This window comes from Leucopleurus acutus, assembly GCF_964270905.1.
Source record: "Leucopleurus acutus genome assembly, chromosome: Y".
Lineage (NCBI taxonomy): Eukaryota > Metazoa > Chordata > Mammalia > Artiodactyla > Delphinidae > Leucopleurus > Leucopleurus acutus.
Window position 1 is genome coordinate 348,349 of NC_139164.1, and position 72,089 is coordinate 420,437.

Below are 72,089 nucleotides of genomic sequence, written 5' to 3' on the forward strand. Positions count from 1 at the left end.
GGCAACGCTGGGGTCTCCAGACCCAGCACATGGTCTTACTTTTGTCCCATATTCTTAAGATCGGGAGGCCCCACAAGGAGCAGAATATGCTTTTATAGAGAGTGTGGTGAGCAGGTTGCCCTCCATCCTACCGGACCAGGAGGGACGTGTGTGACCTACGAGCCAATATGCCTTCAGGAGGGACTGTGAGTTTTCCAAACTGGTCAATTAAAGGGTATGGTATGTTTTATCTTCACAATTATTTATGCAATACATATGATCTAGAGGCTCTGCACTGCAGTGCTACAATACAAAGATACCCCAAACAGGCTCTTTCTCCCAATGAATCCTCCCCAAATTATAATGTAGTCATATGTACAATCCTTCCAAAGAGACAATATATTCACATGTGAAATCCTTCCAAAGAAACAATATACTCGTATGTGAAATCCTTCCAAAGAGGCAATGTACTCATGTATGAAATCCTTCCAAAGAGATAATTGCCTCATATGTGAAATCCTTCCAAAGAGACAATATACTCACATGTGAAATCCTTCCAAAGAGACAATATACTCATATGTGTAATCCTTCCAAAGAGACTGTATACTCATATATGAAATCCTTCCAAAGAGATAATACACAAGTAAGGCTTTAATGATTGTTGGGAAAAAAAATAGAATATCAAGCGCACACGCACACACGCACACACACACACACACACACACACACACACAGAGTAGAAACATGTAGCCCATTCGAATTATGTTGTGTATTCAGGAAGTTCAGTGAAGTATGACCACAAGTTCTGGTGGATTTGTTTGACTCATAGAGTTGGCAGACAGTGATGACTTTGGAAAACCACGCATGCAACGACCACACCAGCTACTTGCAAAGTTTCTGCATACCCAGGGGTCCAGGTGACCAGGTATCAGAGCATAGCACTGAATGCTGAAGGTTGCGACTGAAGGATGAGATTTCCGTACACGGTTACAGCTATGAAGGTACCCAAGGTTGTAACGGGTTGGGCACACATGTGCTTCCTTCTCAATGCATTTCAGAGAATGTTTGATGGTTTGGGTCATTTCCTAGGGAACTAGAAAGTGTGTAGTTTCTGCACCTTGATGGAAGGTGAAGGAAGAATTCCATAGAGGAGCACAAGAGAGAGAAACCAGTGTCTGGGAGGAAACAAATCCCTCCTTCCCTCCCTCACTCAGGTAAGTAGAGTGGCGTATGTGAGACATCAGGCAACCGCCGCCATGTCAGCCCATGTAGGACCACGGGGAGTGTCCTTAATTTTCTCCAACTCACAATACGCTGTCGGGGAAGCTTTGTGGTGCTGCATACAGGATATCGAAGTCATTGCTAACACTGATACACTGTAGACACCCAGGCTTCTCTAAGGTTCCTGACCAGCCTCCTCCAAGATGAAGTGGTACATAAGCAACCACTGGATATTTAAGCTTAAGTCTTAGGAAACCACTAGGAACAATACAATTTGACTCTGAGTTGAGACCTAGTACTGGCCAAGTTTGTACCAACAATGCCAACTGATGCATTTGTGCCCAGCAATTATGCTCCTAATTCCTTCTTCTCTTCTGACAGAGATGCCGGCAAAACACATCCGAAATGAAGGTGAGGCGGGGCCCCACCACTGACTTGCATCAGAACCAGGCTTGCTTTTCACTGGGACGCTGTGCAGGTTTACCATGACCAAGGATCACAAACCAGAATCTTAAAACCACAGACATTCATCCTCCCCCATCCTGGAGACCGGACGTCTGATGTCAAGGTGTCCCACAGTTGTGCTCCCTCCGGAGGCTCCAGGGGAGGGTCCTTCCTGCCTCTTCCAGCTTCTGGGGGCTCCAGGCGTCCCTGGGCTTGTGGCCGCATCCCTCCCGTCTCTGCCTGTCTTCACGGGGCTTCTCCTCTGTGTCTGGGTCCTCTTCTGTTTCTTAGAAGGACCCTGTCGTTGGGTGTAGGGCCACCCTCCTCCAGGAAGACCTCATCTCAGACCCTTCACTTCATTACATCTGCAGAGACCCTGCTTCCACATAAGGTCCCATTTCCAGGTTCCAGGCATCAGAACCCGGTACCCTTGAGGACCACTGTGCAGGCTGGCACAGCCCTCACATTTCTTGGGGTTCCTGTCTTGGACGTGTGTAGTTGATCCTGGGTCATGAAGGTTGCGGTTATACCTCCGGGCCTCTTCCTTCTGACCTGGGCGAAGCCTCAGGGAGGTTGAAGGGGGAAGTGACCAGTCACTTATTCCTGACATGTTAAACACACGGATTCCTGGACCAAACACACAGCAGCGGGGATGAGGCTGAGAGATATGAGTCGCAGGAAAGGTTTTGAGCTGCAGGGAAATGGGCTCTCGGACCTTAATTGTCTGGGAAACTTGCTAAAATTCTGATCTTCTTATTAAAGAGAAGAGACAGAATCACCAGATGGTCCCCACAGAGACTTACGACATCTCGGATTAGAACACAAGGGCTCCCTTCTGCTTAATACGTAATTATATTATTATATATTATATTAATTATATACATATTCTGCTTAATACGTAATAATATATATATATAATACACACATATACATATATATTTGGAGAAGGATTTTCAAAAAACACAGGTAAAATGCTCTCAGGAGGCACAGCACTTTTTGTGTCTTGGAGTCCTAAATATAGATTCTCCAAACACATGACCATAGGTGGAAATGACATGTACTGGACGTTTATTTTCAATGTCCAGGCAGTGAGATCCTGAGAGGGGCCCACGGCTGCTAACAGCTTGGGGCTGACCCCATGACACGGGGGCCCTTGATTTGAAATCTCCCAACACACGGTGCTGACGCATGGCTTGGGTCTGTCTGGGTGGACGTTTCATCTGCGTCTGTCCTCAAACCTCATGGTGCTGCTCTTGCTTGATAGGGTATCCTGTTTCTGGATATGGATTGAGAAACGTGAGAGGTGTCTTCTGGGTTCCTTCAGTTGTTCCAGCACTAATGTGAGCTAATGACCTAATTAGTTATGCTCTGTGGCAGAAAGGCCTGCATCATCTTTTAAATCTCTTTTTTGCAAAATCTATTTTTTATTTCTTCATTGAAACATAAGTCACATTCCCTAAAGTTGACCCTTCACCCTTTTAAAGTGTGAAATTCAGTGGTTTTTGTTTTTGTTTTTACACATTCACGACGTTGTGCAATCATCACCACGACTATCAAATTCCAGGACATTTTCATCGTCCTACAAAGAAAAGTCTGTACCCATCAAGGACTCACTTCCTAAGCTCCTCCCCCATCCTCTTTATTCCTTTATTCCTAGGCAACCACAAATCTCCTTTATGTCTCTATTTGCCTGTTCTGGACGTTTCCTATCAACGGAATCACACACTGTGTATCCTCCTGTGTCTGCTTCTCTCACTGAGCATCGTGTGTTCAAGGTCCATCCATGTGGTAGCCTGTGTCAGGGCTTCACTCCTTTTCATGGCTGAGTCACACTGCACTGTGTGGATGGATGTCTTCCTTTTCTTTCTCTCAGAGACACAAGTTGGAGTAAAAAGTGTTGAAACCTACATCACAAGCACCTCTGTGTGGGGGGGAGTGTACCTCAGACCCCTCCTCTGTATTTGAGGTGGTGTTCCAATTGGACACACACAGATTTCATAAGACTTGAATGTTCAAAAATACAGGCACACCTCTTTATGATGTTTCTCAGACATTCTTTTTTTTATTTTTTAACACATTGAAGGTTTACGGCAACCCTGCATCCAGCAAGTCTATCGCCACTGTTTTTCCAAGAGCACTATTTTTAAATAAATGATACTTTTTAATGTGTGACTGTTGTTTTTAGACACAATGCTATTGCACAGTTAAGAGACTACTGTCTACTGTGAACATAAGTTTTAGAAGCCCTGGGAAGCCAGAAAATTTGTGTGACTCACTTTATCACGATATTTGCTTTCCTGAGGTGCTTTGGAGCCAAACTTGTGATATTTTAGGGTTCTGACTGTATCGACAATGATGGAAAAACAACCCCCCTGCATCTTACCCTTCAGTGAACCATCTGTTTCCACATTCCTATATTTTTTTCCAGGCTTTGAGTATAGTTTTTACGTAGTTATAATAATACTTTATGAAATCTTGGACTTTTCCCACCCAGCACATACGCGTGAGGTAGGGCACGTTAATTTATATGAAGAAATATGACTGCCAAACTGACCCAGAGCCGTGTGACAGCCAACACAAACATTCGTTCTTTTATGCCTATTGGGCAAAAAAAAAAAAAAATCAATTTCAAAAGATCACTTAACACAAGTGGAAAATTGAGTTACGTTGCGTGATCCCACCCAGGCTGAGGCCACAGAACCATGACGGCGATTCATGGGGCCACCTCCGTAGTGGCCACAGGAAATGTATTATTAACAAAATTATTATTTTTTCCAAATGATTGATGTTTTCTGGACAACTGGGAATTTATGATGAGGTTGGATAAAAGTCATTGCAACCAATGGAGAAAGGCTTTGCCCGTGTTCTCTGCAGGGGAGCACCGCTGGTCATTCTTTTGCATCTAGACTTCAAGTGGGCTGCTTCTTGATGGCATGCTCTGCTCTCTCAGGGGGCTTCCAGCCTAAGGACATGTCATGGGGTGTTTCAGGATCAGCCCAAGCTCAGAGCCGACCTGCACCTCGACATTCTGTAGCTGCAGCCTGGTCTTCATTCCATCCCTGACACATTCGTTTTCAAAAGTGAGCCCTATGCTTCTGGATCTTCCCCTGAACCTGTGTCAAATGCATCAATCCATCGACTTAACTATCTGTTGTCGTACGTGGGAAACATCGAGCCAGATTCTACAGGAGTAACCTGCCAAAGATGATGAGGTTCCCGACTATTGCTGGTGGAATTGTGATCCCCACCCCCCGAAAAGGTATGTCCAGGTCCTAATTCCCAGTACCTGGGGATACGTATGACCTTATGTGGAAACAGGGTCTTTGCAGATGAGACGAAGTGAAGGGTCTGAGATGAGGTCCTCCTGGAGGAGGGTGGCCCTACGTCCAATGACAGGGTCCTTCTAAGACACAGAAGAGGAAAGACACAGACACAGAGGAGAAGCTCCGTGAAGATGGAAGGCAGAGACGGCAGGGACGCGGCCACAAGCCAGGGATGCCTGGAGCCCCCAGAAGCTGGAAGAGGCAGGAGGGACCCTCCCCTGGAGCTTCTGGATAAAACCAACCCTGATGACACCTTGACCTCAGACGTCTGGTCTCCAGGACTGAGAGGGAATAAAGTCCTGTTGCTTTCATCCCCCAGTCTGTGTTCATTTCTCACAGTCACCCGGGACACTGCTACCCCCATCAGCAGCCCTCCCTGTATGGCTAGAAATTGGGAGTTAAATATTCCAACAGGCTGTTTGCTTACCACTCCCCTCCCCTCACACACCCTACACCTCATCTCACTGCCCTGTTGAATTGTTTGGGGACCCGCCCCAAATAAGCCATGCACCCTTCTTCGAGATCTGCTGTTGGGGACACAGCAAGGATGACCAACAAACATTTTCTCAGGGATTGCACGCAGAAGGCATCACATTCGCCAGGTAGAAAAGGGTGGAGGGTGGGAGGTAGTTCTGCCTCCTGACCCCCTTCTCCCAGACATAACGCAGCCCTTCCTGGAGGAAGCCACGTCCCCTGACTCTTGTCAAAGTCTGTGCTCAAAGGCGCATCTACTTACATCTGTTTCTTCTTAAACACCCAGTAGCCGGCTCTGACCGGGCACTTTCCTGATCCCAGCCTTCTCAGAAAAAGTGATGAGTCATATTCGTGTCCCGGTGCCCAGGCACAGAATAAAAATGCAAGTTCCCGTCTTCCAAAATTATAAAGAATTAGGATGACCAGTGTGTGGTCTTCTGAGCACGGACTGGACACACAGTTGTGAATTCTGATTCTATAATCTTCCGTCTCCAAGGGGTTTAATACGGACCAGGCTAACATTTCTCTTTGGGCCTCATTTTTATTTTACAGAAGTGAAGAGTTATGTTTTCTGGGTGCCGATGACACGCTGGCCACTCTCCAGAATCTCTATCTAGACGCAGATCTAGACATTACACCTAAGAAGAGGTTGGAGCTGGTGAACATGCAGGATCAGAGATAGATTTCTCAGCGACACGGTGCCCCATTGGGCGCACGGGCTGTGTACCAATCCATCCTTCCTGGTTATTTGCATTCGTGTATTCATATTAGGGGAATAAATGAACCCTCGCTGCTGGGCGTCCAGCCTCCAGGGTGCATTGTGAAAAGGTGGACCTCGCCGCTTGGCTCAGAGGGAAGAACTAACATGATAACATGCACAGAAGAAGCGTTCTGTGTGACAGTTGGGAATTGAGGCCGGTCTGCCCGATACTCTGCCGGCCCTGACTTACTGTGTGTAATCATCTCTGCAAGGCTGCTGGCTCTGAAGCAGAGTCGTAGACTAAAGGCTGTGCAGGGAATGATCATGAGAGACCTCCTCGGATTTCCACGGCACGGGCTTTGGGGAGGGATGAGGATGGCCCCCCTCTCGTAACAGCCTCGGGAGTCTACGAGGAAGGGGTAGGGCGCTGAGGCTCAGAGTGTTGGGGCAGTTGTGCCGAGGCTGCAGTTTCATCCAGCGGGTGCTCTCTGCGTTTTCCTCTGCAGAGCCTGGGGTTGGTCCAGCTTCCCCACCGGCTGCCTCTGTCTGCAGCCCCCCTAGTGGAGGGAACACTTGGTCCACAAGGAGGGCAGAGAGAATCCGACAGGTGTGCACGGGGATCTCCGAGAGCCTCTTCCCTGTGGTTTCCCTCTCTCTCCTCCGCTTTGTACAGACTCCAACCAGGCACTACGTCCACCCTTTCGTTATTTTCTTCCCTGCTTCATTCTCTTCCTTTTTCTTTCCTTTCTCTCACTCTTTCATTCTCAGCTAAGAACACTTTTTTGCAGCTCTTTTAAAATTAATTAAAAAATGTTTTATTAGGAGGTTGGGATTAACAGATACACACTACTATATATAAAACAGATATTCAATGAGGACCTACCGTATAGCACAGGGAACTCTACTCAGTACTCTGTAATAACCTATATGGGAAAAGAATCTGAAAAAGCATAGATATATGAATATGTACAACTGAATCAGTTTGCTGTACGCTTGAAACTGACGCAACATTGTAAATCAGCTAGACTGCAATATGAAATAAAAAATAAAAAATGAAATAAAATTAATTAAATATTATTTTGAGATAATTCTAGATTCACTGCAGTTGTAGGAAATTATACAAAGAGACCCCCAGTGCCTGGCATGCAGTATCCCACCAATGGTGTCATCTTGCAGAACTAGAGTGTGGTATCACCAGTACCGTGATGCTGACACTCTGTGTGTGTGTGTGTTCTGTGCAATCTTATAACCTGTGCGGGTCTGCGTTCCCATCGCCACAATCAACATCCTGAGTGTTTCTGTCACCGCCAGGATCCCTCAGATTCCCCTTTGACCATCAAGCTCACCTCCGGTCAGCATCCCCACCCAGCCCTACCCCCTGGGAAGCACTAATCTGCCCTTCGTTCCTAGAATTGTGTCATTTCAAAAATGTTATATGGATGGAATCGTACCTATCCACCTTTTGGGAATGTTTTCCTCCCCCTCAGCGTAGTTCTTTGGAGAGTCATCCAAATGGTCTCCTGCACCGATTCCTTATTATTGTTCAGTGATTCTGAGGGTAATTTTATGGGTCAACTTGAGAGCGCTCAGCGAGGCCCAGGTAGCTGGTCCAACATGCAGCTGGCCTGTCTGCGAGGGTATTTCCAGGAGGAAATAGCACTGAATCAGGGCTCAGTGTGGGTGGTACCAGCCCATGCATCGAGGGCATGAATAGAGCAAAAAGACAGAGAAAGGGTGAATTTTCTCTCTCTCTCCTTGAGCTGGGAGACCACCTTTCCTGTGCTCAGACATCAGAGACCCTGGCTCTTGGGACTTTGGACTTAATCCACCAGCAGCTCTGGGTTTGCAGCTTGCAGACGGCAGATAGAATGACGTCTAAGCCCCCAGAATGCACTGAGTCAGTTCCTGTAACAGACCCCGGCATATATACATCTATACACAGCCTATTGGCTATGTTTATCTGGACTAATCCACTAATAGTCAATAAAAAGTACGTTTCAATCATTAAAATTTTCAACCTTATATGAAAATGCCACGCTCAGCACAGAGAGTGGTTTGTTTCTTTCGTTTTTGGTAGACTGTGCCTTGGGGGTGGGTGGCACTTGGGGTCCAGGCCTGGTAGGATGGCTGGCCGTCCACACGGCTGACTTTAGGCTCCAGACCCGGCAGAGGTCGAGCTGAGACCTCAAGGTCCAAGCCCTCCATCCTAAATCACATTGTCTCACAGAGGATGTGGTGTGGCCCCCGGTAAAAAGACTCTAATGAAACAGAACACCCCAAGGGCTCTGAGGGGACCACCTGGGAGCCAAGGGCAAAGGTCAGCCTTCTCTTGGGGCAAAATTAACCCTTACCCGCACAGGGTCCGTTATAGTAAACCCTGGCCCCTGACGTGCAGGAGAGCTCGGGTCTAATCCTGGCCTCACGGTGACTCACAGAGGGACCCAGGCTACATTGGGCATGTGTCCTGGCCTGGACTCCCCCATCACAGGCAGGGTGGATCAGGGGTCTCCACAAAGGGTCACCCGAGGATCCATCAGCCAGGTCTCCACCTGACCCACCTAGACTACCGGGATCTGGGCTTGGCTCGAGCATGGGTGATGCTGGGCCTTGGAGAGGACCCAGAACCCAGCCCTCAGCACCAAGCACTCAGTACCCAGCACTCAGCACCCAGCACTCAGTACCCAGCACTCAGCACCCAGCACTCAGCACCCAGCACCTAGCACTGAGCACCTAGCCTCTAGCTCTCCATGGGAACTTGGGGCCAGTAATTTAACTTGCAAAGATCTCAGCCCCCAGGCACTGTGACGGAGAGCAGGTATGGACCCCATGAGGAAAATGACGTGGTGTTGCAGGGGGAGGATGTGCCCTAGTTAGCCGGGCCAAGTGTACAAGGAAAATGACATGGTGGTGCAGGGGGAGGATGTGCCCTGGTCAGCCAGGCCGGGTGGGGACAGGGCCTCCCTTGCTCACCAAGAGCAGGTCTAGAAGCTTCTGCCTCTGGATGCACAGGTGACGGGTGGGAGCTGCTGACAACGTCCACCTGGCAGGTGGGGACCACCACTGGGCTGTGGTTGTCCCTGTCAGCAAACGGTGCTGTGTTGTGAAGCTGAGAGTTTGTGAAGAGGGTGGATCTCTTGTTACGTGCTTTTAGCACCATTTTAGAAAAGGAAGTGCTTTCAAGTTCTCCTTGCTTTTTTTTTTTTAAGCCTGAAAATGGAGAAGACATTGAAGTCTTTTCTGTTAAATACTCCTCTTGATTTTTGATGGTGAAAGTATCTAGTAATATTGTGTTATAGGCTGAATTGTTTCCCCCGACCAAATCCATATGTTGAAGTCCTGACCCCCAGGACCTCAGGATGGGGCAGTATTTGGAGATGGGGTCTTTAAAAAGGTGAGTAGGGTAAAATGAGGTCATTAGGGTGGGCCCTGATTCCATAGGATGGGTGTCCTTCTAAGAAGAGGAGATCAGGATACAGACACACACAGAGGGATGACCCTCTGAGGACACAGGGAGGAGACGGCCGTCTATACGCCCAGGACTGAGGCCTTGGGAGGAACCAGCCCTGCCTACACCTGGACCTCAGACTCCAGCCTCCAGGGCTGGGAGAAATAAATGTCTAATGTTTAACAAATACTCCATCTGGGGTATAGCGTCTGGGGTGTTTGTTATAGCAGTCCTAGCAAACTAATACATATACGTAATTAATATATGACACATAGAATGCGCTATAATAATAACATAAATCTTGAATAGGTAATCTACATACTGATAATACTGTTCGGGGGAAAATCTTGCATCTAATTAATTAATTTTTTTTTAGCTCTGGTATGAAGAAGGTTAACGTTCCCAGATCATGTTTGCACTTGTCCCTTGGGGACTGATAATTAAGGCGAAAGCAGCTTTTCCTACTCCTTGAGTTATTACAAGTCTGATAATTTTCACTTTCTCTGCCCTGAATAGTGCAGGGTTTTCTTTTTCTTTTTTTCCCCAAAACAGTGTGGATGTGGCTTCTAAGAGACGTGTACTCACAATTTTTTTCTCACTTTGCTGCTTCTCCTCACTATTAGGTGGTGACTTTATAGAGATATTTTTTCCATATTTTGTCCCTTCACGTGTGGCAATTGCCTCTGAATGCGGGAAAACTTTCGTCTCTAATCTGGGCTGGTTTGCAAGGCTGTGGCCCAATGCAGTAGGTGTTTCTACGCCTGGTGGATTTTCCCTCGTTTAATCAAACAGGAATCTGTGTGGGTAAAATCTTGACAAGAGTGAAAGAAGATATCTTTTTTTAAAAAAAATAATTTTGCTATTTTTCCATTCTGCTTTATTTTAATTTAATTTATTTATTTTTGGCTGTGTTGGGTCTTTGTTGCTGCGTGGGGGCTTTCTCTAGTTGCAGCGAGCGGGGGTTACTCTTCGTTGCAGTACGCGGGCTTCTCATTGCCGTGGCTTCTCTTGTTGTGGAGGAGGGGCTCTAGGCACACGGGCTTCAGTAGTTGTGGCATGTGACCTCAGTAGTTGTGGCTCGCGGGATCTAGAGCGCAGGCTCAGTAGTTGTGGCGCACGGGCTTAGTTGCTCCGCGGCATGTGGGATCTTCCCGGACCAGGGTTCAAACCCGTGTCCCCTGCATTGGCAGGCAGATTCTTAACCACTGCGCCACCAGGGAAGCCTGAAAGAAGATACCTTGAAAACAGAATTACCTCCAGTTAAATTCAGAATGTGTAAATGATCACCCAATCATTTTCTGGGAAGAATTTTTAAGAGACGCTAGGACAAGGGGTCTGGACCCCATCCTTCTCCCAATTCTGTATGGACTGCTATCGATGAAAAGTTTAGCTGCCTTTAAAGGCAAAGGGACACAAAGGAAAAAGAAAATGTGAGTCTGGGGGCAGCAGGGCCCCTCCACATTGAGATAATGATCCCTTCTTTTGGAACCAGAGAGAGCTGTCATAGGAGATGGGACCCACTGTATGCGAGGGTCCATTCTCAGGGCCCTGCTTTGCCCAGAATTCTCCCGGTTTGAACTCACAGAGTCTGGCATCCCAGAATCTCACCAGCCCCAGAAAATCTGGGATGTCGGTTATCCCTTTGGTGGTTCCCCAGGGTGTCAGGACATGAGATTCTTTGTAAAAGTACCCGAAATCGGTGTGATTGGATGAGCAAAGCTCAGCAGCGAAAACCGTTGTCCTGTCTGACTATTTGGACCACACATGGCTGTGTCTGGTATATATCATTTTACAGAGTTCATATGTGACGTGTGTCTTCTAGATGAATGAGTAAATCAGGACCCATTTATTCCATGTTTAAAATATATAGACAGGGCTTTCCTGGTGGCACAGTGGTTGAGAATCTGCCTGCCAGTGCAGGGGACATGGGTTCAAGCCCTGGTTTGGGAAGACCCCACATGCCGCGGAGCAACTGGGCCCATGAGCCACAATTACTGAGCCTGCGCGTCCAGAGCCTGTGCTCCGCAATAAGAGAGGCCGCGATAGTGAGAGGCCCGCGCACCGTGATGAAGAGTGGCCCCCGCTTGCCACAACTAGAGAAAGCCCTCGCACAGAAACGAAGACCCAACACAGCCAAAATAAATAAATAAAATTAAAAACAAACAAACAAACAAAAACTATTAAAAATATATAGGGCTTCCCTGGTGGCGCAGTGGTTGAGAGTCCTCCTGCCGATGCAGGGGACACGGGTTCGTGCCCCGGTCCGGGAAGATCCCACATGCCACGGAGCGGCTGGGCCCGTGAACCATGGCCGCTGAGCCTGCGCGTCCGGAGCCTGTGCTTCGCAACGGGAGAGGCCACAACAGTGAGAGGCCCGCGTAACGAAAAAATATATATATATATATATAGAGAGAGAGAGAGACATTTTCAGGTTTCAAGAATTACGTATTTCATATTTGACTCGAATAGAGAAAGTCATCACACAAGAGGTAAAAATGAGGCATTTATGAAACAGTAAAAAGTTGTGCTTTTTTGTTTATTTTTTTGATCTTTTGCATATTTTTTAACATCTTTATTGGAGTATAATTGCTTTACAATGGTGTGTTAGTTTCTGCTTTATAACAAAGTGAATCAGTTATACATATACATATGTTCCCATATCTCCTCCCTCTTGCGTCTCCCTCCCACCCTCCCTATCCCACCCCTCCAGGTGGTCACAAAGCACCGAGCTGATCTCCCTGTGCTATGCGGCTGCTTCCCACTAGCTATCGGTTTTACAGTTAGTAGTGTTAAGTCAGAAAGAGAACAACAAATACCGTATGCTAACACATATATATGGAATCTAAAAAAAAAAACAATTGGTCATGAAGAACCTAGGGGCAGGACGGGAATAAAGACGCAGATGTAGAGAATGGACTTGAGGACACGGGGAGGGGGAAGGGTAAGCTGGGACGAAGTGAGAGAGTGGCACGGGCATATACACACTCCCAAATGTTTATTTTTTTTTGAGCACTCCCCTAGTTTAGGGTTCCTATGAAACGCTGCAGGGACAGAATCCTTTGCTGTTACATTTACTTCTCATGATGGAATAAAATGGCACTGTTCTTGTCCTCCGAGTTCCATCTACATCAACCCACAATGGCCACTTTTGGGAAACATTTTGCTGATGAAAGTGGTGCAAACGAGTTGAAGCTCTGAGGGCGGATTCCTGGATTTCTGCATCCCAAGACTGGCTGTTTTGTTCTCCACAGGGCACACTTAGCAGCAGTGATTCTATATCCAAATAAGCAGGACTGTGAGATTCCTCCACATTAAGCATTATCGGGTGGCATTTAAGGACTGATGCTGCAGCTTAAAAAGAACCCCTGGGCTGTCTGTCTGAGTCATGAGTTCCAAGTATGAGGCTGATTTGAGCGTCTTCGTCTTTCCAAGGGAGATGCAACAGTATCGCGTCTGGAAGCTTGGAAGGTAAGCATCAGGAATGTCTTTCCTGCATCCTTCATCCGTCCGTTTATCAATGTTTGTGGAGCGACCGCTCTGGCCCAGGGATGGCGGGCAAACAACACACGCCCTCCAGGTGTGCACAGACATTGCAAGTGCCTGGTGTTACAGGTGGGGATGTCCGGGGCCCCACGGGAGCGGTTCAAAGACAGTCAGAGGGAGTGAGGTGATGCTGAAACCTGGGTGCAGTCAACGGTCTATGTAAGATGGGGCACAATGAGATTGATGGGTCTGTGCTGGGGGTGGGCATAAAAGGGGCTCATCTACCCAAGGAAGACTTGTCCTCAAGAAGCCAAGGCACATGCAGATATGGGACTTTCCTTCGGGGGAAACGTGCAATGTGCAAAAGCCAGAAATGGGGATCCCCTTTCACCCATCTTGGAGGAGCCTGGGGGTGTGCATGCCCAGAAGCCCAGTCCGTGTTTGCCCCGAGGTCCTCTCCTGGGAGCTTTTCCACCTGTGATGAACCTCATCTCTGTGTCTTTTGACCTTTCCTGCAGGAAAAGAAAAAAGAAAAAGAAAAACAGGCAGAGTAGAAGCAATTTCACTTCAGAAGAAAGGAAACTCAGGTCGTCCTCAGGTCCCGCTGCCCAGCTTCCCCAGGTGCCAGAGGTGACATAGGACAAAGGGCAGAAAAGTGGGAGCTGGTGGTAGGCAAGGAGCATGTGCTGATTTCCTGCCCCCCTTCACACGGGGGCTCCTGTCCGCCGCATTATCTTCCTGATTTCCTTTCCTGCTCGAGTTCCTTTGTTGCCTTTTGATTCCAGAGTGAGCCTGGAGTGAACTTCAGTGCACACCCGATATTAAAAATCACAGAGGCTGATGCCAGGGAAAACACACATCCACCCCCTACTCCTGGTTTCAGAGGGAAAAAAATTCATAAGCAGAGCCATGCTTTTCTAATAAAAATTCATTAAATAATGGTTATAAGGGATGAGGTATGGGGGGAAACGAAAGCACACAGTCAAGGGACTTTCTCTGAACTTTGCCCCAAAGACAAAGCAAACATCAGCTCAGCCCGGAGCTGCCCCCACCGCCAGTGAGAAGGGGCGCCCCCCTCTCCAGAAGCAGGTCCTGGTGAAGACGAGGCTTGCCTGGAAACTGACACAGAACTTCTTCTGTCTTTCTTTTCCCCATTCCGCGCCTGCAGGTGGGAACCAAAGAGGTCCCGCACCAGATTCCGGGTTTCCTTAACGGGACTCGAAACTCCCCCGACGGGAGGTGCTTGATGCTTTGATGGAAAATAGAAACAAATGGAGCTCCGTCCCCGCCTTACGCCACCCCACGGAGAGGACGGGGTGCACGTTTAAAAATTCAAAGCCTGGGATGGACATGTACACAGTTATATTTAAAATAAAATGCCTTTCCATGAAAAGAAAAACAAGGAAGGTAATATATCGACAGTCTTCCTCCCTTTTAACCGCGTTCCTTGCAACCATGTGAATTTTGCCTGCCATTACAAAAAAAAAAGAAACAAAAACAACTTCAAAGCGGCCTCCTTCTGCTTTATAACAATGCTGGCTTCCAGGTAACAGGACAGCGTTGTTATGGAAGAGCACAGACGGACTCGAGTTTTGTGGCCGGCGGGGCCAAGCCTGTCCAGGAACGGGTACATCTTCCGAATGCCCCCTTCCCCGCCTTCCCTGCCACCGGTCGGCTGACATCTACTGAGCAGGAAGTGGTGAAGGGTCAAACAGCTCGGTGCCGCGAGAAAGGGCTGCTGAGACCCCATGGTGAGAGAGTGAGAGAGCGAGAGAAACATAGCTGGGGTGTGCCGGCCCCTGGAAGTTGCTTAGCTGAACCCTAAATGTGTCTTTTGGGTGCCTGTGGCGTGTTTGCATGTGTGTGTTTATAAATTGCTCTTGCGGCAAAACCCACACACCCTAACACTCACCATTTTAAAGTGGGCAGTTCAGGAATTCCCTGGCGGTCCAGTGGTGAGGACTCTGCTCTTTCATTGCCAAGGGCACGGGTTCGATCCCTGGTCGGGGAACTAAGGTCCTGCCAGCCTCACAGCATGGCCAAATATTTTTTTTTAAAAAACTTTTTTTTAAATAAAATAAAGTGGACAATTCAGTGGCATTGGCACCATCACGATGTTGTACGGGCACCACTTCTATCTAATTCGGAAACGTTTCCGTCACCCCTAAAGGACATGCTGTAGGTATGCTTGTGGCACTTGAGGCTCCCGGGCATTGATAATTTATTTGCCACAAATAAAGAAAAAAGCATTTAAGGGATATTTGAATATCTGTGCATGAAAAACCATCAACATCAACCATGATGCCCTCCCCCAGATGGAGAAGGAAGTGGGTAAAGAGATTAGGAAACCACCAGGGGGAGTGTCATAAGAAAGTCTGGAGATGCAGGGTCTGGACATGTGTGGGCAGGTGACCTTGCAGGTGTATGTGTGGTGAGAAAAGGTCTGACAGGCCGGTAGCAGGGCAGGTCAGGGCCTGTGATCCCATTGAGATATGTGTCTGGTTGGACGCCCAGCATTTCAAGTTCCACCTGTACCTACTCTGTGTCAGGAGTGTCCTGGTGAAAAGGAACACTGTCCTCTCCTACCTGTGTATGGGAGGGCTCCAAAGGGATATAGCAAAGATGGCCGTTTACCCCCCAAAACTTTTTGCGTGGAGCCCCTTGAACCTGTCATGGGGCTGGGCTTCCTGTGTGACCCCGAGTGTCTCTGGGGAAGGATGTTCCCAGCGGCTAGAGCTGGTGCACTCTGCCCCCTCCTCCCGGGCTCAGTGAGGTGTGGCACCCAGCGACCAGTGGAGAACACGGGGCCAGGAGGTCCTAAGGGGGAGGGGGCTTCAATGAATGTTCCCAGACAGTGTGGTTGCCTTAAGGCCGGGGTGCAGGGGACTGTGGGGTTCCCAGAAGCAGAGGGATGGAGATGCTGTGGATAATGACAAAGCGGGGGGTGGGGGGGGTCATCGGTAATTGTGGATGGGAGAGCAGAAACCCCACCTCACCTCTTTCTTTCTCCCCCAAGACCTCGATGAACGTCTTATACACCATAGGCAAGATGTGGTGTTTCCCAAACACATAATGAGAGCAAGAGGAGCTTGTTGTGGTCTGGGCTTATAGCCCCCCGTACTTGTGACAACTGTGATCATAGAAGAAGCTTCCTCGAGTTCCCGGGCACACAGCTATTCTCACGAGGGCCAGGCACGGGGAAGCCGGCAGGCGAGCTTCCCTCCACAGGACCAGAGGCACAGCTCACGCGCTTAGCAGTGTCTGCCCCTCTGCTCTCTCTCTGACCACACACCACCAGCTGCAAGAGGAGGGGGGGTCACTGAAAATCAATACATAATAACAGGGCCCAGCGCTGCCTTCTTTTTCTTTCTTCCCTTGATAGCTAATTAGGAACAACTTACTGAAGTAGACAGCTCTTGGCAAAATGAATTGTGTTAATAGTGTCTTCACGAGGACCCATCTGGAAAGACACATCCCGGGGTCTTTCTTGGAACGGAGGTTAGAGTTCAAGGTGGCTAATGGGATCATCACTTGCCCAGGGACAGGGGAACATTAGGGTGACCACCAGTTGAGTTCGCACAGGAGGACGGATGCCTCACCTCCCAGGGCGGTGAACGCAGAGCTCTCTTATGGACACCTGGTTCTGGACGTCTCACACCTGGGCCAGCCTCCCGAGGGTGGGTGGTGCCAGGACACACCTTCATGAGAGACGTCCACACATCATCGGACCTTTGCAGTGCCTGGTCCCTAAAATGTCGCACACGTGTAGGTCTGTAGATCCCCGCACATGTGTAGCTATGTGAGGATGCTTCACGTGTGTGTAGATGTTGGTAGATGCTTTGCATGTTTGTAGGCATCTGTAGGTACTCCACACGTGTGTAGATATTTGTGGATGCCCTGCACACGTGTAGCTATCTCTAGGTCCTGTGCACACGTGTAGGTATCTGCAGATACTCCTCGCATATTTAGATATACATAGATTCCCTGCACAGGTGTAATTCTGTAATTTATCCTAAAAGCAAATGGGTGGGTGGATACATAGGCATTGGAACGAGGAAGACCCTGGGACACAGGAAGTGAAGGGACTTGTCTGGGGGGACATGATGGGCAAAGGAAGAGAAACCGGCATTCCAGGGACAGCTGGAGGTTTGGGACAGCACAGGGGAGCACCCTGTGGCAGTGACATCCTCTTACCAACACGCTGCCTCTGGCTAGGACCTTTGCGACTCTGTCCAGTTTCACGGCGCTGGACTTGGCCGCTGGACCTTCACCAGGACAGTGAGTAGGGAAGGGAAGACAGTGCCATAAGAAGGGGGTGGAGAAGGGCATGTCTGCTGTGTCTTCACAAGGTCTTCTGGTGTGCCTCTGTGTCCAACTTTCCCTCTTATTATAAGGACACTTACTATCCAGCCATTGGATTCAGGGAACAGCCTCCTCCAGTAGGACCTCATCTTAACTAATTACATCTGCAGAGACCCTATTTCCAAATAAGTTCCCATTTACAAGTATGGGAGCTCAGGACTTCAACATGTAATCCGGGAGAGGGGGACACGATTCAACCCATCGCAAGCTTTTAGAGTGTATGTCCAGGAGAAAGTGTATCTCTTCGAGGAATAGATAGGCTGCCTCTATCTGGTCGTGGGATGGACACCTTTCCCTTTTTGCTGTGGTTGCCAGGAAACCAGGAGACAGAATCATGCGTTGATGAACATCATCGCGTGAACGTCTGGACCTCGATCTTGACCTCCGTTCCTATTCAGTGATTCCATGTTACGTGTCTTTGCCATAAGCCTGCTCAGGTTTTCGGGAAGAAAGGTGATGAGTGAATCCGAGTATAAAACACAGAAGGGAGAAGGAAGTGTTCAGATTGTAGACATTTTGGAAAAGGGTCTGAAAGGGGATTTTGCTGTCAGGGAGGATGTCTCCAGGGAGGCGATGGTATAAGGCACCTGCTGTAGGGTCTTTGGTCTTGGTAAATCCGCTCACCAACAAGGTGGTCTGCCTGCTCTGCTGCGTGTCCACGTCCCCCTGTGATCTTTTCCAGGTGGTCTCCTGACACTCGGTGTAGATGATCCAGGTCAACGTTCCTGCTTTGCACAAGGCGGCAGCCCTGGCCGAGGTACCCATCCTCCTGCCTCTGGACACCCGGCCCCCTCCCAGCCCAGGAGGCATGTGGAGAGCAAATCTCCACCCTGAAAGGAGCCCTGTGTTCTGTCGAGCCTGCCATTGGCTCTGTAACCAGGGAGGGCCCTTTTTTATTGTCAACACGGCTCAGAGATGGTTAGAGGATCCTTTCAAGGGTGGATTTTAAAGACAAAAGTGGAGCTTTCCAGAGCCACGTCACAGGCACGCTTTGTGTGGAGAGAGGAGGGTGGGTGCGGGGCCCTCCCTGGGCTGGGGCCTCCCCAGCATCCGGCTGTGTCTGGTGTGCCTCTTTCCGAGGGCGTGTCCGTACGTGCTCACTCTGCTCTCGGCGGGCCGCCCAGGCGCCGTGAGTGAGTTCTCCAACTCACAGCTCCAGGGAGCGCGGGGAATCCGACCTGGTGCCACCTGAGACCCCTGCGGTGTGACGTCAGCTGCTTCCTTTGGGTCCAGTGACAGCTTAGTGTCTGTGAGAAGAAAAAGAGGAACTGAACCCAGGGGCGGTCTTGTGGACATAAAAGCACAACGCAAGGTGGTTTTAATAAAATGACAGTGGCGTGAGAACACACCCAACTTCAGGCTGGACACCTAGACTCGGGGGGGTTGTGGAATATCCCCTTTGCAGGGACAGGAGGTGCCCCTGGGGGCAAGAGGAGTGACAGGAGTCTTGCAGGCAGAGAAAGGCGGAGGGTGGCCGAGGTCAAGGAGGGAATATGCAAAGGATTTCCCAAAAGGGACTGGGGGGTGGGGTTGGGGACAGCTCGGGACACAGGGGGCCAGGGGAGGAGGACTGTGGTTCTGAGCTGCCCGAAACCCCCTGCCCTCTCTAGGTAGACACTGAGACCTGAACAGCCTGGCTGCTAGGCTGACCACCTCTGCCTCGGGAAACCCTCCCCCATCGGGACCAGGTTGCCCTCAAATGAGAAATTGTGCCCTGGAAACCGTGCTCCACCTCTGTCTCCCTGAAAGGGCCTGGGATTCCCAGGAGAGGAGACGATGGCCGCAGATCCGCAGCTACCGCTTCAGAAGGCATCCCCGGACCCCACAACGCCCCTCACTCCTACACGTGAAGCCTCTGTCTTCTTCTCTCACTCACCTCAGTTTCTCTCAAAAGTTCTTTACGCTCCAGATAAAGGAGGGAAACTCCACACACACACACACACACACACACACACACACACACACACATTAACTGTAAAGAAGATACTCTCAGGCTGCCACCAGCCACAGTGCAGGGACCTCAGTCCTGCAACCGAAAGGAAACGAATTCTGCCAATGACGCACTGGGAGCGGAATCTTCCTGAAAGTCTCCAAGACACAGTGCAGCTCAGCTGACCTCGTGAGCCCTGAATAGGACCCAGTTGACTTGGTCCTGGACTTGCGATCACAGCAACAGTGAGATGGTAAATTGGGTGTGACGTCAAGGCACCCAATTCGTGGTCGTTTTTAACAACAGCAGGAAACCACTGCAGGTGGTCTCACACTACCTGCTCTGTCCATCCTAGGAACACGTTGGGTACACGGTGGGTATCCCTAGATGCCTATCAGCATGGCTGGTGTGGACTTCCCCGCATTACCTGCGTGGAACACCCCTGAAGGTCCAGCCCCACCCCTGAGAAGCTGGCCTCAGCCTCCATCTGGAAAGGAAGGAGGAGATGGGAACTGCACCAGGACAGAACTGGAGCAAAGCATTTGGTGTTGGTCCAAAGCTACGGGGCCCATGTCCTGGGAAGACTTGGTGAGATGTCTCCAGAGGCCAAGGGTGGATGAGGCAGGTGCTGGGCGTGGCTTCCAAGGGGAGGGCTGGGCTTTGGGGGACATGCCAGGTAGGCACTGCAGGGGTCCATGTTGGCTGTGCCGATGGGATCAAGGTCCAGCCCCAAAGAGCACAGACAGAGTGGGGTCTGAGGAAGGAGATGCTGAGGGCCGCTCAGGACCAGGGTGTGGACTCAGGGTCAGGCTCCAGTCCGGGGAGAGCACAGAGCTGTGACAGGGGCCAGAATTCCTCCTGGCACTTGGTCTGGAACAGAGAGTATCTGGGAGTCACGCACACATCCAGAGCAGAACCCCACACCATTCCTCCCTGCCGTTCCTGGGTCTCTTCCAAGAGAAATAAGGGCCGTTTCGGCGGGAGATTTGGCAATGTGTGCAGACATTCATGAGGTGACTCTCAGAGACTATCGGATTCACGCGCGCTGGCCAGGGGCCTGGCTGGAACTGAGGACCACCGCAAACTCCCATTTCCAGAGGTGAAAGGCCAGTGCATTAGCCCACAGAACCATAAACGAAGCGTCTGGCTGCAGGACCAGCCGTCAGACGTGATAAACACGCCATTCAACTGTCTTAAACAGCCGTCTCCCCAATCCTGTGCTGGAACGTTGGGCAGACAGTGGTGGGTGCGGGGAAGGGGGGGTCTCTGCAGCTGTCTGTCTGCGTCAGAGGGCAGAGGGGTCCCCTGCGCTGTTTCGTAGCTCGGCAATTACCATGTAACAGGCGTGTCATTGTTTCCAGTTAATATTTCCTGCTTCCCCTTCAAGCACTTGTGTGTGAGAGAGCGTGTGTGTGTGTGTCCAGGCGTCTGGGCTCAGCATCCCTGCACCACTTTGGTGTTCATGCCTGGCGAGGTGCAGAGGTACCAGCTGCCCATGCAAGGCCCACCCTGATGGAGACAGATGCACTTCCTTTCTTTTTTCTTTTTTTTTTTTCGGCCAAGCCATGCGGCTTATGGGATTTTATTTCCCCAGCCACGGATTGAACCCGGGCCCTGGGCAGTGAGTGGGGCGGAGTCCTAACCACTGGGCCACCAGGGAAGTCCCCCAGATGCACTTCCATTGGCTGAGGGTGGGATTCAGAGCTATGCACAGAGGCTCTGCTTGGGGATGTGAGCTGCTTCCAAAGAGTTCTGACTTGGGGTGTCTCTGTTGGAGATATTCATTCCTGAGCTTTCAAAGACTCCTGATGGGGACTTGAGGGGGAGTAATGCAGACCCAAGGTGATGCACGTGCAAGGTTTGCGGGTCTGGCTGGGACAGAGAAACGCGGAGTGGACAGTCTGGCTGGCTGGTGGAGGGGCCGTGTGGAGCGGGGCTCACCTGCATGCTTCCCTCTTGTCAATACAGGCACTGTCTCAGTCAGCTTGGGCTGCTGTAACAAAGTAGCACAGACTGGGAGGCTTAACCAATAAGCTTTTTTTTTTTGTATTTTTTTAATACAGCAGGTTCTTATTAGTTATCCATTTTATATATATTAGCGTATATACATCAATCCCAATCTCCCAATTCATCCCACCACCACAACCCACCAATCCCCGCTTTCCCCCCTTGGTGTGCATACGTTTGTTATCTACATCTGTGACTCTATTTCTGCCCTGCAGACCAGTTCATCTGTACCATTTTTTCTAGATTCCACATATATGCATTAATATACGATATTTGTTTTTCTCTTTCTGACTAACTTCACTCTGTATGACAGTCTCTAGGTCCATCCACGTCTCTACAAATGGCCCAATTTTGTTCCTTTTTATGGCTGAGTAATATTCCATTGTGTATATGTACCACATGTTCTTTGTCATTCGCCTGTAGATGGGCATTTAGGTTGCTTCCATGACCTGGCCATTGTAAATAGTGCTGCAATGAACATTGGGGTGCATGTGTCTTTTTGAATTATAGTTTTCTCTGGGTATATGCCCAGGAGTGGGGTTGCTGGGTCGTATGGTAGTTCTATTTTTAGTTTCTTAAGGAATCTCCATACTGTTCTCCATAGTGGCTGTATCAGTTTACATTCCCACCAACAGTGCAGGAGGGTTCCCTTTTCTCCACACCCCCTCCAGCATCTACTGTTCATAGACTTTCCGATGATGCCCATTCTGACTGGTGTGAGCAGCTCAATATTAAAGAAACAAACAACCCGATCAAAAAACGGGCAGAGACCTGAATAGACGTTTCTCCAAAGAAGACACACAGACTGCCGAGAGGCACACGAAAGGATGCTCAACGTCACTAATCATTAGAGAAATGCGACTCAAAACTACAATGAGGTACCACCAATAGGCTTTTATTTCTCCCAGTTTTGGAGGCTGGAGGTCTGAGATCCTGGCGAGGACACATTTAGCATCTGGTGAGGCTGCTTCCTGGTTCCTAGATGGACATTTCTCACTGTGTCCTCACATGGTGGAAGGGTCAAGGGATCTCCCTGGGTTCTCTTTTAGAAGGACACTCATCCCATCATGGGTTCTCTTTTAGAAGGACACTCATCCCATCATGGGTTCTCTTTTAGAAGGACACTCATCCCATCATGGGTTCTCTTTTAGAAGGACACTCATCCCATCATGGGTTCTCTTTTAGAAGGACACTTAACCCATCATGGGTTCTCTTTTAGAAGGACACTCATCCCATCATGGGGGCTCCACCCTCATGACCTCATCACCTCCCAAAGGCCTCACCTCCTGACACCATCCTGTTGGAGGTTAGGATTTCAGCATATGAACTGGGAAGTGCACTGCAGGCACCTTGCTTTCTTACTACGTCTGTGGGTAGCAGCGTTGGCTCCATAATCTGTGGGGCTAGGTGCAAAGTGAAAATGTAGAGTCCCTTTGCTCCAGAGTTATTGAGAATTTCAAGGTGGCACCCGCAGAGCGTTAGGCCAAGGCCAGGATCCTTCTCAGCGTGTGTCCTGTATGCCTGCCTGGACCCTACACCCATGAAGCCAGCTTTGGAGGGACTGATGTTCATCCTGATGACATGTTTCCACTTCATGCTGTGTAATTAAACCCCAGAACCCTTCAGTGTCTGGGTGACATGGATACACCAGCCACAGAGGAGAGAGAGATGGAGACAGACACAGAGAGAGAGGGGGAGAGAGGGAAGAGCTTCTCAGAAGGCAACAGGAACCAGTAGGAAAGTCCCCGGGATTCCATGGAAAGATGGGGATTGAAAATTGCCCACAGCTTAGGGGTCACATTGGAAGCCATGGTGGGCACAGAATCAGGACTCAGAAAGCGGGCACGTCAGCCAAGTGAAGAGACTAACTGCCGTGAACAAGGTATTGGAAATAACGCACTTTCTTTTTTTTTTCAAATAATTTTTTATTGTGATAAAATATAGATAACGAAATTGACCACTTTAACAGTTTTTAAGGGTACAGTTCAGTGACTTTAAGTACATTCACAGTTGTGTAACCATCACTGCTGTTTGTCTGCAGAACTTTTTTCATCGTGCAAAACTAAAACTCCGTATCTGTTTAACAACCCCCCCTGCACCCAACCTCCCCGTCACCTCCCATTTCACCTTCCCCTCAGCCCCTGGCCACAAGAGGTCTACTTTCTTTATCAGTGGATTTCACTCTGCTGGGTATCTTAAGTGAGTGGAATCATGTAGTATTTGTCCATTTGCAACTGACTTACTTCATTCAGCATAATATCTTTAAGGTTCACGCATGTTGTAGCATGTGTCAGAATTTCCTTACTTTTTAGGGCTGAATGATATTTTATTGTATGAACACACTACGTTTTGTTTACGCCTTCATTCCCGATGGCCGGTTCTAAGCAGAGGAGTGACGGGGTCTATGTGTCCAATGAACTACTGGCCACGGACCTCGCACACTGTATCATTTGATTTTTTCCAAATGTGGGAAATAAAATTATTTCTTGAAACAGCATGAGGTTACAGCATTCTGCCCAAGGCACTTGGATTTCTGGTTCGATGACAGTTAACGAAGGTGACTCGCCCCCTGCACCAAATGCTAACATGCATCTCAGGTGACCCAGGAGGACACGTTCACTCTAGTGGGTTGTGATGTGGGTCCTTGGGGGGGTCTGTCCACCTTTCTGGCAGATTTGGGGAAGAGCCACATAAAACGATGGGCTTTGCTTCCTGGGCACATCCTTGCCATGGACCAAAACTTGCCTCGTGGTCACCACTGCTTCTCGAGAGGAAACAGCTGGCCTCTTTGCTCCATCAGACAGATGTGGACTGACCTTTCCTGGGATGTGGGGGGCAGGATGTCCAGTGGACACGGCCGAGCCTTCTCTGTGGCCCTGGGGTTTCCAGCTGAGCCCACAGTAGAAGCAGAAGGTACCTCTCAACTCTCAGTGGAGGAGGTGAGGTGGGCATCTGAGTCACAAGTCTCCTCCCATTTGGGTAGAAAAGGAAAACCCAGCTCGCCCTACAAACCCACATGACTCAGAGTACCAGAGGTTAGGACCAACAGCACGGTGTGGCCGGCTGGCGTATGACTCTTATTTTCAGTCAATAAAATAATTAAAACGCATTTTTTCTTGTGAACCATCTCCTATGTGGTCAGGCAGACAGAAATGAGGGCTTCTGCAGGCCGTGAGTCTGCCGTTCTCCGCAGCCAGTGGCCTTGGCGGGTGGGCGGGAGGGGAGTGTGGGTGCTGCCCTCCGCATGGGCAGGGAGACGGTGTCCGACAAGCAGCCCCGTGGTTCTGGGGAGCGTGGGTGTCCCCAGGCCCCTCGCCCTGCCTTTGAAACACTTGTTTGGAATAAAGCAGGCCCGTAGCTGTGGGGTGGGGGACTCCCTGTTGGTTTACACACACGGATGCATTTTCCCACGGTCATTCATCTCAAAAACGTTTCTTGAGCACTTACTATGTGCCAGGTGCTGTGCTCGGCACCAGGGACCCATGTCCACAAGACAGTCACGGTGGCCCCTGCTGTTGGGAGCGGTGGTCCCCCGGGGCTGGGGGAGGGGGAAGGCAGAAGGGTTACCTGACAGTTTTGGGTCCTGAAAGGACAGGCAGGCCACAAGCAGTCAGAGGTGGCTTCCTGGGGGAGGTGTGCAAATGTGGTACAAGTGGATCTCCTGAGAAATGGGACCCTCAGGGAGGCAGGGGGAGGTCAAAGAAGGAGGGATGGAGAAGAGGTGACTGGGATGGACACCAGCTGTTGAGCCCGGACCAGGAGGGAGGTGGATTTTTTCCTGGGGCCACAGGAGTTGGGGGCAAAGCGGGGCTTTCAGTGGAAGTGGGATGAGAACAGGTTATATCTGGGAACATCGCTCAGGATGCAGTGTGGTTAGATTAGGTTGGAGGAGCGGCAGATTTGGGGAAAGGGAGGTCCCCTTGGAGGCAAGAGGCACGCCATCTACGCAGGAGAAGGATTTGTGGGAGCGGGGGGTCGGGAAGGTGCAACTCCGTGGCCTGCAGGGGAGCGGCCGGATTTGACTGCACAGATAGCATAGGAGTCGGCCAGGGGGATGTTTGCTCCCTTGGGGTCCAGGGGAATGGCTGTTGTGACCAAGTCCCTGTGGAATTCAGAGCTGGTAGAATCGTTCAAAGCCAGCATTGCTCCAAGCTCTAGGCAGGGGTGAGAGCTGAACACAGACCCCACAAAGGGCTGCATGCTACCCTTTGTGTGAAGACCAGTCTCCACGGAGATTTATGGAAAAACCTACACACAACCCATGACAGGTCCCAGAGAGGGGGCAGCTGGCCTGGGGCGGGGGGACCCCCCACCCTAATTTTCTCACCCGACTCCCCTAGCCCACCCCGGTTCAGAAGGGCCCACGAAGGTTGTGACTCTTGGTGGTACTGTCACCAAGCAGACCCACTGAGACCCCCAGACCTTAATGCCAAGAGACCCTCGGACTTGTTTTTTCTTTTTGACTTAGGTTGTAAATTGTCTGTGACTCCGGCTCTGTTCCACCCTGGATTCGATTAATTACCGAGGCGCTTGGAAAAGCTTGGACGTCGGGCGGCGGGCAATTGATTTACAAAGTGTGTACATGTGATTTCCTTCAACAATTGTAAATTCAGACCAAAGGAGTCATTGGAACAGGAGCCCTGGGCTTTGAAACGGATTCTAGCAGAAGCCCTGGCATTTGGGGCCCGATCGGGTTTCTTCAAACACGGGGTGTTGGGCTCTGCACCCCGGCATTGGGGTTGAAATCCTGCCCCTTGTTTCAATACGTTAGTTTTTTATTTTATTTTTTGACACTGTGGCCTCCCGGTTCAGGTTGCGATCAGGGATAAGAGCTGGCTGTGTTTTGGAGATTTGGTGATAAACCGGTGCAAAGTGGGTGAAGCTTGGTAATGCTTTCCTCTGGGCAGAGGTGTGGAGAAAGTCACGGCGGGCAGTGCTGTCTGAGTATCTCTGAGCCTTTGCCAACGTGTTCCTTTAGGAACATAACAGAATTCCGCCGGCCATTTTCTCCGGCCCCTGGTCGTGTGCTTCCCCGGGTGAGGTCGTAACGGCTGCCGAGGGGTTTCATCAAGTATGGATGTCCTGTCTCCCCCCGACACAGACACACCCCAGCCAGGTGCCCTAACGAAATGAGTTTTATTCAAAGTCCCGGCTTCATAATGCTTCCGGAAAACAAGACGAATGGAACAATTCTCGTGGCAAATGCATTGCAGAAAGCACGTTGCTTTTGAAGTTTGACTTCCTAATGGTTCACGCGGAGTCAGACACCTGAGGCCGTTTTGGTTGTTGCGGGGCGGGATTGGATGCACAGATAAGGTGGAACGGGTACCCGTTCTCTGGCTTTTCCTGTGAAACCGCCTCTGGGTGCCGATGGGATTCACATGCTGCTGAAACTGTGTGGAATCACAGGAATCACCTTTCTGCACTGAAAAAAGTTAGGTTGGCGGTATCCTCTGAGGATGTCGCGCACATGCTTTTATGTCGTCATTTCATCCGATAGGAGATTGTGCCGAGAGTGCCTGAACAGATCTGTCCGCGTCTGGGGGGATGTGGAATCCAGCGATGCGGCAGACGGCAGTGGGTTTGAGCGCCTGGCAGGTTTATTCATTTTTTATTTTTTTCAAGAGGGAAATAACTGCAACACTGAAGGGATTTGATAAAGGAAGTATAAACCTTTGTTCATTCTAAAATATGAGACAGAGCCATCCTTTGAGTTTTTGTAACTGGCCATATTCTCCTATGAAAAAAAAATTAACAGACCATTTTTTTAGAGCAGTTTCAAGTTTACGGAAAAATTGAGCAGAAAGGTCAGGGATTTCCGGTGTATATCCTCCCATCTCACCCTCAGGTACCCCGGTTATTAACATCCTACACTGGTAAGGACCTCTTACCTCCTACCAGAGTTCCCTCACAAGGCACTCTGCTCAATATTCTGTAACAACCTAATTGGGAAAAAGAATTTGGAAAAGAAGAGGTACATGTATATGTAGAAGTGAATCACTTTATTGTACACCTGAAACTCACACAACATCGTTAATCAACTCTACTTGGATATAAAATTGAAAAGTTTAGAAGAGAAACATCCTACACTGGGTGGTGTAGGCGCTCCAACGGATAAAGCAAGATTGCTACATTATGATTGATTAAGGTCTACAGTTTCTATTTGGGTTCTTGCTTGGGGTTGGACAGCCCATGTGTGTTGACAAATGCACAATGGGATGTGTCCCCCACGACAGGATCCTACAGCGTAGTTTCACTGCCCTAAAATCACCTGTGCTCTGCCTATGTGCCACAGTTGGAATTTCGAGCGTTTGAAACATAACTTACTGGGAACTCTCCTCTATGGCCCGTTGAGAGCATTCAGCTGATGAAAAGGAAAAAGGGCCTTATTTCAAAACGGATGCAAATGTGTGTTTGTGGGTTTGTACCTGTGTGTCTTTGTTCATAGGTGGATTTGCCCATTTCTACTCCTGGTTAGAAGACAGAACCCTACAAGCTACTGAGACGAGGGGTCGGGAAACCAAACCCTCCATGGGGAGGGGGGTAACTGCATCGGGGGCATCCGTCCTTTCCATAAATGTCCCCCTGTTTTCTTCTGCAGCCCCAATTCGCATGCAATGCATGAAAAGAAAGTCCATTATCGAGAAAGAAGTATTAAGAAAGCCAGTTATTAAACAGAGGCTCTGGGGTCGCAGGTGTTTGCCGTCAACGGACCCACTTTGCCGTCTTCTCTGTTCCTTGTCGGATGGTGCTTATTCTTCCGGGCTCTGGGTTTGTGGGGTAATGGGCTCTGGGCACTCTTGGCTGCCTTCACGGACAGTCCCAGGGTTGGGGCATTCGCACAGGTGCCTGAGCAATGCATGGACACCCCGTTCTACCATGCTTCACCAAGACCTTTAGTCACCCTGGAATAGACGGTTTGATTCTGGGACTGGGACAAAGCTTCTATCTCAAGTGACGGATTGCACAACCAAACCACTTCCTGTCATAGGAGAAGGGATAGTGAGGTCTAGTGGGGGAGGATGGAAAAGGGAGCTTAGAGGGCTGGTCCTCGGCCTGAAGACGGAGACCTGGATTCCAGCAGCTTCCAGAAACAGCCTGGAAGCTGTTCACCTTCTTCCATGGCCATGTCTTTGCCAATTTCCGTTTCCCTTGGTGAGTCTGTGCTCGGCCCTGCCCGCGGGAAGCAGGCTTTCTCTGTAGCCCTGTTACCGGTCAGGGTGTAAGGCGGACCCCAGGCCAGATTGACGGGCTGGGACCCATTTTCTGGGGTGGAGTTGCCCCCTGTTTCCTCTTCGTCCTCTGGAAACCTCGCCAGTGTTGATGGCCTCTGACCATCACTGACTCACTCCATCCGACTGGGCTTACTGTCTGGCCACCCCCTGTGGTAACCGGTGGTTCCCTGTTGGACGTCTTTTGAGTTCAGGGAAGAGAGGAGGCTGGACTGCAGTGTTGGGGTCTGGTGCACAGGAATTGGGGTGCGGACTCAGGTCCCCCGAGGCAGGGTGAGAAGAGATCCTGAGTCTGTCTGTACCGATCACAACTTCTCCGAAGGCTGCTGGGCAGTAGGGGAGGACAGAGGGTGTCAGAGCCCTACGGGCCTGGTTGGGGTCTCGCTCTTTATTCTGTGAATCACGGTAATCCCATTTCCTCCTGCAAAATCCTGAATAAAATCCACTCCTCGTAAGGTGGCGGTGCTACATATTAAATAGAATATTTTAACATTCAATTCAATGGGGCTGCACCCATCCTCCACTGGGTGACCCCAAAGAATCCTGATAGCATCTCATCCTTCCTATAACATCTGGGCAGCATCTCACAGTACCTGTGGACCATGATCCAACACCCTCAGTGACTGTCATAATTTAAGGGGCTCCGACCCATCTCCAGGACATGCCGAATTTAACGAATCATTTTATACGCAGGGCATGCTGTGCCTTTGAACGTGAAGGCGGGTGTATATGAAGAGTTCAGGGGCGTCCCGAAAGTCACAGCCGATGGGTGTGACGTGCGAACGTCAGTCGATTCCTTTCTAGATTCCCCCCAACCCTGGAGCACTTGGGGTGAGGGGACAAAATGCCAGAGGGACAGAGAGCTCTCAGAAATGCCCTGGGGATGAGAGGCAGAATCCCCAGGTGGTTTGGAGAGGCCAAAGGATGTGGGAGCTCCGCTCAAGGTGTGGGCTTGGCCAGTGGAGGGGCTGAGAGCCCGGGCAGAGCACATGGGCAGAGAACTCCTCAGTTAGGGCCTGACAGATATCGCCAAGCAGCCTCCCGGCCCCGCAGTACTTGGGGGAATCCCAGGTACACAGACTCCAGGCAAGGATCTTGCTTGCATTGATTAAATACGACTGGTAATAATGGTGAGAGAATGCTCACAGCCCCGGACCATGTGTCTCTGATTTCCAGGGGGTCAAGATCTCATTAATCTTCCCGTGTACTTACAGCTCTGTGCCAGTTTACCTTTAAAAGGACAGGGTTTGATGCAGGCTGGGGTAAATTCCCGCTGCCGAAGGGCAGACGCTCTTGCCCTGAGACACGTGACAGAGGTAGTGTGTCTGGAGCATCCCTTGGTTACGATAAAGCGGCATCTGGTATTTAGTGCCATTTTGCAAACAGAATCAACGCGATAGAAATGATGCTTTCTTTCCCTTTTCAAAACGGTCTTTTTGCGGCCTGACTATTCATTCCTGTTTGCAGAGCTAATGGTTGCTCACCAAAATCGGCCCATTTTTTTTTTCTGAGCACAAGATTAAGCTATGTTTTGCAGGCCGCTTTGTGCTGGGTTTAGTCCTGTGGCTGAGTTCTTGGTGATAAAATGGGAGTGGACGTGACTATGGCCCGGTCTGTATCTGGCCTTTAAGTCAGGGTCCTCTCCGTGCACTGTGCCCTGCTCACCAGCCGGAACGCCTGGTGACCTAGTTCCAACCATAAAGACCGTGACAAGTGTGCAGGGCCTGGGGTATGGAGCGAGTAGCCTGGGTTCCTGAGTGGCCGCGTGGAGCAGACACCTGGCACCCCGGACAGCTCCCTTTGGGCCGTGGACAGAGACACAGAAAGATGCTTTGGGTATTTTCTCTGTCTGTTTAGGACAGGAACCCAACATTCTTCTACGCCAAGCCCTATTCTTGTGTTTGAAGTGAATTCCAACCCAGCTCTTTTAACTCAAACTGTTTCAGCAGAACTGGGGCTAGGGGTGGAGGTGGGTAAGGAATGGTTTCTTTCACCCATGTTAGCAAGTCTTGGCTGGGCGTGGAGGGAGGTGGGGAAAAGTACCGCCGGAGGAAAGGTGCACCCAGCATTTGACAAGACGTCACTGCTGCAGATTAGAAACACCAGCTCAACGACACCCGTGCCCTCTTCTCCTGGGACGGCCAGCCTGGAGGAAAGCACGGCAGTGGAATGGGTGATGTAGACCTAGATGAGTCCTCAGGAAAAGCTGAGGGTTACGTGGAATCCCCTGGGAAACCGTGGCGGGCAGAAGTTTCCCGAATGAGCACGTGCCTAGAGGCCAGAACGGTCTGGAACTGCTCTCCTGTAAGGAAAAGGATCTCCTGAACGTGAGCTTCATGGCATGGCTGGCTGCAGTTCCGAGCTTTGACAGCCCCAACCTCCTGCCAGGTGAGGCTCGGTCACTCAGAAGAAATGTGTGGGGTCCCCTGGATTGGAAGATCTCATAGTTCAAGGTCGACTTAATGTCCCAAGTTCTTTGAGATGACTCAGCACATCGGTCGCACAGTAACGGCCTATTGGTGAAAGAATGAATGCATGGGGGCTTCCCTGGTAGTGCAGTGGTTATGAATCCACCTGTCAATGCAGGGGACACGGGTTCGAGCCCTGGTCCGGGAAGATCCCACATGCTGCGGAGCAACTAAGCCTGTGCGCCGCAACTACTGAGCCTGCGCTCTAGAGTCCGCGAGCCACAGCTGCTGAGTCCACGTGAAGCCCGCATGCCTAGAGCCCGTGCTCCGCAACGAGGGAAGCCACCGCAAGGAGAAGCCCGCACTCTGCAACGAAGAGTAGCCCCCGCTCGCCGCAACTAGAGAAAGCCTGTGCCCAGCAACGAAGACCCAACACAGCCAAAAATAAATAAATAAATTTATTTAAAAAAAACACAATGAATGTATGAATTAATGAATGCCTGTGTACATATATACACTCTACCAAATGTACAATAGATAGCTAGCGGGAAGCAGCCGCATAGCACAGGGAGAGCAGCTCGGTGCTTTGTGACCACCTGGGGGGTGGGACAGGGAGGGTGGGAGGGAGACGCAAGAGGGAGGGGATATAGGGATATATGTATATGTATAGCTGATTCACTTTGCTATACAGCAGAAACTAACACAGCATTGTAAAGCAGTTATACTCCAATAAAGATGTAAAAAAAAAAAAAGAATGCTTGTCTGCAGGCTTCTCCCTCGGCTGACCCAGAGCAGAGTGTTGCCAGGTTTGCACATGCCAATGAGTTTCTCTTGCACGATGAGAACCCAATTTTACGTGTGAATGAAAGAATTGCACTGCCAACCTCTGTAGAGCCTTTTTATGTGGGAAATGGTCATGGGGCTTGCCTTCAGGAAGGAAAATGGTTCGGGGAGTGGTGATTCTGTGCAGCAAGCTGAGAGGATAGAGTGTGTGGGTTCTAGGGCTGCCTCTAGCTGTCTGTTTCCTGCCCTGGGACGAGGAGGGTAGGTAGATGGTGCCGGGAAGGGGTGGTGAGAGCCCCTTAGAGGGGGAGGTGTGATGTGGCCTCTGGATGGGTTTATTTGCATTTGAAAAGTGTGTGTTGTTTGCTTTGTCTAGGGATTTGCTAGTCCGGGCCCCATATTCCAGTCAGGAAGACCCAAGATGTCAAAGCATCAGAAACACAGAAAATGAAATTCTGCCATTTGCAAAAACATGGGTGGACCCAGCGGGTATTATGCTAACTGAAATAATTCACACAGAGGAGCACAAATATTCTATTTTTTCACTTACATGGGAGACCTAAAAAACCGCAAGCTAGTGAATATAACAAAAGAGAAGCAGACTCACAGATACAGAGAACAGTGGTTCCCAGCAGGGAGAGGGAAGGGGGAGGGGCAAGATAGGGGGAGGGAGGTAAGAGGTACTAACTATTGTGTATAAAATAAATAAGTTGCAAGAATATACTGTACAGCACAGGGAACACAGCCAATATTTTATAACAACTATAATGGAGTATAACCTATAAAACTTCTGAATCACTGTTGTTTAGCTGAAACTTATTAATATTGTACCTCAATTATTCATCAATATAAAAGAAAGAGATACAGAAAATTAAACGTTATGAATAATACACCCTATTTCCATGTAAGGCCACTTGCTGAGGTACCTGGGGTTAGGACTTAAGAAAGCACCTCTTTTCTTAGGGAAGAAAAAATTCGACCCGTTGCACTCTCTGCGCTTGGGGGACGGAGCTGCAGGCCATGGGGTTAAGTGGCTCGTTGGCTACGGAGTGCCACATGTGGTTAGGGGAAAGAGGAAGACCGTTCTTGGTGGACCACCTGGGTGCTTTCTTGGTTAAATGTCAAAATAAAGCAGTAACCCAGACACAGGGACACAGGTAACTGTTCAGAAATAGCCAAGAGGTTACATGGGCAGCACAGAGCTGGTGGGGGGGCGGTGGACAGGTGAGGGCTGGGAAATTATTCTCTGACTCTGGAGGTGCAGAGAGAAAGAGACGTTCATTGCAGCCACACGAACGCTTCTGTGCTCAAACCATTCTGTTGACCGGTGCGCCAGCCCTTTCCCATCCCTCCACCCCAAATCCAGACTGACCCCCCGGAATTGTCTTTCCAGGAATGGGGGACCATCCGCCATGTCCACCATCACAGTGATGCTCATTTCCTTAGCGGTACATCCTCCTTAGTCCCCGTTTCCCCCTGAGCTGCCATGCTTACCTTGCTCCTCAAGATATTAGCCGTGTGGCTGGCACGAGCTCTGTGTACCGTTTTATTCAAAACCCCGCAAAGCAATAGGAAGGAAAAATGTAAACTAAAGGCAGAGGGGTGGGGGGCATTGACAAATGCCACGTGTGCCTTTTTACTTGTGTTATGCATTCTCAACATGAGGCACCCATGGTAAATGCAGAGAAGTGATCTTGGCTGTCATATCGTTTCCGAGGAGCTCGCTGGCCTCGGGGCTGTGAATTACGGAGCTGTGGATATTATAGGAGGGCTTGTTTACAATAAATCATGCACAACGGCCAATGTCTCATAATCAGAATGTGTCAGGTGTTGGGGAGAGAAGCAAAACTTGGTTTGCAATGTCCTCCGGGGATGAGCACCAATGCGGCCAGGGGTCGGGGCTAGTGGATAAACATCCAGCCCTCCCCCCATCACCCCAACGTACCAACCACACTCGTATAAACGAAGAGGTTAGAAGCACTTGAGATTTTCATTTGTAACTGTAAAAGGTGGCAAAAGCAGGTAATTTATGTGGAGTTCCGTTCTCAACAACTCCCGTGTGTCCTTTACTCCATCTGACTGGTGACACGTATAAAGGCCAGACATGGAGACGTGTGCTTGAGCTGTGGGTGCAGAGTCTGAAGCAGGAGTCAGAACACCTGATTCTTTTCTGAACAGGTTATGATCAGGTGAACAATCTCTGGTGCATCAGTGTGTGTCCCACTTGTACGACGAGATGATGGTGCCTTTCCCACCAGGGTATGCGGCTCTGAGAAGATGCCGTGGGAAACCTCTACAGAAGATGGAAAATGTTATAAGATGTTGACCATCACTTGTCCATACGGGGGTCCAATAGAGGCAAGGAAACTGTAGACAAGGTGTTCTCCAACTCTCAGCAATCTATTTTGGGGTCCTTTCTGTTCCAAAAGGAATTGTCCTGTCTGGTGATTAAATTGATGTGCCAACTTCCCTGGTCAAACACCAGGATAGATGTTGTTGTGAAGGTATATTTTTTAGATGGGATTAACGTTTAAATTGGTGGATTTTAAAGAAAGCAGCTGGCCCTCCACAATATGGGTGGGCCTCGTCTAATCAGTTGAAGGCTTTATAAGGAAACAGACTGACTTCCCTTGAGGAAGAGGGAAGGCTGCCTCCAGGTGGTCTTTGGACTTGGCCTGCAACATCACTTCTTCCCTGGGTCTCAGCCTGCTGGTCTACCCTGCAGATGTTCAGACTTGCCAGGTCCCATGATCATGTGCATCAATATTCCTTAAAATAAATCTCCATCTCTCTCCCTCTATTATCTATCATCTATCTATCATCTATCTATCTATCTATCTATCTATCTATCTATCTATCTATCATCTATCTATCTATCTATCTATCTATTTATCATCTATCTATCCATGCATCCATCAATCATCTATCATCTACCTATATATTGGTCTATCATCTATCTATATCAATCATCTATCTAACCATCTATGTATCTGTCTATCCATCTATCCATCTATTCATCTATCATCTATCTGTCCATCCCTCTATCTATCTATCATCTATCAATCCATCCATTCATCTATTGTCTATCTGTCCACTAATTATCTATGTATCTGTGTATCTATATATCTATATATGTATCTATGTATCTATGTACCTATCTATCATCTCTCTATCCATCCATTCATCTATCATCTATATCTGTCCATTAATCATCTATGTATCTATGTATCTGTATATCTATGTATCTATGTATCTATATATCTATGTATCTATCTATGTATGTATGTATATATGTATATGTATGTATATGTATATCTATGTATCTATGTATGTATGTATATATATATGTATGTATATATCTATCTCTCTGTCTCTCTCCCTGTCTCTGTCTCTGTCTCTCTCTCTCTCTCTGTATCATCTCTCTATCCATCCATTCATCTGTCGTCTACCTGTCCATCCATTACCTGCCTATCTACCTACTTGCCCTCGCGTCACCACCCACACCCTGTTGCCGCGCGTCTCTGGAGAACCCTGATTAATACAACCTGCCGCCTCCTGATAATGAAATATGTTGGACCTAAGTCATGTCTCATCTCAGGAGCCTCTTAAATATGAATGTCTCTTCAATGACGTGTTGGTGACTCGACAGAAGGTTGCTTGATTCTCAAAACTTCAGGTCCTCGTGCTGGTCTACAGGCTCGTAATAGAGCCGGGAGGTTTCTTCCACTGTGAAGCATCTCCTGGGATTGGAGATAACAGGCAATGAAGTCAGAGATGGAGGGAAAGGGAGACTGGATTCTCCTTCTCCCAATCTTCCCTTTCCAAGCTCTCTTGACTTTGTATTTAGAACCGAAGAGAATGCAGGACGAGCTTTCTCGCCAAAGTTGACAGAGAGCCGTTGGGTCTTCCAACCTGCAGATGTGTTTTTATTGTGCGTGTAGGCTACTTTTCAGGAGCCTGAGTGCAGGACTTATTCCTCTTGATGGCAATGGCACCCACCACCCTCGCTCTCCTTGGTGGGAGGGGCTGGTGCAGGATAAATCATGTTGTTCTGACTCAACGTGGTTCCACATGTGTTTTTGACATCACAATGCCTGCGTAGGATTTGGTGGGTATTTGGTTTCTTTCTTTTCTCCCCTTTGGCATTATCAAACGGTTTATTGTCAGAACCAATATGGTTTAACCAATGATAGTTACATTTAAAAGATTGCGTTTGTGTATAAGCTGACATTTAAGAAGAACAGTTAACAGAAATATAGGCGTGGGAATGTAATGGCAGAACCATAGACATTGAAGTCATTGATTGCCATGTTATTGACAAAGTATTTTTTAAATTAATTTAAAAAGTTTTTTATTTTTTAAATATTTATTGGAGTACAGTTGCTTTACAATGTTGTGTTCGTTTCTTCTGTACAGTAAGGTGAATCAGTTATACGTATACATATATCCCTTCTTTTTTGGATTTCCTTCCCATTTAGGTCACCACAAAGCACTGAGTAGAGTTCCCTGTGCTCTACAGTAGGTCCTCATTAGTTATGTATTTTATACATAGTATCAATAGTATATATATATATATATCCCAATCTTAATTTTTATTGAAGTATAGTTGATTTACAATGTTGTGTTAGGTTCTGCCGTCCTACTGTAAACGTGTCTAAAGCTGAAAGCTTCAGTTTTCTCTTCATGGGGAGACTCACTTTGGTCCTTCTAAAGAGAGGGTTTCTCTCCCCTTCAGCCATGAGAATATCACTGGTGTTGGGTGTGTGCTGTTGCATTCATCTGTGTGTGTGTGTTGTCTGTATGGTTATGCTTGTGGGCATGTTGTGTCTTCTGCATGTGTGTGTCCTTGTACCCTTATGGTCTGCCCATCCTCGGCCAAGGAAGCTGTTCATGCCTTCCCATGCAAGGAGCAGGTGGGGAGTATTTTCCAGGATAAGAAGCAGGAAAGGTGATAGCTTATGCATATCGATACCCAAGGGCAAAGAAAACCTTTGAGAAAAAGCTCATCTAGATTGATCCACATCATGGCATGTAACAGAACTTTATCCTTTTTTATGGCTGAATAATATTCCACTGTATGGGTGAACCAGATTTTGTTTATCTCTTCATCCATCCATGGACCCTTGGGTTGTTTCCACTCTTTGGCTACTGTTAATAAAGCTGCTATGAATGTGTGGGTCCAAGCATCTGTTTAAACACCTGTCTTCAATTCTTTGGGGTATATAACCAGGATTGGAATGGAAAAGGACTGTTAACAAGTCTGGGGCCTCCTTTGGGGGAATGAAAATATTTTGGAACTAGATAGAGGTGGTGGTTGTACAACATGGTGAATGAACTAAACGCTGGTGGAATGAATTGTCCACTTAAAAATGGTGAGACGTTAATTTTATGTTATGTGAATCTTTCCTCAATTTTTTAAAAAAAGTTTACCCATAGACCATCAGTCCAAAACCCCTGTATCCATATTGCTTAGACACATAAGTCCCATGTCAACCAAGAATTTCACAGGCATTGTGGAGCTCAGACTCTTGGGAAGATGACAAACCTTCCTGGGTTTGGGGCTGTCCGGCGAGGCTGTGTGTCCCCGCATCTCACAGAGTCAAGGACAAAATTAATTTCACCCAAACCATGTGTGGGTTTTAGAGGCAGGGATGGATGTCTAAATCCTCTTTTAAATCTCCTTTGCCTCAAAGGATCTGCTCATTTCATCGGAAAATCATTGCTAATTTAATTTTCTATTTTGTATAATCTTTTATTTAAAAAAAAACAAACTCTTTGCCACTCATGGGGGAGAAATACAAGGTTCTATTTGTCTTCAGTTAACAAGTTTCTTCCAACAACTCTGTCTGCTGAAGGAGTGCTAAAGAAGAAAGGGAAACCTCCACTTTGGCGGTCCTGTGTGTGCCCTCAGAGACTGTCTAAAGAGAACCAGGAAGGCAGCCTGGCATTTGCCACCTGGTTTCCATGCTCATGGAATGTCTCACCTCTTGGGCATCATTTCTAACCTGAAATTATAGGAGGAGAGGACACTTCAACTCCAAGCCCCCAAGTTCTAGGACTCTGGCAGAGGGTGATGGATGAATGACCCATCCTAGGCACTAAGAGGTGAGAAGCCAGGGAAAGTTGGGGACCTCGTAGAGAGGAGGAACATGACCGAGACACATGGGTTGCTCCCCACATGTTTGGAAATCAAGGAGCAGTGGTGGTGGCCCTGGGTGAGGCTGCATGTCGCCAGCCCTACCAGGACCTGCCATAGAGCTTATAAGAAATGGATGGAGGGTTTTTGTATCACGATGCAGAATTCAGAGGGTCCCTTCTGAAGAAAGGAATCATGAAACTCAATCTTCAGTATGTTTTTGGCACAGAGCAATAAGTATATTTCTAACTATACAAGAGAAGTTACCATTGGCTTTCAAAAAAAAAGATAGGTGTTTGGAAGGGCAAACAGAGTCTCATGGTATTTGAGAATATTTTGTTTTGAAGGAGGAAAAGTTTAGGCACACAGTGGGCAACAGAAAAGTATGGGGTCACACAGTCCTTCCTCAGCCCCCAGACTCTAAGTTTGGGGCAGGGGCTTGAGCAGACAGGCTGGAGACAGATGGCAGTGGCTTCATGGCAACTCTAAAACCCATTTAGGGCACAGGCTCCCTTCTGGGCACTAGTGTCCATGGAAGTGTTTCGACCATCAAGGAAGGAGAGGAAATTGTAAATAACAAGAGTTTGAGCAAAAGGGAATCACAAATAAAGAATTACAGGTAAGTAAAACGTGCTGAGAGAAGGAAGCACAAACATGAGTTGGCAGGAGGAATAGATGGGTCGCCACCAGAGCAACGAAGAACTTAGAAATATATGGTGGCTTTCCCTTTCTTGTATTTTTTTTTCAAGAAAAGACGTGAGCACGAAAGACCAGTGATTAGGGAGAGCAAAGGAATTAACAGAGGGAGAAAAGCAGAGGTAAAAACGTTTGAGGGAAGGGAGTGATTGACTGTCATCCAACATTGGAAGGCAGCTTAGGAATCGGTGAGAAGCGTTCAGAAAAGAAACTTAGTTCTCCAAGTTAAGGGAAAATGGGGGAGGAATTAGAAACCAAGAGTGAGTCAGGAGCTAGCTCAGTGGACCACCTCGCCAAGGAAGGGAGGGGTGGCTTAGTCGACTGGGGCTGCCATCACAAATTATGGTAGACAGGGGGACATATAAACAACAGACATTTATTCATCACAGTTCTGGAGGCTGGAAGTCTGAGATCCTGGCGGGGCCAGACTTAGCGTCTGGTGAGGCTGCTTCCTGGTTCATAGATGGTGACTCCTCACTGTGTCATCACCTGGAGGAAGGGGCCAGGGAGATCCCTGGGGTCTCTTTTAGAAGGACACTAATCCCATCCACGGGGGCTGCACCCTCATGACCTCATCACCTCCCCGAGGCCCCACCTCCTGACACCATTCTACTGGGAGTTAGGATTCCACACATGAATTTGGCAGGGGTGGTGACACAGACATTCAATCTATGGCAGTGGGCAAGATGAAGATGGTGACTCTCACCCCAAGACTAGGAGCCTCCCAAAGACGAAATCTTCGATGAAAGGATCAGGAAACAGAAATCCCAGAGACCAGGGTGGGGAGCTCTCCTGGTTGTTAAGGGTGTACAGTGGGTGTCAGGGTGTCAGGAATGGAGGAACAACCCCGTTCTTTGTGAGGCCGCAGGGACCCCATCTCCTCCTTTCTCTTTGTGTGTGGGTGCTGAGTGCTGAATTAGCAGCCCGGGGCATCTCAGAAACGATGTGCAGAAACATTAAAAAAGAAAGCCTTCCCACCTCACAGCCCCTGCTCTTTTCTCCAGCTCCTTGGAAAGCTCCTGTCCAAACTGAGTCTTCCTGTGCGTCCTGTTTCCCTCTCACACCAGGCACACGCCTTCCTTTATTCTCGAGATATAAATCCCGCCCGATCCAGGACACTGGCCATCAGCCTTTATTTGTAGTGAACCCTCCGCTTTGACTAATGATATTCAGCAAAATGCTGGAGATTCTACGGAACACGTGTTTCAAATTGAACAGCAAAGGTAGAGGTTTCTCTGCACTCATAAATAATGATTTTTTTCCCCCTAGATCTCAGGAATGGAGGTCTCAAGGAGACTGTAATGCAGTCTCGGACCGGGCACACATGCTGGGTGGGCGTGGCCAGCGAGTGGTGGTACCCGTGTGGGTGGAAGGGTTGGCTGGCAGCCCCGATGAAGGACGTGGGGAGAAGGAAGACAGAGGGAAGGGAAGGAGAGCCGAGGGTGTCTGTGCGTGCCGAGGGGAGCCGGCTGGACTGTCTTCTGCTAATGGCAACGCAAATGGCATTTATGGCCCTAATTTACAGAGCACTAATAGTAGTAGAGTCGGGGTAAATCATTTCAATATCAAGATTTATGCCTTGGGGGCCAAGGACTAATTTCCATAAGGCAGTTACAAAATCCATCTTGTCCTCGGAGGCTGTGATAAGTTGATGTCTCCACGGCCCCTGACCCCAGCAGCATCCCCTCTCTGCGCTGGGTGAGTTTCTTTCTTTCTTTCTTTCTTTCTTTCTTTCTTTCTTTCTTTCTTTCTTTCTTTCTTTCTTTCTTTCTTTCTTTCTTTCTTTCTTTTTCTTTCTTTCTTTCTCTTTCTTTCTTTCTTTCTTTCTTTCTTTACTTTCTTTTCTTTCTTTTTTTCTTTGTTCTTTTTTCTTTCTTTCTTTTTCTTCCTCTCCCTTCTCTCTCTGTGTCTACTTATCTATCTACGTCTATGTATTCTATAATCTATCTACCCATCCATTATATCTACCATCTATCTATCCATCCATCCATTTATTCATCTATCTATTCTATCATTTGTCTATGTATCTACATATTTATCTGCTATCTATCTATGTCTATCTATTCTATAATCTATCCATTCATTATATCTACCATCTATCTAACTATCCATCCATCCATTTATTCATCTATCTATCTATTCTATCATTTATCTGTGTATCTACCTATTTACCTGCTATCTCTCTACCTATCCATCCATCTATCTTCTCCCTCCCTTCCCTTTCTCCTGGAAGTGAAATCACAGCAGCTGATGGGCATGGCACTGCAGGGGCCATGAGTCGGAGGCACAATGTGCCCCTTTCTCTATGGCCTCGTGGGCAGCTGCTTCCTCCAGGTCCACAGTCCTTGCAGGGTTCCCAGTGGGTCTGACAAGACGGCGGAGCAGGTAGGACACCGGAGAGAGGAGCTGAAGCAGCCCTGGGGAAGGCCTCCAACACCCGGCCTCAGCAGCCCAAGTCGGTGCTGGGTGCCTGAGGACTCGGGAGCGGTCCTCGCTCTCATGGAATCTGTAGTGGTCAGGCTGACACGCATACACACCTCAGAGGGAGCAGAAGGGAGAGTTGTGTGGGAACAGCGTGTGTTTTCTGAAACAGGTTGTGATAGCTAAGCTGAGCCCTTGCGTGTGACCGGCGGGGTTGCTGGAATTGAGGTTGGTCTGGGGAAACCACTTGGGTTGCCCATCAGTCACTTCTTCTGGGGGTGTCCATGGGGCCCAGGAAGGGGAGCTGGGACTGGGGCCAGCAGGCTATGGTGTGATGCGGGATAAGGGGAGGGGAGAGAGCTGTGTGCCAGACCACCTCCACAGGAGACTTGGGAGCTGATTCTAAAGGGGATGAACAGTGGAGAACTATGTAAAGAGACCCTCTGGAGGGACCCGAGAAGGGCCCAGTGTGAAGAGCATGCATTTGGGGAAAATAAACCAAACTATGTACGCGAGATGGCAGGCTGTGTGTCACCTGCTAACTCTCAAGAAGAGAATGTGGGAGTACCCATCCTGACCCCTGGGGTGACGCTGCCCCATCGCAGGCTCGTTCAGACCCCTCTCCCAAGAGACGGTGGGTCCGTGTCCTCCTGGAAATGCTCACAGGACCAGCTCAGTCTTTCTGGTTGAGCTTCCTGTTTTGAACAATTATCTGGGATCAAGGACAAGGAACCAGGCAGATGGACATGGATGAAGGAGGCAGTGGCTGCCCAGTTCCCAGGGGGATGCTCGCTTTACCTCCACCCTCTTTCAGTGCCTCTAGTGTATTTGTTTGTTTGTTTGTTTTTTCTTGTAGAAGCTTTTATTTCAGTGATTAAAAGAACACAGTAAACGGAAACTATGCTGATTTACATTAGGCATGCACCTCTATCTGAAAGAGCTGCTAGTTTTTGACTGGCCTAAATCTTTATAACTTATTTTTTCATTTAGGCACATCTTAATATTTTGGGGGGCCCTGATATACAGGGTAAGTTAACTTCTTCCTTGTGGCAGTTTAGTATGAGAATTACGTCCGCTGGCTAGATTCCTTTAACTAAAGGCCTCTAGACTCTAAGGTACCTGTACTAGCTCGAGACTGTACTTTATATAGATATTTAAGTGAATCACAGTATAAAGGAAGGAGATAATCTAGAAAGGTGACATGTACTGCATGAATACTCCATACATTTTTTTCCAGTACTGATAATCAAACACTAGATAAGGAGGCCTACAGGCAAGTACCAAATTACTCCTTCTCCCACTGCTGCCCTTTCTGAGACACAAAGATGTATATCGAGATCTCTCCAGAAATCTGAAAGGAACCCCCACAAATAACAGATTATTACCTATGTGGTCCCACTATCAAATTATAGAGCAGTTCCACTACTAAAATTGTAGGGAGCAGTTACTGGGACTACGAAGAAAGCATCGTCCCACATACAGTAATACACATCTGGTAGAGTCTTCCGTTCATCTGTCAATTGTTTTCCCACGATTCGCATTAAAAAACACAACCCCAAACACATCTGACCCTCAAACCCACCCACACACAAAAATTGGTCTTTGTTCATTCTCAGATGACAGGATGTCCCAAGAGTGACAGAGGTGGGAGCCGATCCCCCACCTTTTCTTCAACCGTCCCATCAACTGCTCTTCATTTCTTGAACTACCTCCCTTTTCCAAAGAGGTAATGCTGAGGTCAGTCAGAAAGGCTTTCTGAGAAGCCTGGCTTGGATTTCTGGGTCTGTTCCTGTCGATTCAAGATGAATTGGCTTGTATCAATGAAGCGCTCAATGCAGTTCACAAAACAGGCCTCAGCCCAACTGTCCAACTTTGGCCCAGGCTTGTCCGTGCACTTTTCCCAACAAAGTTCCGTCATCTGGTGCACCATCTGCTGGAAGCGCTGCTTCTGAGTCTCCACCTCGATGAAATGCTGCAGCTGCGGGTCAACCGAGCCCAAACCTGCTGTGGAGGAAGACGAGGAGGAATCCACACCAGTGCCGCCCAACTCGCCGACCTTCACATCGCCTCTAGCAGTTTTATTCAGTTGTTAATTTCATAAAGTCCTTGTTTCCGCTTCTTGCCCAAGACAAAAGTGGAGTATTTCAAGGACAGATCAAACTGAGGTGCAATTCTAAATGCCCAATAAGGAGGAGGTTGGGTTGGCGGCGCTGACCTCCAAGTGGTATTTATTCCCAGATAAACTCACAATTAGAAACAGAGAGAGGGCAATGGTGAGAAAACTGCCCAGATTGGAAGGACTTTTTATGAGAGTTAGCACATAAAAGCCTCAGCAGAAACCTCTAACCTAGAACTCTCTAGTGGAACCAGAAATTTCCTTTAAACAAGTGACTTGCTTACGTACAGCTCAGGACAACATGTCAGTTACTTCACGGGGTGTGCTTTAAAATATATATAGACTCATGGAAAAATCCACTTTTAATAAGTTTTACAACGGTCCTCAGACTGCTTGTTCTAAAATAAGCAATTGTATTAATAACACAACCTTACCAAAACTGCACATCTATCTTCCAGCTGTTCTGTCTGGCAATTGTAGGTGTTCTGTGTTCATGCAATGCATGGGTGCGCGTGTGCGCGCGTGTGTGTGTGTGTAATAGTTATTCATAGCATCTCTTTTCCCCTCTTTTAACATTTGTTTCCTTGGCTAAGGCAAGTGAAAAATCAAAGTTAAACATGTTCTTCTGCTGTGTCCCTTCTGAGTGGACCCCAAGAACTTGATCAAGTTTGTCATATGCCAAAGATTTCTAATCTCACTTCCCGCTTCACCTCATGCTCTTCCTATAAACCCAAACGCTGCTGTCAGCTCTCTAGGAAATTTAAGAAATGAAATTAATTTAAATGGGCTTTAAGTAGAAACGATGTAGCATTAAGGAGAAGTGTTTACAGAAGTCGGCAGGAATTGGCGAGTGGGTAACACTTTGTTTAAACAGAATGCTCGTTTGTATGCAATTAGTCGACGCTATTTTTTCTCCCACTTACGTAAATGTTAAGCAGAAAATCCTTTTGGTGAATGTCTTCATTTCTTTGGGCTGCTATCAAAAAAAATACCACAGACTCGGGGGCTTAAACCACAGATATTTATTTCTCATGGTGCTGGAGGCTGGATGTCTAAGGTCCTACCGAGGGCAGACTTAATGTCTGGTGAGGACTCTGTTCCTGGTTCATAGATGGACGTCCTCTCTGTGTCCTCACCTGGTGGGAGAGGCGTGGGAGCTCTCTGGGGTCTCTTTTATAAGGACACTAATCCCATCCATGGGGGCTCCACCCTCATGACCTTGTCACCTCCCAAAGGCCCCACCTCCTGACACCATCACCTTGGAGGCTGGGGTTTCAATATATAAATTTTGGGAGGATACACATATTCAATCCATAAATGCAAAGAATGTTTTAAAATATTCACCTTCATGCCTTGGAGCACGCACCGTAGTTTCTCAATCTAATGATGACATGAGCTAATAAACTAGTGATTTGAAAGGAAAGTGATTTGAAAGGAAAGGACTTATTGGAAAAATAAAATCCACTGTGGTTCACGTGTCCATTTCTCTTTGAAAGATGTTTTGATTTCAGTAATATTTAGATAAAGAGAGTGCCTGAGAATTAAGGACACAGAATAGTATGTTGATCATAATTTAACATTATTCTCTTTATTTGAAGGGGGTGGGAGCCACGCCACCAAGACTGTCATCATGTGGTGAACTCTCAGGGTACAGCCCTAAGGCTGTAGGACCAGACCCATGTGGGTTTATGTTGCTCTGGCCATGCCTGTCCCCTGGTAATTGCTTCTTTCTTGTGACCTTGTACCTAAGTTCAGGTAACTTGTGCCTGGTGGGCTTGGTGTCCTGGTGGGAGACTGGGGTTCATAGTCATCATCTCCATGTGGGTGGCAGACTATGAGTGACAATTAAGGTATCACCCTAAAAAGCTATGCTTGGTACCCGCGATGCCCACATCAGAGAGCTCTGTGTACAGCCTCCTCCAGTGCACCCTGGGGACACTGGTAGGGACAGATACATCTCAAGGATTCTCCAGTAAAAACTACTTCCAGAGCCTGTTAAATTGGTTACATACATATTTTCCCATCAAAAGAGTCCAACGTACATGTGATGTTGTGAACGGAATGTGTGTCCTTCATATGTAGAAGCCCTGACTGTCAGTGGGATGATGTTAGGAGGTAGAGCCTTTGGGAGGTGGTTGGGTTTTGATGAGGTCATGAGGGTGGGGACCCCATGATGGAATCAGCATCCTTATAAGAAGAGGAAGAGATCAGAGCTCTCTCTTCATCGTGTGAGGACACATAGAGAAGGTGGCCGCCTGCAAGCCAGGAAGAGAACATCACCAGGAACTAATGTGCCCACGCCGTGATCTCAGACTCCCAGCCTCCAGGACTGTGGGAAATAAGGGTGTTGTTTAAGCCGCCCCATCTGTGGCATGTTGTTATTGGCAGACTGAGTGGACAAACACAAAGTGAGAGAGACATGTAAATGCATTGATGTGAAGATTCAGCTGGAGAGGAGACTTCAAAATCATTCAGTGTTATTGTCCCGGAGCTGCTGTGACATATGACCACAGACCAGGGGCTTAAAACATGGCATATCCACCCTCCCCCATCCTGGGGACCAGACATCTGAGGTCCAGGTGTCCCAGGGCTGCGCTCCCTCCAGAGGCTCCAGGGAGGGTCCTTCCCGCCTCTAACAGCTTCTGGGGGCTCCAGGCGTCCCTGGGCTTGTGGCCGCGTCCCTCCCGTCTCTGCCTCTGTCTTCATGTGGTTTCTCCTCTGTGTCTGTGTCTCTCCTCTTCTGTCTCTTAGAAGGACTCTGTCATTGGATTTAGGGTCCATCTGGATAATCCAGGGTACTGTATTAAACATCTTGAGATGTTTAATCACATCTGCAAAGACTTTGCCATATAAGGTCACATTCACAGTTTACAGGATTAGAACGTGAGCATTTGGGGGTTATTATTCAGCTCGTCATACCCACCTTCTGGTTCCTATAGGCTCCGTCCTTTAGGGATTGATTCCCGGGAAATCTCTCCCCATCTCTCATGCTCTCCATCAGCTCGAGCCCCCGCAGGTCAGCAAGTTGCTCATGTCTTTACCAGGGACCCTTTGTCTTTTAAACTCTAGGGAACTACATCATGGCTATTGTCTCTTCGACCTCTTGTGTATTTAACCCCAAGTAGCTCTGCCTGCCTTCTGTCATGAATTGGAACCACGGCCCGAGGGAGGACTCGATATTTGACAGTGGTTAACTGGTTCCTGGAGTTTTCGGGACCCACTGCAGTGTCTGAACTGGAGCTGCCTCGATGGTCCACATGGCATCATACCTCCAGCTCCAAAGTGGTCAGCTCTTGGTGTGAACCCCAAATGTGCCACTTCCCAGCTATGAGAGAGTGGGAAAACTACCGTGCCACGTCTCACTTTCTCCATCTCTGAAAGAGGGATTATCATTCTACGAAGTACAGTTATTGAGTGGCTTCCAATAAATAATAAAAGGGAAGAGGGCTTCCCTGGTGGCGCAGTGGTTCAGAGTCCGCCTGCCGATGCAGGGGACACGGGTTCGTGCCCCGGTCCGGGAAGATCCCACATGCCGCGGAGCGGCTGGGCCCGTGAGCCATGGCCGCTGAGCTTGTGCATCCGGAGCCTGTGCTCCGCGACGGGAGAGGCCACAGCAGTGAGAGGCCCGCATACCGCAAAAAAAAAAAAAAAAAAAAAAAAGGGAAGAGCGCTGGAATTTAGTCGGCACGTACGTTTAGGGGACCCACTGCAGCCCAGGCACATGTCAGGCAGATTCAGGGACTCAAGCATCATCGTTTCCAGGACACACACGTTTGCAACAGCACTGGTCACTGTAGCTAAAATGTGGAAGCAAGTCCATCGATGAATGATTAGATAAACAGGATGGGATATATCTAAACAGTGGGATGTGACTCAGCCACGAAAAGGAAGGACATTCTGACACCTGCTACAACGTGGATGAACCCCGAGGACATGATGCTCGGTGAAATAAGCCAGAGAGGAAAGGATAACTCCTGTAGAATTCCACTCATCATTCAGGTGATTCCTGAATTCACCAGAAGTAGGATGGCGGTGCTAAGGGGTAGGGGAGGGGGACGGAGATTTAGGATGCAATGGGCACAGAGTTTCAGTCTGGGGCAATGATAAAGTTCTGGAGAAAGATGGTGGGGATGGTGGCATGTGAATGGACTTAATGCCACTCCACTGTGCACTTAAAAAAGGCGAAGGGGGTAAATTGTATGTTGTGTTGTTTAATCACAGTTAAAGATTACCAGGGGGGAAAAGCATGCATTCCAGGAGAGGGAGAAAGATAACAAAAGTGGAGCCTAGTTCATCCGTGAGACAACCCAGGCACTGTTGAGAATTCTTAAGGGCATCAAATAGGGAAGGTGACCAGTGGTCGGGGGTAGTGGTGGGGTGGGGTGTGCCTAGGAAAGCACACTGGTGTTGAGACAGCGTAGGGGGTGGCGTCGAGGGCAGGCGGGCTCTGGGCGGGGCAGCGCCCCAGGGCCATCGCGGAGACACGGTGCTCATTTTAAGGGAGATTTGGGGACTGTGCCTGGTGTTGATCTGTGCAGCTTTGGGGGCGTTTTCCAAAACGCTTGTCATCCCTTTTCCTTTCTAAAAGGGCAAGCCTGGGCCACGTCCCACAGACTGGCAAAACTGGGTCATGACGGGTGGTTCCCTGAGCGGCAGGTAGGGTTTTGTTTAAGGTAAAATCAGCTTACATCTGGGGCATGGTCCTCACAATTGGACGTGTCCTTTCTATACGACTAAATATGTAGGTTGCCTTAAACATTAATTTCTATTCCTTCTGCAGGCTGGGGATGGGGAGAGGAAAAAAGTGTGGACCTGCAGTATTTGGAGCAGAATGTGCCTTCAATACAAGAGAATCGTCCTGGACTACCTCTTCAGCGAGGGGAGAGCGGGGAGGTGGGCGTGTGTCCACGTGTGGTGGATGAGTCACCGTGATGCGTGTGTGCAGAAGTGTTCCTGGGTCACAGCCCCATTTATTCAATTAAGGTGGCAGGTGAAGCTCGCAGGAATCAAGGATCATTTTTTATGCTGTTTACACATTAGGGGGTCTCCGGGGACTACTTACATGGGGGCTATAAATGCATCAGGCACGGCGTGTAACCTCGGATGATTGGAGTGCTTCTGGGCAGACGTGGGTTAATTGATTTCTAATGGAATATTCACGGGCACTTGGGCTGGGAGCCTTGCCCGCCACCCTCGCCAAGTACAGGGAGGCCGTGTTGCAGAGATCAGGAAATTAAATCAGACACGCCTTTCCTACAGATTATTCAATTCTTTGTTTTCATGGCAAGGACCGTAGCTGTGGGGGTCCTTGGGATCCAGCCCTTTCGTGGGCTATAACATACGTCCCTGTGTTTCCAAACGTGCTCTGAAATTTCCAGGTAGATATCCAAGCATTCCTCTCTCACACAAGTAGGCAACTGTATGGAATTAAAACATGGTGAAACGTCTAAATAGAACTCACCTGGAAAAAGAATTCAGGTTATTTATTGTATTTTCCTGTCCTGGAGTTTCCCGACGGTTGAAGCAGGTGACAAGGATACATCCAATTCACATTTCCTTGGGCCAGCTGATGACGTCAATATTTTCTTCTACCAAGGCTTCCTATTGATGATAATTACGGCATAACACGTATTTGTACATTTCTAGCTATTGTCTCATTGCCACCCACAATGCTGCACAGGAGTCACATTGCCAGAAAATACACGGTAGGAGCAAAAGGGAAGACAGGTTGTATTAGCCAGGGTACTCCTGGGAAACAGAGCCAACAGAACGTGACCATGTATCTATCTGTCTGTCTATCTATCATCTGTGCATCTATCTGTGTATCTATGTATCTATCTTTTATCTATCTATCTCTCATCTATCTATCTGCTGTTTATCTGTCTATATCCATAGCCTAGAGAGAGGGAAAGAGATTGTTATAAGGAACTGACTCACATGATCATAAGGGCTAGAAGTCCAAAATCTCTGGGGTAGTACCTCAGGCTCGAGACCCAGGGAAGAGCCGATGTTGTAGCTGACGTCTGAAGGCCATCTGTGCAGAATTCTCTCTTGCTCTAGGATATCAATGTTTTTGCTCCAGTCAGGCCATCAACTGATGAGATGAGGCCCACCCACGTTATGGAGAGCAATGTGCGTTACTCACAGTCCACCGATTTAAACGTGAATCTCATCCTGAAACACCCTCACAGACACATCCGCAGGAATGTCTGGCCACACATCTGGGCACCAAGGTACAGCCAAGTAGACACAAAATTCACCACCACATAGAGGATTCCATCGTTACAGAAACAGCAACGCTGACCCTGCTGGCCGACGTTCTAACGCAGATCCTTAGCATCGTACAGAGGGTACATTAGAATGTTTTGCAGCTTTGTTAAGCAGGAAAGATTGGTCCCTGGCAACTAATCGGATGTTCCCTGTGGAAAAGCCCTTCAAGGCAGTGTTAACCCTATTGGCTAAATTTTCTGTGACGCTTCAGGAATGCCTGCGTATCTGTTCGTTGGGATATTCCCACCCTCCACTCCTGCGCCTGCCTCTGTCCCTCTTGGGGATGAGACAAGTGGGTGGCCCCTGGGACCCAGCTCAGCTACTCCGTGCTGTGGGCACAGCTCCCTGAGGTCCAAGGAGATCAGAGGCCCCAGTGGCGTGAGCCGTGGTTCCTTTCTTGGTTCTGCAGAATTGGCTTACAATGACTAGACCGAGGGCTGTTCTGCCATGGATTGAAGATTTTTCCCCTCCTCTTTGGATGGACTGAGGGCTCCTTCACCGTGGGCTGGGGACTCCTCCCTGGCAGAGATTCTGTTCTGCTTTCCTCTAATGAACTCCTTACCTTTGGGGCTTTTATTTCTCTATAAATAGACAAAATAAAAAGGTGGTTGAGGAGGGCTCACCCAGTTCTGTTTCCTGCAACGAGTGCACTTTTATCCAGATCTCCTCCTGGTACGTCTGTCCATCTCTGTGTCTTCGCTGGAGCCCAGTAGCTGCTCACGGAAAGACATAACAACCACAAGATGCAGGTACTTGTGGCCACGTGGCCAGTGAGTTTGCAGAACTGAGTCTCTCCTGCAGCTGTGTCTGCTGCGTTTTCACTGCTCTCCAATTCTTTCTCTGTCTTTAGGAACCATGCTACTTATGAGAGGACACAGAGTTTGTGTTTTATTCTATTTCTTTTCTCCCTGCCGTGCCCAGGATGTGTTCTAGATATAGTCTGGTTGCAAACAAAGAATAAAGTTATCATGTAGCGGGAGTTACTTCTGGTTCCCTTGTTGAATTTCCTTTCCGAATCTGTTGCTTCTGGGTAAGTCACTGCATTCTTCGTCTTCTTCTTATCATTCATACCTTGCACGATATTTCAGTTTGGGAAGTGACCACACTTCCCCCAGCAGTTCCATGGTTTCTAAGGACCAGTGAAAGTGGTGCTTTCTCTCTTTGTCTGTGGTGAGCTAAAAAAAATGCTTCTGTCAGATGGATTACATTTCCCTCGAAATACTCATGGGTCTTAAAATGAAGGAAAACACATTTTAAAAAGTAGGCTTTGCCAGGACCAAAATATTTGAAAAAAATAGTTGAATACTTTTTTTTTTTTTTTTTTTGCTAAACCCCAAGCATCACCTGATGTCACTGCGTCTCTCTGCCAGGTCTGTGTGCTTCTGGCCAACAAAATCAGGGGAGTCCATTTTCACACATTTGCTGTGATGTCAGGTCCCTTCTCATGGGGAAACGGGCGCTCAAAATGCCATTGCTTAAAGGTTTATGCCTTTTAAAATTTGCAGTGAGCTTTGGAGGAACAGGCAAGAGGAATAAGACACCACATCTGGGCGTCTGGCTGAGATCTCAAACCCAGAAAGTCAACCTCTGGGATATCTACGATGTCACTTGCATCCAGGGACATCAGATGGACGCCATGAGGAACTGCAGAACTCACCTGGGGATGAAGATGGGAAAGTGCATGGTTACACCCTTACGGAATCTTAATCTGAAAATAGGGCTGATGAGTCTATAAATGCCTTGAACCATCTTGGTGTTAAAGGGCAGCTTGAACCTCCTGTGGCCAAAAAAAAAAAAACCCGAACAAAAACCTTTTTTACCTGACCCCAGTGACATGCATCATTGAAATCGAACCTGGATCCCATTGAAAAATTTTACTGATGACTCTTTGGTTTTAAGAAGGCTGATAAAATTTGGGATGGGTCTTGTCTAATCGTTGCTACGTTGTATTTTTGTGTTTATTCCACAAACTCTTTCCAACCAGTTGGCTTCTTTGGACCAAATCGACTGGAGCACTAAATATTTTGACTACAATTTAACGTTATTTGGAAATACAGTGAATTATACCTTTTTTCGCCCCCACCCATTGGAGGTGCAGGGAATTGCTAAGACACCACAGTTAGTGGTACTTTTTCTGCAGTGATATTCTTCTTTACATTCCAGGAACAGTTCTTTCTGGGAAGGGATTGGTGTCAGTGGCCAGCATTATCTTTTTTTTTTTTTTTTTTTTTTTTTTGCGGTACGCGGGCCTCTCACTGTCGTGGCCTCTCCCGTTGCGGAGCACAGGCTCCGGACGCGCAGGCTCAGCGGCCATGGCTCACGGGCCCAGCCGCTCCGCGGCATGTGGGATCCTCCCGGACCGGGGCGCGAACCCGCGTCCCCTGCATCGGCAGGCGGACTCTCAACCACTGCGCCACCAGGGAAGCCCCTATCTTTTTAATACTAGCTTCTCAGTGGCAGCACGGGACATGGCCAAAAGCCCCTTGGTTCCCAAGCCAGTGTCTCTCTTGTAAACAGAATCCCGAAGCCTTAGAGAAATGCTTGATGGTCCAGTTATGATGCTGAGGGAGAAAAAAAAAAAAAAAAAAGCAATGCAGATGAGGTAAGAAAAACAAAACTCTGACCTGGCTTTCCTCGAGGACATTTTGGACCAGTGCAATTAGCCAGCGGCCCAAGAGCGTTTACGTGTCCAAAGGAATAGTCTTCCCCGTCACCCCACCAGCCCCGCCGGCTGCTTTTTTTTTCCTTCGCGGCTATTAAGGAGTTAGACCTCTTAACCGCTTTAGCGGAACACTGAGGATGAACACTTGGATGTTTACCAAGCCAGCAATTAGGAGGCAATCGGGCGTCCGCTCCATCATCATTGAAGCAGCGCGTAACAAGCATCACCAACCCAGTACCTCGCTGCCTCTGGACCGCTTATTTAGCACCAGGTCAGGATGAGTGAAATCCCATCATGGTTATCCGTCAGCTTGGAGGTGGTCCTAACAGCCCTCTGCACGGAGTGGACATTACGGCCGCGGAAAATGTACTGTCTGCCATCATCTCCGCAGAGAAATATTTTCCTTTCAAATTGTGGGAAAGCAATTTGGATCCTAATGGAGCTGGTGTGATGGGGGATGTTTGAAAACAATGTAATTATCGTCTTTAAGAGCTGGGAGCCCATGCTCGCTCGCGTGTGTGAATGAAAAATCAATTCTTTTTTTTTTCTGGTGGATGGTCTCTGCTGACATAAATTCTAAAGGGAACAAGAGAGTTTTCAGATCGGCGTATGGCTGGAGTTGCAGCAGACACACGCCGCTTGGGGGAATGCTGGTCTTTGTCTAGATAAAGCCTGAGTTTTGGGGGGAATCAGCGAGGTCCCCACGGAGCTGCAGGAACCACCATTTTCCCCAGCAGAGCGAACCTTGGGAGAGCTGGTGTGGGTTCCCTGTGAATTGTGTAGCCCTGCCGGGGCCTCACGGTTTACAGGGTTTCGGCATAATCTCATGTCACCTGCAGCACGTGGTGGCGGTTACTCTAAACTGGAGAAGGGAGCTGCCAGAACAGCCTTCCCAGAGGAAGGGAGCAAGTTGTGGACTCGAGGTGAACAGCAAACACCTCGGGTGGCAAAGGACCCACTCTGAGGTCACGCGTGTTGAGGGGAGTCCTGTGTGTGAGGTAATGTTTATGTCCCTTGTTATAAATTGGATCATTTCGTTTCTAAGCAAAGATGTACACAGTTTTCTTCATCGGAAAAAGTGACCAAAGACCTCTGAGTTGCATAAATAAAAATGATCAAATGCCACCGAGCTGCATAAATAAAAATGTCCAAATACCTCTGAGTTTCATAAATAAAAGTTAGCAATTTATGCTAATGTATAGCACAGGGAACTATATACAGTCTCCTGTAATAAACCATAATGGAAAAGAATGTGAAAAAGCATAGATATGTATATGTATAACTGAATCACTTTGCTGTACACCAGAAACTAACACAACATTGTAAATCAACCACACTTCAATTAAATTCACACTTCAATTTAAAAATTATCAAATCCCACTGCGTTGCATGGATAAAAATGTCCAAATACCTCTGAGTTGTATGGATGTGGTATTTTATCCTGTTCTGTCTTGCAGTGCTGATTCTATAGCATGACTTAGTCTCACATGAGTCACATATATATGTGTGTGTATCTATATAGCTTCTCTCCTCCTTTTAGACAGCTGAGGCGACATTTCCATAGTGGGAAGTGAACGGTTTCCAAGTAACAATGCAGAGGCATTTAGCACATTAACAATGTCGTGTAAGCAGCACCTCCATCTGGTTCTGAAACATCTCCATCCCCCCACGAGGAAACCCCGCCCTCATGAGCAGCGGCTCCCCCCGCCCAGCCCCTGGCACCAAAACCCCGCTTTCTGTCTCTGGATTGGCCTGTTCTGGACGTTTCCTATCAACGGAATCACACACTGTGTGTCCTTCTGTGCCTGCTTCTCTCACTGGACATCATGCTCAAGGTCCAGCCACGTGGTAGCCTGTGTCAGGGCTTCACTCCTTTTCACGGCTGAGTCATATTCTACTGTGTGCATGGACCCCGTTCACCTGTTTATGGGCATCGGGTTGGTTCTTCCTTTTCTCACCATCTCTACATACCCCAAACATCTCTGACCACCTCTTCCTGGACACTCCAGAGCAAGAAAGTTGGGGGCATCTTGAGAAAGTTCAAGGATGTTTATGCCTGACCCAGGAGGCTGTTTGGCCGTGAAAAACCCAGAGCCATAAAACATCTCAGGCACATTCAATATACTGTCCCACCTATTTCCTTTTAGGTCCCCGAACGTCCACGTGATGTGAGGGCTCACGCTCTCCCTCTGATTCAAGCCGCCCCTTCTAACATCTGGCCGGCACAGGGCAGCCAGTTCTGCACAGAGGGTGCAATGCAACTTATCGGGGGCAGACCTTCTGGGGGCTCCGATGCAGACCCTGCACCGTGACCCCAGAAGGTCTGAACGGAGGAACCCTAAAGGAGTGTCTGGTTGGAGGTGAATATGACCCGTCTTTCAAAATCACAGGGCCCAGGAGTCAGTCCGACTTACTCAGCAAAATGGAGCTCTCGTCTTGCGCCCTCCTAACGAGTAAGATGACGGCATTCCGTGTGTGTGCCTGACGTGCGTTATGGCCGCGAGACCCCGCTTGCACACTGAGACCCACCTCGCGGTGAAGGAGGAACGCTCGCTCGTGTGTACCATGGGGCCTCCATGGGCCGGCGTCTCTACCCGGCAAAAAACAAAGGAGAGAAATGTAACAAATTACAGCTGAAGCTGATCACCGTCATCGCCCCTGTTTTCAAATTATTATATTTCTGGGGAATTTCAGCCTGTTACATGAAAAGGAAGACAGTGGATCCGGGGGGCTTTGATAGTCAGGTTATGCTAATAATGGGGGCTCATGTAAAATGCATAAGGTGTATCTTAGTAAGGGGGACGATTGCTCATAATTACTCCGAATACCCTCATTCTGAACGGATTCATAAAGACCCCTTTACATCGCAGCCTAATTACTTATAGACAGTTGAGCACAAAATTACTTTCATCTGCTGGACCATGTGGAGGGAGAGAGATTAGAGCTGCGCCTTTCCACACAGCTGGCTGGCACGCCGGAAAAATCAGGCCTGTGTCGTGTGGGGCTGATTGCAAAGTGCATTTTCTGATAATTAGATCTATTAAAGACAGACGAGCACCGGCCCACGTTGGAAGCGAAAAAATGTATGTAGCATAGGCCCTGGCATCCCGAGTGGCCGGGTCAGGGCTGTGACGGACACACGGGTGCCCGGTCCCGCTGGTGACGGAGATGCTCTGATCCCGGCGAGGCGGGGACCCTCTTGCAGGCCCAGGCAGGGCCCCGGCCACCTACAGGAGACGTCCTCTTTGATGCTGTTGGTTTGTTCATTCTGGGCACGAGCGTCTTAATGATGGCTTGGTATCTGTCTATGGCTCCCCTTTCAAGGGGCTGAGACAGCACCCACATGGCAGCGAGAACTACCTGGGAGATTAGCCTCTGCAGGCCCACGTGAGAGGATAGCTCCTCTCTGGGGAGCTGGGACAGCACACGGGTGCCTGAGCCACAAGGGAAGGGTCACGGGGTCTCTGGGACATCCCTGGATGTCGGATGTTTCATTGAATTGAAGCCTCGTAGCCTGTGGGGAGTCGCGCCATGGCGGAGGAAAGCAGGTAACCCAGATAACCCAGACTCATGGATACTGACCTGCAGAGGTGTACAAACCTGCTCAGTGTTCTGACTCTCCTAATACCTGGGCGTGCGGTGAGCTTGGTTCTGGGACGGGATGGGCCACCGATTAAGGTTGTTCCCTCTTCATTCCTTGGTGGAGACAAAGCAGGTCTACGTGGGCAGTGTCCTCACAGCCTGGTGCTCACGTCTGTCCTTTGAGACCTTGGGAAGGGTGTCCACGTCATCCGAGCATAATCCTGGTCTATCCACGCCCTGCTGCTGCACCTGCATCATCGTGGGGCCTCCTTGTTGGTCTTTAGTCCTGGCTCTGTTCCTGTTTCCAGGACTTTCCCAATTTGTCCAGCTATCCCTCCACGGCACCCACGCTGAAACAAAGACCACGCTGTGTCCCACAGGGTCCCTGGGGCCTCTCCTCAGCCCTTCGGTAAGGTGCGTGCTTACCGTCCTCTGTGGCCCTGGGGCTCCTCAAACTGCCAGGTCCTTCCCTGCGCTGCCCCATGGACACCCGGCTCGTCACTCTTCTCTCGCCTCCAAAGTCCACAGGTGCATGAGAGCCCCTCCCAGCTGAAGTGGCGCCCTCAGGTGCTCCCCACTGGCCTCGCTCCCCAGTTCTGGATCTGTCCACGTGCTCCCCCGAGACACTGTCTGTCGTGTCCAGCTGGCCTTCTCAGCGCCCGGGGGTAGTGGGCACTGAGTGAACGGCTTGGACGATTGTGGATCACCTGCTCCGCTTGAGCTCATAATCACCTCCCAGCACGTGGGAAGGCCCATCCCGGGGCACCCCCATGCCCAGAGTCCACCCCACGCAGGCAGAGGACTCTGGGCTTTCAGAGAGACACCTCCAGTACACGCTGTCCTGGGTCCACGTTGGCTAGTGTCCATGATGTTGGTATTTATGCCACTGGCTGGTGGCCAAGGGTCTTCCCGTTGGTGCTCACCAGGGGAACAGGAAGACAGAAGAGACATGGAGGGATTCTCCCATGACGGGCTTGAGAAAACCCATCTTCCTGTCGCCGTGGAAGCTAGTCTCCATCCTGAGCATGCTCCCCGGAGGCACTCTGTCTATCTGCTTCCCTCTCCCCTCTGGCTTGAGATTCGCCACCTTTGAGCAAACGGATGCAGTTGAGAGAGTGCTAGAGCTGGAGGGGGCTTGCACATCTGTATACGCATTACACATTCTGCATCCCTACGAGGGGCTCCACTGAGCGCTAATAATTTAATCCTCGTAACAGAGTAGAGAAGCCCATTATCCAGGAGTCAGCATGCAGTCGATATATTTTGCAAAATAAAGAGTCTATTGGGTGCACAGTAATAAAGAAAAAGGAAGCAGACCCTGTGGGTTTAACTTAGTGCTTTTTTCCCCCCTTAGTAGCGAAGACTCATCTGAAAGTGGTTTCCCTGTTAATCCTCCACAGGGCATGTCTCCAAGCCTGGACACTGGCAAGGTAAATCGATGGCGAGGAAGATGGTTAAGAACCCCAACATGGACGTGGAAGCCACAGAGTTTTATGCCAAAGATGCTCAAGTCGTGTGGAGATCCCTGAGACCTGGGGGTGCATCCAGGGGGCATTTGTGAAGGGAAATGCCCTGGACCCAATCCCAACTGGTGTTCACAAGAAAATCAATTCAAGGACCCCCCGGTCTCGAGGAACAGCCAGGGCAGAATGAACAGTCCTTGGATTAATTCCATGTGTCAGCCTGTCTGGTCACAGGGCCCCTGGACTAAACGTGACTCTGGGTGTGTCTGGGAGGGTGTTTCTGGACAGATTAGCATTTGAATCTCTGGACTGAGCAAAGCAGATTGCCCTCCCCAGGGTGGGTGAGCCTTGTCTAATCAGTTAAATGTCAGATTAGAGCAAAAGTCACAAGGTGGAACTTGCCCCCTTTTTTCCTGCCTCTCTGCTTGAGCTGGGGCATCTCATCTCATCTTGTCCTGCCCTTGGACTGGAACATATACCATCTTGGGGCTCCAGCTTGCAGATGGCAAATCCTGGGACTTCTCAGTCTCCAAAATACCGTGAGCCCATTTCACACAGTAAATCTCAATATCCCATCCCACTGGGCAGCAAAGATCTGACACGACAACGTCCCCTTCCCAGGTAAAGTGCAGTGAAAATCAAAGCACATGATTTAAGTACCCGCCCTTTTCTCCCAGGTAGGGTATCTGCTTTCTTAAAGGAGACAGACATGGTGAAAGATTACATTTGAAAATGGGGAAGTAATAGGATGTGCTTCATTTTTACAGAAGAATTCTCCACGGGCTGCCTTTCTCCATCAAGCGCTACCTGGAAGTTTTAAATACTGAATTTATAAAAAGAGTGTATTATTAATTTTCCCTTCCTAAAAGTACCACATGCTTTCTAAGGAAACTTTGGCAAATGGAGAAAAGAAGGTGGAAAATGATTCTTCACACTATAGCCACCTAGAGGTAACTGTTCACATTTGGGGCACAATTTCACTAGCCCTTCTTTTTCCCAATGCATAGCTTTAGAAGGTTTTTGTTTTTGTTTTTGTTTTTAAATATATAAAAATGTGATTTCCATACCATTGTTGAAATACAGATCTTGGATCAGTGAGGTAAACCTGGAGGAGAGGTCAGCCCCATGGGCTCCCTGCCCTCAGAATGAGGGTGAAGCAGCCAGGACTGGGGGAGAGCACTCCAGGCAGGGGGCGAAGGTCCTGACAGGTGAGGATCTGGGTTTCAGCTGCTGCCACACAGGTGTGTGGGCTCTGGGAAAGATGGCAGGAGACACACACGGGACAGATGGCACAGACAGCGCCTCTGGTCTGGGATGAGGACTCGGCTTCTTTTTTATGTGCAATGGATGTTGCAGGTTTTAAGGCAGAAGGTGAGGTGGGAGGTGACCGTGTCTCTCAAGTGTGCCATGCGGAGAACAGAGGGGAAGGGGTGAGAGCAGCAGTGGGCGACCGGGCAGCAGACTCTGTTCCAGGTAAGACGGAAGGTGGCTGGGGTGGGAGAGGAGAGACGGAGCTGGGGGGTATATTCGTGCTTTCTTGCCCTTTGGCTGTGCCTCCACATCTGCTGGGGTCTGTGATGCCCCTGTGTGAGCTCTTTGCTCATTGTCTATGTGGTCCCTTCTTAGGGGCAGGGAGGAGAGCCACTGTGCTTTTTTGTTTTCAATCAGGCAGCCCTTTCAGTTGAAATCAAGACAAACACAGACTGGTTTTCTGCAGCAAGGGTGGGGATACCCTGGAAAGTTCTGGGCCTCCCAGACTTGGAGGGTGTCCTGGGTTGAATACCTCCGCAAAATGTCATGAGTACCTGAAACCGCAGAATGGGACCCTGTATGGCTAAAGGGTCTCTGCAGATGTGACGCAGTGAAGGATCTGAGATGAGGTCCTCCTGGAGGAGGGTGGCCCTACATCCAATGACAGGGTCCTTCTAAGAGACAGAAGAGGAGACACATAGACACAGAGGAGAAGCCACGTGAAGACGGAGGCAGAGACGGGAGGGATGTGGCCACAAGCCCAGGGACGCCTGGAGCCCCCAGAAGCTGGAAGGGGCGGGAAGGACCCTCCCCTGGAGCCTCCGGAGGGAGCATGGTCCTGGGACACCTTGACCTCAGACATCTGGTCTCTCTGTCACTTTGCACCCCTGCAGACTGAAAGTTCAGGGCCAGTGTAGGTCAACATCCACCCTCTGGTCAGTTCAAGACAAGGAGGGGTCTGGCCTGGTCAACTTTGGCCACGGAAGACTGTAGCCAAGGAAGGATTTCCCCAAGGTGAGATGTCAGGAACACTGGTGTCACTGGCAGGGGGAGGGGGTGATGAGTTCCCCGGCAGGTGTCCAGCATGGGTTTGCGTGCAGAAGAGGGGACAGTATTTCTGGTGATGACATGGTTGGCATGTGGAGATGCGCCTGGTTCGTATCCACGCACAGGCGAGTGTCTGGCTGCTTCTAGCTCTGCAGGTGATGGCCGAGAAAGTGACGGATACCCGAGTTTGGACAGACGCCACCTTCACAGAGGGGATTGTGGAGACTCCAGCATGTGGACAACATTCCAATTAGAGGGCTCCAGGCTGAAATTAGAATAAGAGCTATGGAAATAAAGGCGAAAAACATAAGACCATCCAATCAAGGGCTACACCAACCCCCCGACCTGAAGAGCTTCAAATAGAACCTCAATTGGGACCAGGAACGCCATGTTTCCACACGTTAAAAATGTCCACAGGGCATGCAGACACTCCCAGAAGATTTCTTTCTTTTTAAAAAATTAAACTTTCAATTTTGAGATAATTGTGGATTCACATGCGGTTGTGAGAAATAATGTAGAGAGATCCCGTGTACCGTGTGCCGGGTTTCTCCCAAGGGTACCGTCTTGCCAACAGTATAGGACGATATCCGTGAGGGACGCTGAGATCCTAAGTGAAATGCACAACATTCCATCGCAAAGACCCCTCTTGCTGGGCTTCTGGAGACGACGCCCACTACCTCCCGCCCGCGGGCCCTGCTTCTCCCCGCAAAGTACTCACAGACTCCTTTTCCCCATAATTCTGTTATTTCAAGAACGTGCGGTAGATGGAATCACACAGTGGGTAACCTTTGGGGATCAGTGTTTTCGCTAATCGTATTCCCCAGATATTCGCCCATGTTGTTTCAGGGATGAATTGTCGTCCTTTTTTTCTTTTTTTGCGGTACGCGGGCCTCTCACTGTTGTGGCCTCTCCCGTTGCGGAGCACAGGCTCCGGACGCGCAGGCTCAGCAGCCATGGCTCACGGGCCCAGCCGCTCCGCGGCATGTGGGATCTTCCCGGACCGGGGCACGAACCCGTGTCTCCTGCATCGGCAGGCGGACGCTCAACCGCTGCGCCACCAGGGAAGCCCCTTGTCATCCTTTTTTACGGCTGAGTAGTAAGTATTCCATGGCATGGGTGGATCTCATTTTGTTGAACTATGCATCCACCGCAGGACATCTGGGCTGTTTACAGTGTTTGCTCATCACGAATAAAACTGCTATAAACATTCGTGTATAGATTTTTTTTATTACTCTTACTTTCTCTGGGATAAATACCCAAGAATGTAATTGCTCAGACATAGGATAGCTGCACGTTTAGTTTTTTGTTGTTTTGTTTTTTAATATTATTAATTTTTATTGGAGTATAGTTGCTTTACAGTGTTGTGTTAGTTTCTGCTGTACAGCAAAGTGAATCAGCTGTACGCATACATTTATGCCCTCTTTTGGGGATTTCCTTCCCGTTTAGGTCTCCACAGAGCACTGAGTAGACTTTCCTGTGCTCTACAGCAGGTTCTCATTAGTTATCTATTTTATGCATAGTAGTGTGTATATGTCCATCCCAATCTCCCAATTCATCCCACCTCTCCTCCCCTCTTGGCATCCACAGATGTAGAGAATTTTAGTTGTTTTTAAGGAACCGCCAAACTATTTTCAAGGGTGGCTGTTCTGTTGAACATTGGAAGATGGATTCTGTTTTCTTTCTAAATCCAGAAAGAATGATTATGGAAAATGGTGTGTCCTTTTTAAAATTTTACCATTGGAAAGACATGGAGGTGGGGTTAAGGGTACACTGGGACGTCCTGTGACTTGCCATGTTCTGGGCACAAATGCACACTTAGGTGGTAGAATCTGTCCTCATGCGTTTGCTTTTTGGATTAAATCTGTCTCCCAGCGATGCACCAGTCCTGTCACTGGCGTTGTGAGAAGGAAACATCCTCTTTAAAAATCAATTTTATGTTTTTACAGCAGTGTTACGTTCACAGCAGAATTGAGTGGAAGGTACAAAGATTTAGAGAGAAACATTTCGATGATCTTCAATCCTGTGTCTTTAACCATGCAGTCTAGGCCACCACCACCGAGTTTACGGTGACATTTTATATTCCGTTGTTAGCATCTAAAATTAACCAGGCTCAATTAGGGCCCCCCATGGGGCATCTCAGGAATGCATCATTATTTATCATTAGTGGATTTCATCATAAAATAGGGTCAGCTGCAGTATTTTTAGCACAGAACACCGAGAGGGAACATAATGTGATGGTATATGTCATAAGGATAATATATAACTCCCAGATTCGGATTGTTTAGAAAAATGAGGTCTTTCTGAACAAGGAAAGTGGGGAAAATGTATTCATTTGTTTCAGGGGAAATAGGCATGTGTTCTTTTAAACTGATAAACATTTGTTGAAATCTTACCCTGAGCAGACACTGGATTGGGAACCCAGGGCTGGGGAAATTCAAAGTTGAAGTTGATATGGCCAGGGGTGTGGGGCAGGGTCAGAGACAGAATTTGGGAATGATGCAGGGGTGGGCACAGCCCAGCAGCAGATGTGAATGTCTGCTGTGGGTGCTGTAAAGTCAGGGGTCAGCAAACCACAGCCCTGGGCCAATCTGGCCCCCTGCTTGTTATTTTCCATAAAGTTTTATTAGCACACAACCATGTCCATTTGTTTATATGTAGCCTGTGGCTGCTTTCCTGCTTCATCCCACAGGTTGAGTAGCTGTAGCAGACTCTATATGGTTGAAAATATTGTCCATCTAGCCCTTTACCCAGAAAGCTTGCCCACCCCGGTCTAAATGGTGGTTCATGGACATTTATAGTGACTAAACGACTCTTGGTTTATTTATTGGTTAAAAGGGGAGCATTTCCTTGTGGAGCAGTGAAAATGTCCTGAAACAAAGGGGACCGTGTATTCTAGTATTCTCTCTCTGTTCCTTGGAAACCTGAGTTGCATTTCAGCATCTCTTTTGCAGGACAAAGGCGTGTAGAAGGGAGGGCGGGTCTTCCTGGGGGCCCTTTTGTGATGATGTTATTCGTGGAGCTCTGGGCTGGGGCTCATGGCCCTCCTGGCGATTGACAGATGAGCTGTATTCTTTAGTGATTGCAGGGGACATCTCTCACTTGGCATCGTGAGCAGACCCTCAAGGGGACCCCACCTCCCCAAGGTCTCATCTTCCAAACTGCTCTTTCCTTCAGCTCCCAGACATGAACGTGGGACCGTGCATCTCCAGCTCACAGATTTTCTCGGAACTTTCCATTTTGGGCTTATTTGAAATAGATCACGTTTGCTGCTGTTTTGAACCCACATCGTTCACTGATTTGGGCTACGTTTCTTCCCCAATTCTTTTTTTTTTTTAAATAGCGGTGAAATATATAGAATGTAAATGTTGCCATTTTAACCATTTTTAAGCATGCAGTTAGTAGCATTAGTACATCGACAATGTTGTGCAACCATCACCGCCCCTTTCTATTTCTAAAACTTTTTCTGCAACTCAATCAGAAGCCCTACATCTATTCAGCAGATGCTCCCCATTCCTTCCTCCACTGCCTCAGCTACTGGTAGCCTTTAATTTGCTTTCTGTCTCTATGGATTTGCCTGTTCCAGATATTTCATATAAAGGGAATCATACAGTGTTTGTTTTTCTGTGTCTGGCTTATTTCATTGAGCATTATGTCCTCAAATTTCAACCATGGAGAAGCCTATGTCAGTGCCTCATTCTTTTTCATGGCGGCATAATATTCCATTGTATGGATGGATAAACCCATTCTGTTTATCTATCCATTTGTTTTGTTTTATAAATTTATTTATTTGTTTGTTTGTTTTTGGCTGCATTGGGTCTTCATTGCTGTGCATGGGCTTTCTCTAGTTGTCTTGAGTGGGGGCTACCCTTCATTGTGGTGCGTGGGCATCTCATTGCGGTGGCTTCTCTTGTTGTGGAGCACAGGCTCTGGTGCACAGGCTTCAGTTGCTGTGGCACACCAGCTCAGTAATTGTGGCTCATGGGCTTAGTTGCTCCATGACATGCAGGATCTTCCCAGACCAGGGCTCGAACCCGTGTCCCCTGCATTGTCAGGCAGATTCCTAGCCACCGCGCCACCAGGGAAGCCCTCCATCCGTTTGTTGATGGACGTTTAGGCAATTTCCACCTTTTGGTTATTTTGCATATTGCTGCCATGAACATAGGTGTACTAGTATCTGTTCCTATTTTCCATTCTTTGGTGTTTATACCTAGGAGTGGAATTGCTGTATCACGTGGTTGTTCTACGGTTACCCTTCTGTGCAACAGTCAAACTGTTTTCCCCAGAGGCTGCCCAATGTTTCGTGCCTTCAAAGGTTCCAGTTTTTCCAAATCTTCACCAACTCCTGTCGTTTTTTCATTTTAAAAATTATACCCATCCTAGTGGGTGTGAATGGTATCTCACTGTGGTTTTGGTATGCATTTCCCCATCAATAAATGATGTCGAGCATCTTTGCATGTGCTTATTAGCCATTTGTATATTTTCTTTGGAGAAAAGTTTCTTCCGATATTTTGCCCATTTTAAAATTGGGTGGCTTGTCTTTTCTGTTGTGGAATTGTGGGAGTTGTTTACAAAGTCTGGATACTACACTCTTATCAGGTATGTGACTTGCAAGTATTTTCTCCCATTTCCTGGGTTTGTTTTTTTTCCACTTTCTTTTTTATTATTTTCATTCTCTTTATAGTGTCCTTTGATGCACATATGTTTTAAATTTTAATGAAGTCCAATTTATCTATATTTCCTTTTGTTGCCTATGCTTTTGGTGTCATATTTAAATGGGCTACTTTAAACTTCAGCTGTGACATCTGCAGGGATTGGGAACAGACTTTTTGAGGGACTCAGGAGAGATGCAGCTGTGGGGACACACGTCTTGGGGGACAGGGCAGAACAGGATAGGGCAGGAGTGCCTGGTCACCCCTGATGGGACAGTGTGAGGGTTGGTGCCACTATCCCAGAGTGACCTTTGTGCTTTTAAATGTTGTCATGGCTACCAATGAGCACGAGCGCCAGAGGGAACTGTTGATCAATCAATCTTTGAAGAACAATTCATACTTATGAGTCTAATCTCCCACGAGGCTATGAGAAATAGGAAAAAGTAAACAAAATGAACCCACCGTTGAATGTCTTTGCAGTCACCAGACAACTTTTACATGCTGTCAGATTCAGCTCCACGGAAGGGGATGTTAACACAGTGGTTCTGCCACAGGGCACCAGAGATTTCCTGGCCAACGGGATCTGCGTTTCGTGGGAAGTGACCAGTGGAAACTGCCAGAATCCATGTATCAATTTATTAAAAACTCTGCAAAGTGAATGTGGGAGGAGCTTTTTTTTTCATGTTTCCGAGAAGTGATAGAACTCCAACCCTAGGCAAATACACCCAGATATTTGCTAGTACGGGAGGTATGTGAAAAAAAGAAACTCTTCCCAGAGCCGCATTTTTGAGTTGTCACCCACTGGGGCAGGTCATTATCCACATCCGTGGTCCATGATCAGCTCGTGGGTCTGCTGGTTTGGTATTTGTGGGTCTCTCTGGTCTTGTCTTCCTGGTGGCAACAACCCAAGGGCAGAGACAGCTCATTTTAGAACATCTGGGAAAGCATGAATTGGGTTAAAGCATCAACAAGTATTTACTTTAATTGTAGACTCAGGGCAGTGATTACAAATCTCCGTGGAAGGAAGGTTAGAAATAAGAAAGAGGCCCCTGGGCTGGGGACACCAGGTCTCTCCTTTGTTGGGAGAGCACCAGAGGCAGCCCAATGTGGACCCTCCCGCCAGAAAGCTCTTTTTCAGCATCTGCCTTCCAGAAGCTGAGCTGGGACACTTCTTCATTTCAGAATGCAAGTCAGAAAAGTCGTGGGTTATTAATAAACAACAGATGCTATTTCTTTACCCCCCGCCCCGACGGTTGACATGCAGAAGTCTCCGAAGAGCTGGATCTGACTTGTGTTCACCTACTCGTTATTATTATTCATATGCCGTCGAGGTGTTCCAGGCATTTCAGGGGACTCAGAAAGGCCAACTTCCTATTTCGAGTTTACCCTTTCAGCCCATGAATTTTTAATGACGATCCTTCTCATCCTAGAAAGCCCTCACCTATGAATAAGTGATGTGTACAAACGCAGCTCCTCAAGTCACGCATGTCAACTTTTCCTTCCACTTTTTCTACATATTTTCCCCCTCTGGAGTGTGAACTATGCCATTCTTTTCGTTTTCAAAAATCTCACCACCATTTCACAGACAATGAGCAAACGGGAGTATCTGGATGTGTCAGACGTTTAACAGTTCTTGGGAGGAAGGACATTCCTCTGTGTAGCCGTGGTGCTTACGGTGGACACGGCGTTGGTGTTTTTTGTTTGTTTGTTTTTTCAGTATTATGAACCCCAGAAAACATCTTTTTCCTCCTATTCCTTTTAAAATCAAATTACGATGTGACATTCCATAAAATACCTTTTGTGCAGCTAATAAAAAACGAGACCGTCCCAGGCTTGACAATTAAGCCACAACATTCAGCACACATTCTCTGATCAAGTTTATGGCTTCACTTTCATGTCGGTGTTTCCTATATGTTTTTTTTTAAGCCCCATTATTGATTAATAGCCTTCTGTGTTTTAAAAGTTTCTTTTTCTTGTGTGGAGAAAAAAATCATTTGCCTTTTAATGGGGTGTCAGATTTGCTTCCCAAACCTTCTAAAAGGTCATCATTGTTACATATGGATAAGAGCTTTCTTCAGAATCAATGAAAAGTCTGTTTCCAGGGCAATTCAAGGCCGCCTCTCGGCAGCGGTAACGTGGAAAAGTTAATTTCACCGTCTTGCAAAGTGGAGGGGTGGGATCTTGCCCTGCGGTTAACGATTTTCACATGGAGGGAAAGGGCCTGCTGGCTTCTCACACGTACTAAATAACCCCCAGGCCGTCCAGCGTCCCGGGCATCTTGGCAGCCCGGTGGGGGTCAGAGCTCACGGGACATGTCCACTCCAATTAGGGACATCGTAAACCTGTGGGCAATTAACTCTTCCCCGGCCAGGTGCCTATGCCTGATGCTGAGGGGCACGGGTGAGGGCTGGTTATATTTCGGTTCAAATTTGCTGAACAAGCCTTTTCCATTACCAGCAGTGGAACTGCTGCCTGAGGGCTCAGAGGGCACGGTCCAGCACCAGCTGGTCTGAGCTGACCATGAGGCACTGCTCAGGGCTGAAATTTTATCTCAGTGGTCCTGCCCACATAGAGATGGGCTATTTTTTCTATGGAGGGAGCCTGAACAGGAGCTGTGTGTTGGCGTAAGAAACAGAAGGAAGGGGCAGTCAATTCCATCCTGACTGGGGTCCCTGTGGTCCTGTCGGTGGTGGGGGGGGAATGACCATCCCTGGAGCTGTGGGACCTCAACTGTAAGGTCCAGAAAGACAGGCGTATACTTGCTGTTGCCGGGTGGGAGCCCCCAGGCTACATGATGACCAGAATACAGCAGAAAATATCCGTTGACAGGCTGATCTTCCTCAAAGACTTGGGGACCAGCAGCCGAGGGAGGGGTGCCTTTGAGTGGCTCGTGCACTAGGAGATGAAAACTGTGGGAATGTAGAATCCCCATCCCATCCCCAGGAGGCTAGAGATGGTCTTTGTGATCTCTTGCTAAAGTTTGGTGAATGGAAACATGGCACGTGAGAGACCCCTGCCAAGAGCGAAGGCTGTGGAAATGGACGGTGGTTACGTCCTCGTCTGAGTGAACAGCAGCAGGCGTGTGGCCCTGACCAGTGAGGGAGAGCTGACCCAGTGGGGTCCAGGCTCACTTAGGGTGTGGGATGAGTTTCCTCTTCTCCCCCACTCCTGATCCTAAGGGATGTAAGTGAACCATGGAGGCCAACACAGAGCAGCAGGGCCAGCAGGCTCTGAGAGCTCCAGGGATGCTGGCACAGAGCACTGGTGGTCCTCCAGGGTGGACCGGTCCCCTTTCCCTCTACCACGGATGGACAACCACTGCCAATACCACTCGGTGACCCCAGATGTGACCTCCATAGGAATGAAGGAGGTGAAGGGGTCATCCAGCCCAGGACTGTACAGGTGTGACCTCAATACACTCTACCTTCCTCCCTGTAATAAGGAATAAAGGAGGTGAGGAGAGTCTTCCAGTCCAAGACCTCCCGACTCTGCCTTCGTTTTCACATGATTTCTCCTCTGTGTCTTTGTCTCTCGTATTCTGTCTCTTATAAGGACAGTCCTCATTGGATTTAGGGGCACCCTGATCCAGGGGGACCTCATCTTAAATCTTGATCAAATCTGAAGACCCTATTTCCAATAAGATCATGAATACAAGTTCTATGGGCTATGGCCAACATGTCATTGAGGGACAATTATTCAACCCATTACACTTTCTTCATATATTATACAATTAAAGAACTCAACGAGGTAACTTTAGGATTGACTCAGTTGTATTGACTTTTACTGACTGTTGATCAATATGGAGAAATAGGAGAAAAGTTGATGTTTCACCTGCCCCAGGAGGACAGAATCTTAGTAAGTCAACATTATGGAGTGTTTTCTTGTCTTCCTGTTGTATTCATGGGATGATCTATATTACATATTTCTTTCGCTCCAACTCAGTGTGATCTTTGCTTGGATAAACTTTCATCAAAAGACTAATGAACAGAAAGTTTTAAAAAAATAGAGTAATCACCAAATAATTGTGTTCAGAGTGTGTCCAAGTATAGAAAACCAGGGCATTAGCAGATAAGAACATATTTCAATATTTATGAAGCAATTTTTCTATAATTAAGAAGAATTCTGTAATAGGTTTTTATTGTTGTCATCCTTTTGAATCTTAATCCATAAATTGTTATCAAACCATTAAAAGGAAAATGTATAACCCTGTGTGAATATCTTCCCTTTGATAAGCCTGGTGGTATACCAGTTGTTTTAGGTTTTTGGATCACATCTGAGGATAAATAAATGCCATTAGAAGTTTCTGACTCATTAGAAGTCTGAAAATAGCCAGAAAAGGAGAGAGGCAAATGAAAGAGAAAGCTATCCGGAAGACAGAATTAGATGAAACATCTGTGTATTTCCAATGTGGTGGTTTATTAGGCAGAAGGCATCTCGTGCACCCTAGATATCCTAAGGGCAGTGTGGTGAAGGTTCAGTGGGCTCATGTCCATTAGAAGGGAGGCCCTCCACCTCACCAGGTGGAAAGCTGTGTTTCATACCAGGGTGGACTAAACCAGGGGGCTGAAGATTCCCAGGGAAAGGGGATGCATGTGTTAGTCATGCCTTCTGATCCCAAAACCAACTTCTCCCAGGCAGGGGCCAGAATCTCCATCTCCACAAAGGGGACAATATTATGCTCCTCCCAGGGGTCCCAAATAGGAAACACCCTCTGTCAGTTAGGGCTCTTCAGAGAAACAAAACCAATGGGATAGATAGATAGTTGATTGATAGATAGATTAGACAAATGATAGGTGATAGATAGATAGATAGATAATAGATAAACCTAGACAGATGATAGATTAGATAGATGGATACATAGATAAGACAAATGGTGGATAGATAGATGATAGAACAATAATAGATAGATGATAGACACATATATACGTACACAGATGACAGATGATAAATAAGTAAATAGGTAGGTAGATAGATAAGTAGATTAGATAGATGGATATACAGATTATAAAAAGATAGATGATAGATAAATAATAGATGATAGATAAATGTAAATAGTTGATAGATTAGATAAATGGATAGATAAAATAAATAGATAAATGATAGGTAGATGATAGATCAATAGGTAGATAGATGGATGATGGATAGGTAAATAGATTAGATGATAGATACATGATAGATGATAGATAAGACAGATGATACATAAGTGATTGATGCATTAGATAGATGGGTAGATAGATTATAGTCAGATAGCTAGATAGTTGGATAGATGATAGATAAATGATAGATGACAGATCAATAAGTAGCTATAGAGGTAGATAGATGATAGATAAATGATAAGTAGATAGTAGATAGATAGATAGATAGACAGATGATAGTTTGTTAAAAGGCATTGGCTCACACAATGACAGAGGCTGAGAAATGACTTGATCTGCCATCAGCAAGCTGCAGACCCAGGAGAGGCAGTGGTTGTTCAGTCCTAGTCTGAACGCTTGAGAAGCAGGAGACCTGATGGTATAAGTTCCAGTTCAAGGGCAGGAGAAGACCAATGTCCTTGCTCAGAAGTTAGACAGGGAGGGGACAAATCTCCCTTTCTCTACCTTTGGTTCTATCCACACCCTCAACTGATTAGATGAGGCCCACCCACCCTGGGGAGGGCAATCTCCTTTCCTCAGTCCACTGATTCACATGCTCATCTCATCCAGAGACACCCTCCCAGACACGTCCAGAAATAATGCTTCGCCAGATATCTGGGCCCCCTGTGGCCCTGTCACGTCGACACATACAATGAACCCTCGCTATCCCCAGCTTTGATCATGGCCATTTCCACCCTGCTCAGCTTTTCCTTGAGGGTCCCTCCAAACTCAACCAATGTTCTCTTGGGGAAGTTTCCCCCAAGCTCTGCTTTTTAACAATGCTCGTGGCCATTATGCTGACAACACATGATTCCCAAGGGGTGATCGGGGGCCCAGGGAGGTGAAGACAGACCTGGGCTGTCAGCAACTAAAGTAGAGGAGTGAAAGACACACGGATCCACATCAGAACGAGTCTTCTTCCTTCTTTGATTTGGCGTCTCTCTCTCTCTCTCTCTCTCTCTCTCTCTCTCTCTATCAGGGTTGAAGTATAAAGGATGGGGCGCCATGGGCACACCTTTGTCTACAACACATCTGCAATTGTTTTGTGCATTACTCCAGTCTCTTTGGATAAAGGCCCTGGTTCTGTGAGACGCTCTTTGGATCTGAGACGTCTGTCTCAGGAGTTGGGTAATAAGGTGTGTGTGTCAGGAGGCGGGTGGCCCTCACGCTGATGGGAACCTCCCTCCCCACCCCACCCCCCATGGCTCTCAGCATCTGACCTCGACAGACACCAGTAATGAGTGATAATGAGCCTCCTTCCCTTCACCCAACACGGCCGAGCATGGGAGCTGGATGTGGAGGGGACCCCCTGTGGTCGCAGTAGTGATGCAGGCTCGGAGAATTGCTCTAAGTGGTTTCTAAGTCGTGTCTCAGCAGGAGAAGCCCATGGTGTTGGGGAGAGATCAGATCACAGTGGGGCAGGGAGCAGATCATGGCGGGTGAGAGGTACCCCTACCCCCACCACCATGCACCCACCTGCTGGTACTTGTGAGGAGGGCAGGTCTGGGCAATGGGACCTTTTCAAAGCTCACCAGGGAACTGTAATGAACATCTAAGTTCAAGGGTTACTGGGTTAGACCCCCCCCCCACTACTCAAGGAGGAGTCTGCACACCTGCAGCATCATTGTCACCTAGGACCAGTCTCCATCACTGTCCTGTTCCAGACCCGCAGAATCACCTGTACGACCAAGATCCCAGGCGATTCCTGCGCACGTGACAGGTTGGATGCACTGTTTTTAAGGATACTGAGACGTAAAGAAGCCGCCTGAAACCCTAGAATGGAAGATGAGGTCCTGGAGACACAGGTGAGGGTAGGTGGGAAAGGTGTGCTCTTCTCCTGCCCAATACTCCCTCCAGGAATATTGGGTGGGGGGAGCATGGATGATGGTGTTGCAGGAACCGGCTGCTACCAGCCTGGACACATGATTGGTAACCATTGGTTCACTGGACACATGCACTGGTTAGGGTGACATATCCAGTAATCTGTTAAGTGCATGGAATTCTTGAAAGTGTGTACAACATGGGGCATGATCCTCTGTCTTAGCTTGGGCTGCCATAATAAAATTCCATAGACTGGGGACTCATAAACAACAGACATTTATTTCCCATGGTTCTGGAGGCTGGAAGTCCAAGACCCCAGCGAGGGCAGATTTAGTGTCTGAGGAGGACCCTCTTCCTGGTTCATAGATGGCATCTTCTCGCTGTCTCCTCACATGGTGGAAGGGGCTGGTGAGGGAGCTCCCTGGGGTCTCTTTTCTAAGGACACTAATCCCCTCATGGGGCTCCATCCTCATGACCTCATCACCTCCCAAAGCCCCTACCTGCTGACATTATCACCTTGGCATAGGGTGACTGCTTCAGGAGGCTGGTATCAGGAGCTCCAGAAAAGGGGCGGAACTGAATGAACTGCAAGGGTTTCCAAGGGTTTCCAGCATCTCTGAGCAGGATTTGGGATCCATAGTGTGATATTATATTAGCTTAGCTGGGACCACAGCCTCATCTCCAAGTGGACCATACCCCAGACACAGCCCCAGCAGGTGGCAAAAAGGGGGGAAGAAGCATTTCCCCCTAAAGAAGTCAGGGAGCTCTCAGGAGGGGAGAAGGGATGATGGGTGACCAGTGACCATTGTCCATCACCACACTTGGGGCAGAAAGGAAGGGCTTGGGACACCTTGAATCCTTAGTGAAGTGCGAAGTGAGGGCAGAAGGAGAGAAGCAGAGCAGTGGGTGAATGGGGCTATGTCTTGTTTTCCCCCTGCGTTTCCAGGGCGCTGTGAATAGCTCGTTACCTTGCAGTGCTCACATAATTCCTCCGGCCGGGCTGTTGGCTGAAGAGCAATGCCACTGAGGTCAGGGGGAGGAAGGCCCAGTGA

The 72,089-nt window shown here is 48.4% G+C and overlaps 1 protein-coding gene across 1 annotated transcript; it reads right to left on the reverse strand.

The window, feature by feature from the left end:
• Positions 1 to 42,782: 42,782 nt before the first annotated feature.
• Positions 42,783 to 51,113, reverse strand: LOC309978838 (mitochondrial import inner membrane translocase subunit Tim8 A-like; the record flags this gene model as incomplete). The annotated part of the gene is made up of 2 exons (XM_082865485.1): positions 42,783 to 43,113; positions 51,088 to 51,113. The coding sequence occupies 2 exons, from the start codon at positions 51,111 to 51,113 to the stop codon at positions 42,783 to 42,785; spliced, it is 357 nt and encodes a 118-aa protein (XP_082721611.1).
• Between the last annotated feature and the right edge of the window lie 20,976 nt (positions 51,114 to 72,089).